General features: G+C 45.9%; 2 long non-coding RNA genes across 2 annotated transcripts; one reads left to right on the top strand and one right to left on the bottom strand.

The window, feature by feature from the left end:
* The first annotated feature begins 16,189 nt into the window (after nucleotides 1-16,189).
* Nucleotides 16,190-19,767, top strand: LOC109248648 (uncharacterized). The gene is made up of 2 exons (XR_008422079.1): nucleotides 16,190-19,200; nucleotides 19,542-19,767. It is a non-coding gene; the product is annotated as an uncharacterized LOC109248648 (long non-coding RNA).
* An 18,273-nt stretch (nucleotides 19,768-38,040) lies between these two features.
* On the bottom strand, nucleotides 38,041-45,985 carry LOC109248649 (uncharacterized). Its single transcript, XR_002072185.2, has 3 exons — nucleotides 45,796-45,985; nucleotides 43,453-43,607; nucleotides 38,041-40,093 (listed from the first exon to the last, which is right to left on the bottom strand). It is a non-coding gene; the product is annotated as an uncharacterized LOC109248649 (long non-coding RNA).
* Between the last annotated feature and the right edge of the window lie 25,905 nt (nucleotides 45,986-71,890).

Genomic DNA, 71,890 nt, shown 5'->3' with positions numbered 1-71,890 from the left:
TCCAAGGACCCATGGCTTCTTTGGAACTCACAACAAAACAGGTTCTGTAAGGATTAGTGAGGCACCAGCTTTTATGCAATAACAGCTAATCCCTTGTTTTCATAACAAGGTTGGGAGAATCTGTTTCTTGTTTCTCCAGCTTGTTTGTTGATTCTAAATAGCTGCAGTGCCCGTGGCAGGGATGGTTAAACTCCATCCATGACTCATTGGTACCCCTGTCTCTGCCTCACAGGTGTCACTGCTGTCCTTGGAGCGGGCCGTCCTCTGATCACTCAGCTGTCCTCGGTCCTGGATGCATGTGGAAATCACCAGGAGCTTAAAAAATTACTGATGTCTAGTCCTGCCCCGAGGCTTCTGATTTAAGTGGTTTGGATGGTGGCCTGGGCATTGAGATTTTTTAAATATCTCCTGGTACTTCTCATATGCAACCATGAAGAAAACCATTGCTTTCTGTGAATTCAGGAAAGACTGAAGGTTGGTCAGGGGCCTGGGACAGGGTGGGGGAACAGACCCTTTGCAGTGTTCTCAAATGGTTTCACAAGGGTCCTGTCTCTCTAGGAGACCAACATCTTGCACTTCTCCTTGTTTATTCACTCAACAAACATGAGTTGAGACCTTAATAAGTGTTAGACTTTAGGGAGACCCATGGAGAGGACACGAGGTGGCTGTCACAGAGTTTACCAGCTCTGGGGAAAACGGAGTTGAAAAGAGATAATTGGGACACTCTGCCATAACTATTTTAAAAGAGATTGTGTATGAGCTCAGTGGAAGGAGGGTTGGGTTGGGGGTAGGTTTATAGCATGCTTTTTAGAAGTTATAATCCTTATTTGGCAGAGAGAGAGAGAGAGAGAGAGAGAGAGACTGAGCAGTTTAGCACAAGTTGTGTGCTCTCAGTTACTCAAGGTCAAGGGAGAGACAAGGTGTTGATTCCTGCAAGGTCTGTCTTCAGATGTGTCTGATAGGCTTCTCCCTCCACAGCTAAGGAGATGACCTACCATTGCACTATGGGATATTAGATATTATCTGGAGAATTAAAATATTTTTACCTACTGTCCCATGGATCTGATACTCAGTTCTTAGGAATGCACTATGGGTCATTGCTATTGGACATGTGGCCTGTAGACCAGCAGTGGCAGGGTCACCTGGGAGCTTGTTAGAAATGTAAATTTTCAGGCTCCCTCTCAGACCTACTTAATCTGGATCTCTGGTAGTGGGGCCAGGAATTTGTATTTGATGAGTGCTGGAGGCAATTCTTATGAGGGCCAGTGTCTGAGAAACTCTACCAGAGGTCATTGACTCGGTTCCCAATGGGGTGATGTGATAGGTTGCATTGTTATTCCCGATCTTTCACCCTCTTGGGATCCACACCTTTTCCATGCGACTCTGCATTCTTCCCACTGGAGTAGAAGTATATTCCCTTGCTCTGACGGTTGACAATCTTTGGCAATAGAAGGCATTACATGTTTTTGCTTGCCCCTCTGGGAGCTTCCAGCTTTCACGTGGAAAAAATGCCATCAAGAAGCTGCTGCCTCTTCAGCCTAAGGCGGCATGACTGCATGGAGCAGAGCTTCCCCAGCTGGCCTGTAGACTGTAGCCCAAAGCAGAATTTCCCTAGCTGAACTGTAGATCTCTGACCCTGATAATAAATGCATAGTATTGCTTGCCCCTGAGTTCTGGGATGGTTTGTTATGCAGCAATAGCTGACTGATACAGCTGATTGACATGGGTTTTATATATCCACGCAGACAAGATTCAGCACCCCAGAGGTGAAGCTATTGGTATCAGGAAGTGAGGCCAGCGTCTGGGGTTGGGGGTCAGGGGAGGCTGTTTGTGCCCAGGGGCCCCGAGCTCTTTGCCTCATGCATTCTCAGTGGCTGTCCCTGAAGTTCCCTGCTTCATTCTCCTGGTATTATCCGTTCAGATCCCTAAGAGAATTTGATGAACTATGCCATAGGCCACAGGAACCATCATTTATCACTCACCTGAATTATGTAATGACTTCCCAATGGATCTCCTTGCTTCTACGTATTGCCCTAGTGTCTCCTCTCAATGGAGCAACCAGACCTACCCTTTTAAAGTCTAAGTCAGATAGTGCCCCTCTTTGGCTCCACACCTTTAAATGACTTCCCATTCTACTCAAAGCCAGAGCCCTTGCCGTGCCCACATGAGCCTGTGCTTTATGGCTCCCTGTTCCCCATGGATCTTCATTCCTATTATTCCTTTGTTCATCCTCTGGGCCCCTCTGGCTTCCTGCGGTTTCTTGACCAAACAAGCTTGCTCCACCTAAAGATTTTTGCAACCGTTGTTCCTCTCACAACCACACTTTCCCCTGGATCTGGGAAAAGCCCACACGGCCGTCTCCCTGATTTCTTCACTGTCTTGCTCAAATGTCACCTCACCAGAGAAACCTTTCCTTTGAGACATAGAAATGGCAGTCCCTCCTTTGCCCCATATCACACTCTTTATCCTCCTTACCCTACTTTCATTTTCTGCTCTTTATATCCATCTGACGTGTTATCTATTTATCTATTTTCATACTTAGCGGCCGCCTTCCAGCCTCCAGAATACAATATTCATGACAGCAGGGAGTTTGTTCACTGCCCTTTCCCCAGTGCCCATAACAGGCACATAGTAGGTGCTTAATAAATACTTGTAGAGCGGATGAATGAAAAAAATGAATGAGTCATAAGCTAGACTGTGGTTTGGGAACCCCGTGGTCAGAACATGGCTGCCTAAATTGGCCCATCAGCCGGGCCTAGGGGCAGGGACATTTCCCCTACAAGGGGCTAGAAGTATGCCAGAAGCCAGAACTGATTATGTCTAATTATTAGACTCTGTCACAGGAATGTTTTTTTTTCCCTTTTTAAAAAAATGTTTATTTATTTATTTTGAGAGATTGAGAGAGAACGAGGTGGGGCGGGGGGAGAGGGGAAGAGGGAGAGAAAGAATCCCAAGTAGGCTCCACATGGTCAGCACAGAGCCCTACGTGGAGCTCCATCCCACAGACTGTGAGATCACAACCTAAAGCTGAAACCAAGAGCGGGATGCTTAACTGACTGAGCCACTCAGGCGCTCCTTTCACAGATGTGTTTTAACTCAAAATTCATCTCATGTGATATCCTCTCCCTGTCAATAAAACTGTATCAGATACCGAATCAGAATTAGATTTTCGGTGAGCTGTGAATATGAACGAGGGACCCGGGTTGAACTGGTAACTTAATAGTTTCAGGTAACTAGACAAGTTGACTGAATAACCGTATCAGTTTCTACCTCCTGGGAGACTTTCCAGTGGGAGCCAGAAAAAGCTCCCAGGACGAAGCTCCCCCACCTTCCAGGACAGTGCTGGGTAGGGGCAGTGGCTGACAGTCTTGGGAACACTTATTCTCTGCTTTTGGGACGGGCCTGTTGAAGTCTCGGGATAGGGTAGGCTTTGCTGGAGTTATAGACCCCGACGTGTCAGTGGCTTAACACAAACAAGTCGATTCCTTGCCCGCACCGCATCTGAGGTGATCCGACGTCTCTCTCAGAGGCCCTTCTCCAACTGGGACTCAGGGACCCACAGAGATTCTCACTGCGGCTCTGCCCCCTGGGAGTTCTCTGCTTCCAACCGTGCAGATGTCAGTGGTCGTGGAGAAGGTACACCTGTTCCCCACTGCCCTGGTCCGGCTGGGGCATTACTGCTGCTCACAGGCTCGTGAGGAAGGCTCAGGCATGCGGGTCAAACCCAACTTTCAGGGAGGCTGAGAAAGGTGTCTTCCAGCATTCCTGGACAACGGAGCTGGTGTGGGGAGCACGCAGCGGTGTTTCTGTTATTCTTCTACGTAAGTTAACATGTCTCTGCTGTAGGTCCATTGAATTATGTCATACTTTAGTTTTTACATGGCAGTCTTATTTCTAACAAGGCAAGTAGCAACCAGGAACTTACTCCCGAAATAAATCAATAAAAGCTGAGCCACGTCGAGGAGTAAGGCGTGAGCGCTGGACAGTTGCTTGCAATGGCAAGTAAGCCCCTGGGAGGTGGGCATTGAGTGAAATATTCACGGATAGGTACAAACTTCCTGTTTGTGCAAATCTTTTAGATGTGTATGCAAGTCACTGAGACCTTTTTTTTTTTTTTAATGAAATATGTGTTACCAATTCAGTTAAATGACTAGAACGGAGGTGACGTATTGCCAATGTTTGTTAGCAGTTTGCATTGCCTTAGCATTTCAGATCACTGGATCTTGAAGGATATGAGAGGTCACTAAATTGAATTCCTTGACTGTTAAATATGGGGTAACTGAGGCATGGGGATGGGAACGACATCCTCAAAATACAGCAGAGCTGGCCGGTTGACCGGATCACCTGAATCTTCCCGCCCCCACTCTGGGCTTCCTCTGGGACTTGGGTTCTTCTTCAGGTGCAAGGAGGGTTCCTGCCGAGGATGTCAAAGATGCCCCAGGGTATCGGTGAGCCCGAGGGGTTGTGCTTTCTTCTGATTGTTTAGCCATTGCCCCAAGGCAAACCTAGAAGGAGCGAGTGGCATTTGCACACACAATTTCCATGAGAGGGCAGAGACCTGTCTCCTCATCCTGTTGGGGCTCCCTTCCAGGTGGAACCGCAGGAAGCAGCAGGACCGCGTTCAATAGCCTTGGGGAAAAACACTGGGGCAAGATTTCTTTGTGTCCTTTTTGTGGCACCTGATTCACTTCCTTTGCTTTATATATAGTTTTCCAGGAATAGGAAGAGGTGCTTCTCACCACAAAGATATTAATACCCCGAGCAGAGAATTTGAAAGAAAACAACCAGGGATGGAAACATCAAGTTGGATGGGAGCAGGGTGGAGAAGGAGAGAGAGAGATTGAGAGAGAGAGAGTGTTTCACTATTGTGGAGGAAAGTTCAAAGAGATAAGCCAAGGCCACTTTCCTGTGTAATCAAATGATCTGTTTTATTAGCATGGTATCCTCACAAGAATTTTCTATAGCCTACTAGGTGATACAAAACATAGCTTATTATTATTATATTATATACAGTATATAACATTATGATTATATATTTTATTATCTGCTATTAAACATGTCAGAATTAGCTGACTTTGGAAGAGCATTGGGAATAATTAGCAGTCATCTGCCATTCACCAGGCAAGTTGGCCATACCTCCCTGCCGCTAAGTCACGGTAGTGGCATCGAGAGAAGACACGATAATGAGCCCCAATAATAAGGCAGCCCAGAATCAGAGCCGTCCTCCGGAGCCCAAGGCACCGTTTTAGGAGGACAATTTTGGGGCAACTCTATAATGGAAAATCCCCAGTTCTGTGAGCATTCAGGGTTGAAATAAATGCAGATTTATTTCATCTAGGAAGTTTAATTACTAAGTGAAAAACGAAGCCTTTCTTCTGCAATTGGAAAATTTAACTAACATGGAACAAAGGAGAATTTCTTTTTTTGAAGCTAGCGAGGAAAACTACCAGTGTTTTGGTTTAGAGAAACCAGTCTTTTTTTTGGTTTGTTTTTACTCTATTTCTGACAGAGAGAGAGAGAGAGAGAAACAGAGAGAGAGATACAGAGTGTGAGTGGGGGAGGGGCAGACAGAGAGGGAGACACAGAATCCGAGGCAGGCTCCAGGCTCTGAGCTGTCAGCACAGAGCCCAAATTGGGGCTCGAGCCCACAAACTGAACCGTGAGATCATGACCTGAGCCGAAGTCGGACGCTTAACCGACTGAGCCACCCAGGCGCCCCGGGGAGATAGTCTTTGACTTCATCCTAAAATGAAACCTGTCAGACCATAGCCGAAGACACGCAAACACATTTTTGTGCATCTTCATGTAAGTCCATAGAGGTGGGCTAAGGGGATATGTATGTAAACGCTGGGGAAGGCAGGAATGTGGGGTTGCCGCATAGGGCTTTGCCAAAGGGAACGTAGGTACATGTGTGCATATCGGAAGAGAGGAAGATGGGCATCTGGGCTGGGCACCAGGATAGGAAAGAATACAGAGGGGGTCCGTCCCACCTCCAGGGACATCCTAACCTACAAGAGATGCTCTGTTGGGGGAGCATCAAGAGTAAGAGGGCCCGTGTTTTTTTCTGAGGGTTTTGTGCACCTTGGAGGCATGGCATGACGAGATGTCATCTAACTGAGAAGTGTTGTCACCTCCGGGAAACCTACCGCCTGGGGTGTTTTAGGGGACAGTGTAGATGCCCAAAGTAAAAATGGTGCAGTAGATCTGAGTGAGCAGTACTCACTGTGTGTAGGACCTAACTCTGGCCATGTGGATGCAATGTCCTGTGCTTTTTTTTTTTTTAAGTAAAAGTTTGGATGGTGGTTGTAGATCTTGCAGAATCCCTGTGGGCTGGACAGTTGGTTGTCAGCAGTGATTGGGAGCCGGACTTGAGGAGGGCGTAGACCTTTGTTCTCTTTGGATCTAGGATGGCTGGGAAGTCACACGCCATGCGGACCTCTGAGATACAGTCAGTAAAACCCACCTGGGGAGCTTTCAAAAGTGCATACGCCTGGATTCCATTCTAGCAAGACTAACGCTGAATCTCAGGAGGTAGAATGGGAATCTGGGCAACATGAGTCTGAAAGGAGCCTTCAAGGGCTTGCAAGGCCATTAAGGCTGAGAAATACTGTCAGAGAGCTTGGGGGATTGAAGCCTGTCCCCCCAGAATTCATGTTTACCCTGAACCAGAGGACGTGACCTTGTTTGGAATCAGGGTCCTTGCAGACGTAATTAGTTGAGTTCATGCTGGGGTAGGGAAGGCCCTGAGTCCAATGACTGGGGTCCTTATAGGAAGAGGTGAGCACAGAGGTGCACATAGAAGAAAAGGTCAGGTGAAGGTGGAGAGGACATTGGCATGACACCATGAGCAGAGAATGCCTGAGGTCACCATAGGCTGGAGAGGCAAGGAAGGATCCTTACCCTAGAGCTTTCAGAGGGAGAACGGCCTGGCTGACATTTTGATTTCTAGCTTCTAGCCTCTAGGATTGTGAGAAAATACATTTCTGTCATTTTAAGCCACCTAGGTTGCTGGTAATTCCAGCAGCCCTAGGAAATGAAGGAAATGAATACAGAGGGGATTTGTAATACCTGACTTTAGGGCCTTTCTTTTTCTTTCTTCTTCTTCTTTTTTTTAACCAAGGTGCTAACGGATTTATATGCAAAGAATCTCATTAGGGGCTCATGTTCCCCCAAGAGGGGAGCAGAGGCTAGGCAGCCTTTTTCTTTCTGGGTAGCTGCAGAGCCTTAGTCTCCCCAATAAGCGACACTGTAGGGGTGTAAGACTGTCCAGACACATAGTGGAAGATGCCCTTGGTGGATAAGAAGGCATGTTTGGAGAAGAGTCCATCACTCTGAGGAGCGTGCCCACCATTTGGCTTCTCAGAGCAAATGGAGGTGTGGCTGTGACTGCTCATCGGCAGTGAGGTTGACCCTAAAGCACAGCCACAGGTGCATACTGTAGATGTCCTTGGCCTTCTCCAGAGGGATGTGCAGCCATTTTGCAGGTGACTGCATGTTGAGGAAGGGGAACGAGTGAGACTTTGAGAGAATTGTTAGATGCTGGCTGTGAAATGACACTACCTCTTAGGGACTCAACCTCTTAGGGACTCAACCCCCATCAGCCAGAGCAGGGGATTGTTACGGTCAAGCGATTAATAGGATTTTGACTCAGGTCCATTTCACAGTGGGCCAAGTGTATCTCTGAACCCATTTTATGCTTATATCTCCAGTTCTGGGCTACATAATTGGAAAAGACACACTCAGTAACTGGCAGAATCCCCACATTGGTTTCCTGACCCATGGGATGACCTAAGGGCTATTATGGTGGGAAAGGCCAAGTGGAAGATTCTAGAACTGCCACAGAAGCATTACGGCATTCCTGGAGGGACTGCAGGGGTTAGTGCTACTATTAAGGACTTGAAAGTCAAAGTTAGCAAATTCGACAGTGTTTTCATTTAACTTTCCTGTTTGGCTTACGCAGATGACAGATGGATTTTAGGAGCCAACTGTGGGTCATTGTGCATTCAGTCACGTGGCGACTCCAATGGCAATTGTTATTCCACATGTGTACATTTTTCACATCTTCTAGCATCTGACATGCAGCTACCAGGATTTTGCAGATGCCTCTTCCCCTCTATACATGTTAGTGAAGGTTACCAGAAGCAGCGTGCGCTTAGCTGGCAGGGCTAACAATGTGCCTTCACTGAAACAAACTCGTCTCTAGTCCTCTGTCATAATCTAATCCACAGGGCTCTTGCTTGTCCCTCTATCCCACGGGACATCATACTGATCTATTATACTGATGGCCATTGATGATATGCTGATTGGACCTAGTGAGCGAGAAGTAAGCTGGGGGACACTGACCTAGACACTTCGGTGAGACATATGTGTAACCGAGGGTGGAAATGGATCCCATAAAAATTTAGGAGCTTTAGCTCAGTGAGACTTTCTAGGCGCCAAAACACGCTGAAAGAGAATTCTCCATATCTTGCACTTCCTCCACTAAGGAGAAGACACAAGTCTAGTGGGTCTTTTTGGATGTTGAAGGCAGCAGGCACTTCATTTGGTCATGTCATCTGCATCATTCATTGAAAGACTCCACAAGGTACCAGTTCTGAGTGGGTCCCCCAACAAAAGAAGGCTCTGTGGTAGATGGCTTGGCAAGCTGTGTTGCCAGGTTGACCTTGCGATGAAGGATGTTTTATGACGCGTCATGTCTCTGACACATGGATGCTATCCTGAAACTTTGGCAGCTCCTTGTGAATGAATCAGAGAGAAGATCTTTAGGATTTTGGAGCATAGCCATGCCGTTCTGCAGATGGCTCTTCATTTGAAAAATAGAGTTTGCCTCATTACAAGACTCAGTCTCTATGTCTTTATAGAGCAGAGACTGAACACTTAACCACGGAATCCGTACCGTCCATCATGAACTGAATGTTTTCTGACAGACCAAGTCATAAAGTTGGGCAGGCACAGCTTTCTGTCATCGGTTGGATGTAACATGTACAATATCAGTCTTGTGATAAGCCACATGTAAATTATACAAACAAATGGCTCAGATACTCATGGCTCCCAGTCCCGCTTTATTGCCTCCTCTTTCTCAGCATCCACATATGGCATCACTGGGGATTCGTTATGACCAGGTTAATGAGAGGAAAAAACTTCAGTCTTACCTTATAAAAGATTGCATGACATGGTCCTCCAAAGATGGATGAAGTAACAAGTAGGATTTTGTATGCTGCTTTAGGGAGAGACTTAGTCTGTCTTTGGTCATGTGATGGTAGTTGCATCATTTTGGGTGAAAACGTAGTTTTGTTATCATCCTTACTTGGGAAATAAACATGATCTAAGGGGTGCCTGGTGGCTCAGTCTGTTAAGTGGCCAATTCTTGATTTTGGCTCAGGTCAGGATCTCACGGTTTGTGAGATTGAGCCTCGTGTTGGGCTCTGCACTGACAGCATGGAGCCTGCTTGACATTCTCTCTCTCCCCCTCTCTGTCCCTCCCCTTCTTGTGCACTCTCTCTCTCTGTCAAAATAAATAAGCTTAGAAAATGCTTTCAAAAGGTATATACGGATGTCTCATTGAAAAAGGGTGGCCTGTGGTGGTTTTGTGCAGTGTTAACTTGGCTACACTGGAAATATGTTCCCAAGGGTCATTGTGTGGATGTGAGTTAGACACACTCAAAGAGAAATCATGTGATGCTTGAAAGGTGGAAAGAAAGCAGCAGCCATTACTTTCTGAAGATAGTTGTGGTTAGATGTGTCGAGAGACAAATGTAGAGACACGAGTGGATTCCGGGCTGTTCTTTCTGCTCCTCAGTGAGAGTCCGTCAGACAGTTGCTGGTGGGGCCCACACTATCCTTGCTGTGCCCCACTCCACCTCCAACTCACCTTCCTGACAGCTGGCCCTGCTGGCCACCAGTGAGCGAGACCTGCCTTCCACAGCCTTCTCCACGGGCTCGTCTCTTGGGAGATGGGCGTGCCTGGTCCCAGCAACTCTGGCAAGTACTGACTTGTCCATTGGTGCCATCCCTCTCCAGTTCCAGTTAAAGAATCCCTCTTTTGGAGCCTTATTTCCCTAGTTTTCCCATAATTGCATGAGGTGTTGTTTCTCTAATAAATAAGAATTGTTGGTACCTCGAGCTTGGAAGAGAAGGAGAAAGTCCCCAAATCCTTGAAGAAATGAGAACAAATCTGGCCATTGTCAGGGAAGCACAGCAGGAACCAGGTCATTGACCCGTCTGCCTTCGCCACCTTTGCTGCCCTGCAGGCACACACCGAAACACATCTCAGTAGAAGTCTTCAGCGTGAAGTTTCCACCTCAGTGACCTGAACCTTCAATGCACACGTTGAGGCTGAGAGGCAATTGTGAATCCAGACATATTCACGGCTACACTTCAGAAGACAGTAGGAGCCCCATGCACCCGTCTTGGCAATCTGAGTTTGAGGTAAGTTATGTGATAGTGTCAACAGTCAAATCTTGGGTGTGGGATGGAGAGAGGAAGCTTCCAGAGTATGTCAGTGGGCGGGTTGTTGAGGTCTAAATCTCAAGCAGTCATATTAACTCACAGTTTAGCAGTAAGCAACATGTGAGTTGGGAGCCTCAGGGAAAACTGTCGAAACATGTGTCTGGAGTCTCCAAGTGCCACGAGGTAATCATTTGAAAACTTTTCACCCCCTAAAGAAACGCTCACAGAGCTGGGATCACAAAAGCAGACTTCTGAGATAAATTTGGAAATATTTCTTATCTAGACCGGCAAACAAACAAACAACCAAACAAACACAAAGCCCAGGTGCACTATGGGATTCTAGAAGGACTTAGTTGCAGAGATCCTTAAACCTGGAACTTTTAGGAAATTAATTGAGCACCATTAAATGTGGCTATCTTTCCAGGGGGACTTTTTAATGTTTAAGTCATGGGGAGAGCTAGTTACTAAACCAGAAAGGTGGTGCTTTTTTAAGAACTCTGACAAAATCAGGAAATTTAAGTTCTCATCTGGGTGTTCCCAGAAGAGTCACTTATTCTCTTTAGGTCAAAGTTTATTCATCTGTAAAACAAACAGGTTGGGCTAGATCAGAGGATAGATTAATCTCCCGATTCAGCTCTAATCAACGAGACTTCAGGGCTGAGGGGAAGTGTTCTGGGAATGACGTCTGCCTTGGCCAGGCAGGAGCCTGTAATTGAACGAGAACCAAGCCTTTAGCCTGGGATCTTGGATGTTCAGCCTCACCACTTACCCAGCTTTGTGACTGAGCTTCAATTTCCCCACTTTCTGGTTCCCAAATGCCACTCTGCTCTGATGCCACAACCAACTGGGTGCATTTAAAAAATACTGATTTCTGAATTCCAAAATTGGAATTTCAACAGATACAGTTCTTTAGTTCAACAGATCCAGTTTGGAACAGGGATCTGTGTTTCTAGAAACCTTTTCAGGTAACAGTGACTGGTAGCTTTATTTCAAAATCCCTGCTCTAACCAACACACACACACACACGCACACTCAGGTTATTACTCTTACACACTCCATGTATGTAAGGAAGTCCATTTAAACACAGAATTCTAATTTGAAAAAGAGAGAATTCCTTAGTCTCATAATAAAATGAGTTTATTCACTTATGCCCCTATCTCTGCTAAAGGGTTTGAAGTGCAGGAAGTCTCAGTTAGAAGTTCTTCATCTAGGGACACCTGGGTGGCTCAGTCGGTTGAGCCTCCGACTTTGGCTCGGGTCATGATCTCGTGGCCCATGGGTTCGAGCCCCGCGTTGGGCTCTGTGCTGACAGCTCAGAGCCTAGAGCCTGCTTCTGATCCTGTGTCTCCCCTTCTCTCTGCTCCTCCCCCACTCACTGTCTGTCTCTCTTTCTCAAAAATAAATAAACGTTAAAAAAAAAAAAAAAAGAAGTTCTTCATCTGACTTTCCAAAAGACTACAGGAAAGCCTCGCTTGGAGGAATACAGTGGAGACGTCCGGCATCTGGACATTCCTTCTGCGTGATGGCACACATCTGGCTCTTTGGAATGAGCAGGACATTTCCTTTCCAGTTTCCCTCCAGATGTCTGAGGATGTGAAGATACAGCCCAAGAGGTGAGCAATTTATCAAGCGTCACTGACTAATTAAAAGCCAGGGCTCGGCAGAAACCTTGCCGGCTTCATTATCCTCATCGTGTAAAAATGCCCAGGCTTTCTCATGCAGACACACGCTTCGGTCAATCAGACAGTGGACTTGTTTGCTCCCTTCGCTTTATCCATCCAGGCCTAAGAGGCCCACAACTAAGCGAGAGATTGGTGTGTACGTGCAAACGGATGTCCTGGAACAGAGGGGTGAAGAGGGGCTCGACAGAGGGGCTTCTATAGAATCCAAATTAAGCTAATGCCATTCAAACTCCTGCCCAGCTTATGTTGGGCCTTCTCAAGGTTGCCGAAATTGAATTCAAAAGCCAAAAACGTATTGCTAGCCCGGCTCACAGAACAACTGCCGATTGCGAACACATGGTTTAGCAATGCGTAAGATGCTCTGGGGTGACAATTGGGGTTGTTGATTAAGTGGGATAATCAAAGAAACATCATTCCATACCCTTGCCCTTGCACACCCGCTCACATCCAAAATAATTTTTTTTTTTAGAAAAAGCACTAAGAAAAAAAAAATCACTAAGTGAAATAAAAATCCCTGATGAAAATACTTACTGGTCCCAAAGATGGAAATTAAACTTTGAATTTGATTTTTATAGATGTCCGCAGAAATGCCACATAAAGCAAGATGCTGTGCACTTAGGGATTCTTGCAGTTTTGGGTGCAATGTCTGAAATGAAGGAGGTTAAGATCCTAGGCCATGAAGAATCCAGTACGTATATCTTTAGGGGACAGCAAAACAAACAAACAAACAAACAAACAAACAAATCACGCCGGAGACATGTCTGTTTCATCAGTCAAGGACGCCTGTGGACGCTAGGCGAGGGCCAAACCAAATGCCTGCGCTCGGAAAATACCCAATGGGCTGAGGAGGGGCAAGGGAGGAGGTGGTCAAGGATAGCCTGGCGGCCCCCCTCCAAAACCAGCTTGGAAATGCTTTGTTACAGGCAAGTGTCGGTGGCTTAGGTTCGAGTGGGTGAAACCTGGACCAAGAAGGTGGTCCTGCCGAGTGGAGGAGATGAAAAGGTGCTGGTGCTCAGGCAATTTCAGCGTTCTGGAGTATTTTCTTTTAGTGCGTGCTATTAGAAGAACTCCTGGCTGTAAGAGGCTGTGCAGATAGGCAGTGAGCACCCTGGCTCGGCTCTCCGGGTTTTGTGCTCAGCCTTGCTGTTAACTCCCTGCAACTTGGGGGACTCACTCCACCTTCCGAGTCTGAGTCTCCGTTTCTCCTTATCTTCTTCGGCAGATTCCCTTTGCAAGAGGAATTCCTGGCAGAGTTCTGCTTCTTTCCCCTCCTCCTTCTCCTTTGTCTGTAACCACGTTCCTGCTGAATAAATCCGTCCCCATATCCTCATGGACACAGGCCTGAAACCCTTTGAGATGTACTAACGGCAGGCAGAGTGTGTGTTTGGGGAGGGGGTGGCTGGGTAACGCTGCTGCGTGTAGATTGCAAGGGGGACAAAAAACCGTGCAGACAGATGCTTTTCTCTTTCTGTTCTTCTCTGGTGGAGGTTTCCCCCAGGCTTGGCCTGGTTGGAGCAGAGCTGAGCATCAGGACATTCTGAGTTCAGAAGGCAAGAAAGAAAATGCAATCGGCAAGGATTTTCTCTTGCTCACGCCCCATCCTGAGTGCAGCCTGGTGGCGGGGACTGTGGTCTGAAGCAGTGCTTCCCAAAGTGTGCCCCATCCCCTCCACCTGGTTAGCAGCCAACATTGCCCAGATTCAGATTCAGGGAAGGAGTGTGGGTACAGCCGGGGTGGGGGGCATTCTCAGTCTTGGTTCACTTCCCAGTGGATTCTTGCTGTGTTTCTCAATCACTTTTTTCATTATCACCTCCCTTAGGAGAAAAATTAGCTTCGATTAAAGTTCTGCCTGTTGAAGGAAATGAAATACTGAGAAGTAAGCTTTTGATGGGTAGCATTCACCTTTGGAAAGCCACAAACCATGATAATATCTGTGGTTTTTGGCCCCAGAGAATTAATTTGTGCCCCATTAGGGGTGATGTCTCCCACCTCGAGAGGGCATGCTTTGGAGGTCCAAGCAGGTGTTTCAACAACATTGCCTGGTTTCCAGAGGCCATACCTGGCGTCTCCTTCTTCTTTTCCTGGGACAGATGGGAAACTGTCCCAGGAAAAGAAACTCATTCCTAATTTGCTTGGAACCCGATCAGGTTTGTGATAGAGATAACAGATAGAAGAGTTATTAATGTATGGAGGGGATTTGGAATAGGTTTTAAGAGGAAGGGTTCACATTTTAGTTCTGCCTGTCGTTGGCTAGTTAACCTTAGGCAAGTTATGTAACCTCCCTGGGCTTCACTTTCTCAATCTGTAAATTGGAAATAGTATGACCTCACCGGGTTTTTGTGACCATTTAATGATAAAGTACATGACATGTGCTTAAGAGAGTGCCTGGCACCTATTTAGCTTTTATTGGAGTCCCCATTTGTTCATTTTCATGATTAATTTTTAATCCGATTACCTAATTTCAGGCATGTGAAGTGATAATAAGTAAGTGTTCCCAAATAACACTTTTATGTTTTTGGTTATTGGAGGGTGGAGTGGGTGGGGTGGTGCTGATTTCTCCTTTAAGGAATGATTAATGGCAAGAATTCTTGGCTCTTGACTTTGGTAAACAGGAGAGTAGCACTTTTCTACAGCCTCCCAGTTAGGTCATTTTGCAAGCCATGAAGTTATTAGGAACCCACGTTTTAAATCTTGCCTCTCTTGCTTGAAACCTGCATGAGCAGAACATGTTCCGAGACGTTGCTGTGTCTCAGTTTCCTCTTCAGTGAAATGGGAGCAATCGTGCCTGCCTCACACGTGGTGATTCGATGAGGTCATCCATGCCAGATGGCGCAACTTGTTAGCAAGGGTGTCTGTCTAGTCTCGTCAGAAAACCGTCCAGGGAAGTCTACTTGTCTTAAGTGGTCTGACTTCACCCCTAATTGCAGTCCAAGCTGCTGTCGTCCGCAGGGCACTTCCCTGGGATGCGTGTAGGGAAGTGTGCTATCTCCCACCAGTTTCGAACGAAAACACCCATGACCCCCGTCGCGGCTGGCAGCCGCTCTCACAGCCGTGGGGCCACCCGCTTAGGATGAAGCCAGCCGGGTGGGTGTGGGACAGGGAGAATAGGAAAGGCTTGCATTGCTGGTGGCTGTGCTGGGTCACTTATCAACCGGCCCTAATACTCTCCCTCCCGCTGCACTTCCGGTTATGTGTCATAATAAGAAATAGCCTATTTCTTTATTGCGTGAGGAAGTCTGAGTGCAGGTTAAAAACCCCCCAGTGAATACATCTAGTTTCCAAAAATCATTACAACTTTGGATTTTATTTAGCTCCTCTTTTATTTATCCACTCTTCTTTTAAAAAAAATTTTTTTTAATTTCTATTTGAGAGAGAGAGAGAGAGAGAGAGGAGAGAACATGAGCGGAGGGGGCAGAGACAGAGACAGAATCTGAAGCAAACTCCAGGCTTGGAGCTGCGGGCTGTCAGCACACAGAGCCCAATGCAGGGCTTAGACTCACGAGTGGTGACATCATGACCTGAGCTGAATGGAGTTGGACGCTTAACCGACCGAGCCACCCAGGTTCCCCTATTCATATTCACTTTTCTATTCATGCATTCAATTATTTTTCCTGAGCCTTTGTGTGAATAGCACCATGCCACGCAGTGGGAAACACAAGAACTTAATGCTCTGCCTACCTCCCCAAGAAGCTTAGATTAGATACGTATCTTCCTGTGAGGAGGAAGGTCACGGATGGAGCCACTGGTTGAGAAGACCCTTCGGGGAGGGGCTCCCATGAGACACGGCATCGAGGCAGGACCGCCTGGTTGAGTTTCTGGAGGACAAATGGCCGGTCAGTTTGGTTGGAGAATTCATAGAAGACCGTTAAGACAAGAATCTAGGGAATCGAGAATTAGCATGGCATTAGCCTAAAGAGTTTGCGTTGTTTTTTTAAATACAAATAAGAACTCACTGAAGACTTGAGGTCTAGAGCCATAGGATGCAAAAAGCATTTTCGGGGAGTAAGTTGACAGACTTGTGGAACCGAGATAAGGAGGTTGGAGGGAGGAGGGCCAGTTCGGAAGGTCTATTACCTAGGCCTCCCGCACCCCCGCCCCGCCACTCCTTTCAAAGTGACAGAGGTGTGCGGGACCCCCCAGGGGAACACTGGTTCTGTGTGTCTTGACTCCAGTCTTTCTGGAGATAGTCCCAGGTTATCAGTAAGACCCACTCTGGAGCCAAAGCAGGATACAAGGATGTGAGGTATTTTGTTTTGTAATGTGGGAGATTAGTGTTCATTTTATTTCATTTCTCCTTATGTCCAGTGCACGGAGTTGGGTTCATCACACTCCTCAGCTCATGGCCCCTGAGAGGATTGAAGGAAGGTTCTCAGTTTAATATTCTGAGGTAAACCAGCCCATAATTCAGATGGTTGGCCTCTCGATGGTCCTCATCTTTTCTGTTTTCGTCCGTATTCTTAAACATGTGAGATAACCCAAAAGTATTTAGACTATTGGCTCTGCCTTTAGTGAGGCGGGCCCGAGTCAGAACAAGGTCTGCTCTTCCAGATCATCAGATCTTCAAAGCCCCGAGTATCTAATAATCACCTTCTAGTGTACTTCGTGGTCTGATTCGCTGCATTCATTATAAGTATGGGCGACTTTACTGTCCTATCACTAAATAGTGTTCATCTGGCTTGAAAAAAAAACTCGAGGCTTTTCTGTAACTAATTAGCGATTGTAAATATGCCCATCTCCCACTCTTTTAAAAAAAATTTTTAATGTTTATTTTTTTTTTCTGAGAGAGAGAGAAAAACAGAGCATGGAGCAGGGGAGGGGCAGAGAGAGAGAGGGGGAGACACAGAATCTGAAGCAGGCTCCAGGCTCTGAGCTGTCAGCACGGAGCCGGATGTGGGGCTTGAACTCGTGAATCGAGAGATCATGCCCTGAGCCGAAGTTGAACGCTTAACAGACTGAGCCACCCAGGCGCCCCTCCCACTCTTAATATAGACGGTCATATATTCAGCAGTGACAATAGTTCTACTTACTTCTTTCCAAATGTGTATTTATTCCCTCATTTACAGATGCAACAGACATTTGAGCACCTACCATGCATCGCATCGTTTACCAAATGTGGCGGCCATTTGGAATCCACTGCATCCCTTCCCTTCCCTATTCAACATGTCTATAGTGCCTCCTGCTCTCCTGGGACTGCTCCCAGCTCTCAGACCCCATGGCATCCTTACCTTGCACCGTGCCTCAGTGCTGCTGGGTTCTGTCGATCACCCCTCCCTGAACGGCTTCCCTTGACCGCTAATTTTTGCTATCCTTCCCTCCGATGACTTATCTCTTAGATGGAATTCTTCAGACTTCTGGCCTTGGTACTCTTTCTTTCTGAAGCTATATCCCTAGCTGGTTTGTCTCATCCTGTGTGTCCATGACTCTCACATCTGTCTCTCCAGGCTGACCTTTCCCTGGAGATCTGTCCTCTGCCTCCACTCTACCCCTGGGGGCCACTTCTCAGTCTTTATCTGGAAAATGAAAACGTCATCCTCCCCCAGCCCCCTCTTTTCCCATATTTTTGCCCTGGCTAATGGAGCTCATCACTAAAGTCAGCTGATCCACGTGGGGTGCATCCACAAGACAGAGGCTGCAGAAGATTCTTGCACCTCTGGTAACTTGCTTCTATTGACTGAGGTGTGGGCCACAGAGTTGTTCAGAGTAAAATGCTGAACGTTGGTCTCTCCTTATACATAAGAATGATTGTTCCCAAAGAACATGTCTCCTTAGCTTGAGATCTTTCTGGATGGACAGAAAAAGGGGTGGGGCTAAGGCCGCTTTGTCAACGGTCCATGGGTGGTTTGCTTCTTTGGGTGACCTCTGTCCTGGATGTCAAGGAAGAGGAATATTTGGGAACCAGTCCCGTTGTGGCTGTTCCTGGGAGTTTAGTCAGATTAAGCACACTCAGAAGATGAAAGCGGTGGGTTTTCAGGAGAGCTCTTGCCCCTGTGGCCTCATCTGCGGGTCCCCTGGAAGAGCCATTCCGAACAGCTTCTGGCAGCACAGTTATGCGGGCTGTGCTGTGCTTTAGTGCCTTTGCACAAATTGGAGTCTGTGCTGACAAAGGTCGTTCATTCGTTGGTCCCTCAAATATAAATGGAGAGATGACTCAGCAGCCCCACTCCTAGGTATATACCTGAAATAATTGAAAGCAGGGACTCAAGACGATACTTCTACACCCATGTTCATAGGCGCCCTTTTCACAGCAGCCAAAAGATGGAAGCAGGCCAAGTGTCCACCGACAGACGAACGGACACACAAAATGGGGGCGGGGGGGACGTACACACAAGGGGGAATTATTCAGTCTTAAAAAAGAATGAAAATCTGATACATACACAACATGGATGAACCTCGAAAGCCTTATGCTAAGTGAAATAAGCCAGACAAGAAAGGAAAAGTATTGTGCAATTCCAACTTACATGGGATATGTAGAATAGGCAGATTCAGAGAGACAGAGGGACAGAAAGTGTGTAGAGGTTACCAGAGGCTGGGGGAGGGGAGGGGGGGAGCTATTGCGCAATGGGTACAGAGTTTCTGTGCAGGATGACGAAAAGTTCTGGACACAGTGGTGATGATTGCACAACACTGTGGATATAATTAATGCCCCTGAATAGAACACTTAAAAATGCTTAAAATGGCAAATTTTGTTATATATATTTTGCCACAATAAGAAAATATATAAACGGAGAGAGAGCGTGCGCCAGGGTGCGTTCACCAATGTGAATTTCTAGGGCAGGAACCTTGCCTGATCTGACTGTGTATCCTCTGAGCCCAGCACACAGGAAGCGCAACTAACAAGGACCTTGAGGTTGGGTCTTGAAAAACTGAGAGATGAGAGGCAGTGGCACGTAAGTACATCTAATCTTTCTATTTTGTTATCCTGGAACTTAGGTACTGTGCTGATTAGGTCCCTTTTTGCTCTAGCAATTGTCCCCTTCTGGGTGGTAAGGCGGAGAGAAGGATTGGCCACGGCTCCGTGAAGTGTCGTCTGGTGACAAGCTTTGGACAAACCTGCAGGATACAGGGCATGGTTTGTTGAGGGCACATGCGGGGACTGGATTTGGAAAGTCAAGTGAAGAGGGGCTGGGGATGTCTCGATTCTCAGCTCAGAGCTTTGAGGTAGAGAGGCCGAGGGCTCCTGGGCAGGGGAGTGCTATAGGAGAGTGTGGGTTGAGAGAGGTGACCTCTGGGGACCAGATGCACTCTTCCTGTGCAGGCTGGGCTCTTCCAGGCAGCCTCCAGCAGCCACATGTAGCCTTGTGGCTTCAGCACACAGCTAGGCACGGCCCGTGCAAAGGTTGTGATTATGTGGATCAGAACTGGCTTTTCCCCGGGAGGAGGGGAAAGATGTCTCCTCTTTTTCTTCTTCAGTATTTCCTGAAAAAAAGAAAACAACAACAACAACAACAACAACAACAACAACAACAAAACCAGCCAAACCCAAAAAACAAGGAAGTACTCCTCCCTGTGTCCTTCAAAGCTCTGTGGCATCTTCAGATCTGGGTACTTGAAAGCTAAAGCTGGTCATAATTTCCGATGGACATAATGTGCATTTGAAATTCTTTTCCACATCAAATTAAATCTGTCTTGGACTGATTTCCTGGAAGTGTTTTTCATTAGAATAATAGTCCTCAGCTGAGAGATCAGATACCGCAGAAGGGGAAACAGGAACAGGGGACCATCAAGTACATCCTTCGGGGAGATACCCAGTGGTTGCCTCTGGGGGACTATTCGGGAGAGACCATCCCTTCTCTAGGCCTGTGCCAGGGAAGATGTGCTGGTCTGGTGGCCCACCAGTTACTTCAGTGATACAATCTTTCTTTCTTTCTCTTTCTCTTTCTTTTCTTTTCTTTACTTTTCTTTTCTTTTCTTTTCTTTCCTTTTCTTTCTTTCTTTCTTTCTTTCTTTCTTTCTTTCTTTTCCTTTCTTCTTTCTTTCTTTCTTTCTTTCTTTCTTTCTTTCTTTCTTTCTTTCTTCTTTTTCTTTCTTTCTTCTTTCGAGACATAACCAGCAGGGGAGAGGGGCAGAAGGAGAGAGAGGGAGAATCCTAAACAGGCTCCACACTCAGCACAGACCCCAATGTAGGGCTCGATCCCACGACACTGGAATCATGACCTAAGCTGAAATCCAGAGTTGGACACTCACCCAACTGAGCCCCCTAGGCACCCCATTTTTAACTTAAAGTGTAAACAGAAAAGGAATTGGGTTCAACTAGGAAACCACCCACTAACCCCCGCCCCCACGCCCCCCACCCCCCACCCCCAGCCAACTAAAATCCATTGCGTCCCTACTGGCTGCGCATCCTTCTGTGGTGCCAGGAATATAATGGTTAGTAAGACAAAGTCCTTGAAAGAGAATAAAGCTCACAGGAGGAAACCCCAGGGACCAAGACAAAGCTCCGGGAGTATCTGATGACTCTTTTTTCTGGTCTGAAATGTATCCTTCTGTGGAAGGCAGATATGCATCCTCTGCCTTACCTACAGAGGGTTCCAGACTGATGGAGGAAATCGTTCTGAAATTCTTTCCTCCTCCTCCTCTCTGAAACATGACTTGTTTACTGCAGGCTGTTAACGGCCTTGAGAGTGTCTTTAATCCTCAGCCAGGGTCTTTAAATATAATACATCAATAACAGGTAATTATTCTCTTTGAACTTTTTGCTCCTTTCCCCTATACCCTGCGGGGTGAGCTTGGAACTTTTAAGCACTGTAACAGATTCTTCCTATCAAAGTGTCAAAACTCATAAGGCATATGTCAAAGAATTCGTTTGCTTACTTTAATCTGCCTCCCCTCCTCCCTCCTTGTACTTCTAAGTCTCACCACAAGCTTTGTGGATTACTGTGCTGAGGGCCAGTCTTCAGCCTTGAAGCTTTTCTTTAAACCAGGACCACCTCGGACCCTGAAGAATTTGCCCCCACGCACCCAACCTCGTCGCCCTTAAGAACCTCGGGAGTGCCTGGGTGGCTCAGTCGGTTAAGCGGCCGACTTCAGCTCAGGTCACGATCTCGCGGTCCGTGAGTTCGAGCCCCGCATCGGGCTCTGGGCTGATGGCTCAGAGCCTGGAGCCTGCTTCCGATTCTGTGTCTCCCTCTCTCTCTGCCCCTCCCCCGTTCATGCTCTGTCTCTCTCTGTCTCAAAATAAATAAAACGTTAAAAAAAATTAAAAAAAAAAAAAAAAGAACCTCATGCGGTTGAGTTTGTTGCTCCTGGCCTGTCACGTTATTCCTGTTTCGAACGTGTCCAGGAAAATCCTGTCAAATTCAAAACTTCCTTTTGCCCCAAACCCATCTTTGATCTGAGAGGCCTGGACACAACTGGCTCTGAGCAGCTCGCTCTGTGCACGCTGGGGCCCAGGAGCTCTTTTTGCAAGCATCTCAAGGAAACAAGAAATGGTTTATTTGTTCCGTTGGCCAGGGTGAGTGATGGATGGCCTGCTCCTTAGCTCTTGTGAATTCCTGGACCAGCCCTGTCCTGACGACAGCTTTGTCACCAGGGAGCTCTTGTCATCTCCCTGAGTACTCTCTATGGGCTGTGGATTGGTCTGCTCCATGGAAGCCACTGGCACAGTTTTCCACTTTTTTTTTTTTTTTCTAACAGGTTGGAGTAGCCAAGTGACTGCTCTAACCTTATTGCTACATCATTGTGTTAAGGGTGTCAGTTTGGTTCTCTGTTCAAATAAACTCTTTATTGCCCACCCAAGGCTCTCGTGTGTGTGTGAAGGGGATTTCCAGACATCAGCTAAAGTGGTACACAAATGAATACACATGCTGTTCACTCAGAAATTGAATGCTTAGGTGTGCAGAGCAGATGGTCAAGGGGTTCTGTCAGAATTTCCTGTCTCCGGCTCGCCCGAGGGAATGAAATCAATAGCGAACTAGGAACTCATTTTAGGTGTAAGGAATTAGCCAGATTTAACTAAAGAGAAACATCGAGGCTGTTACTTGACATGGAGAAAGTTATCCACATTTCTATACCCCAAATAATCAAATTGGATAATTGAATTCTGCGATGTTGCTCAGATGGTTTCCTTGCTTGCTAAGGATAGAAATTCGCTTTGAACGTAGACATAACAAGATCTAACAGGATGTTCTGGAGTCTCGCTGGGGAATAATGACTAACAAAGTGGAAACTTTCACTCTTAAATCTGATTTCATCCCTGACCTTGCTAATGACCTTTGGCCTATGGCCTCCTCTTTCAATATCTGTTTCCCCATGATTATGATGGTTATACAGTATCAAAGGGGCCTTTACATGTCATGAAGAACTCATACGATAAGCAATATGTTTATAGTGAAGAACATCGAAGAATTTAGATTCTGTCTCTCCAGGATGTCAAAATGTCCTTCCTTATTTAAATCAATGTGGTTAAAAAAAGAAATCAGTGTCTGGATATCATGAAGATCAATGAACTAGCGAGCTGACCATAGTTTTCCTTTATCCAACAGTTATTTTGGCAAAATGTGATAGAGCTTGAGTGCGCCATGTGCATAATTAACAATGGCTGAAAAACAAGGATAACGTTGTGCTAGTAACCTTCAGGGAGGGGCCCGGGTGTTTGCCCTCGAATGAGCTCAGCAGGGAGGGTGGGCTGGGAGCTCTGTAAGGAAAGAAGTCAGATTTAAAGCTCCCGTGTTTTTGAAACTTCAGTGAGCAGAGGGACATCTGGTAGAGAAGATATCAACAGTTTCCTGTTCTCGGCTTTGTTATTTTTTCCCCCATTCTGATTACAGGTTAGGCTTTCACGGGCTGGCCTGGCCAGGGGCTGGGAGACGGAGAGTTACGGGAGTGGGTAGTTGATCACTTTAATTACAGGCCCAAGGGTCTTTGAGGGTATTTCTTTCCTTGGGATAATCTTCACAGCTTTGTTAGCATCTCAGACCCATGGATTCTTGTCATCACCACACTGGATTCCCACAACTGGCTAGCTTTCTAGGGAAAGAACTGTCAAAAAAATGTGTAATTCATCAGCATGAATTCCTAAACAAGTATGAAGAGTAGCCATAAATATTGATTGATTTGTAGTTTAGTGTCAAAATGAATTCCTTATCGCATTGGAATAATCAGACTATAGGGTATTAAATCAAATAGAGAGTTTGATAAATTTTAATCATTAGAGTTAATTTGTGAATAAAAAGACAATTCAACATAAACAGAAGGTAGCAGCATCTTTTTTTGTTCGGTAAAAATTGAACGAAGAGGTTACTAATTCCTTCAGGATGAATGCTTTTGATGAATCTAACTAGAAATAAGTAAGTATACATATTAAAAAAAATCTTCGGCTCTACATAGTGAGTACGTATGAAAGGCAAGAAGAACTGGGGCCAGCTTCATTGACATGAAGGAATTTTAGCAAATCATAGGCACCCTTCATGTTGTAGACCCGGGGCTCCTTAGCGTCCCACACATTTGTAGGACTCAGATCACAGGAACGATGTTCTGGGTGGGTCAGACTATTGTTTCCAACTCTAGGTGCCACGTTTCTAGATGGATATTATGAGCCAGAGCGCCACAAGAAGGCGCAAGATAGTGAGGAGGTCTTGAAATCATCTCAAATAAGGAAGAGGTTGATGTATTCTGTGCTGGAGAAAACTGTGGGCATATCACGTGTTTGCCTTCAAACAGTTAAAAGACTCTTGTAGAGAAAGGAGGAGGCCTTCTTCATAGGAGGTTGACTAACATTTCAGAAAGCGACAATTCCTTTCAACATAGGAAATATCTGCCGAAGCACGTAGTTTCCCAACTTTGGAGTGGGCTGTCTTCTAACTAAGTTCCTGTTCACTCATTACTTCTATAGGTGGGGGTGCTGGAGAAGAAGTATCATGTATTATGAGGGAGTGTGTATAAAGTGATTGAATCTGTGTATGGGTTGGTGGTTCACTGTGTCTCCTTCTCCACTTGCTGGAAGGCCCCCATAAACCCTGCTCCCATCATTAATAGTACTATTCCAAAGATGAGATGAGTGTTAAAGGTTAAGTTTTGAAAGACAATCAAACCATGACTCTCATATAATTTCAAAATGAACATGTCTCAAATATTGTACTTAGCTCATAGACACATGTGAGATTCACTGGATGTTAGGACCGGTTCAAGGGGCACACATCTAGAATCAGATAAGGAGTGAAGAAGTGAATTTAGAAATGGATGCAAAGCTGGCAAAACTGGTCAATATCCACGGGGCTGTAATCAACGGCATTCCATTGGATACAATCTACATTTCTGTGGATAGGAGTAAGTCGCATTACTCTCAGTTAATCTTCATCTCTACTGAGTTGTGAAACAGTCTAGTCAAAGTCAAACATCCTCAGAGGAGTGTCTGTTAGTCTAATGAAAAGGTGTTCAGCAATCTCTTCTGGCTTCTTCAGTAATCTCAAAATCTTCCACAATGTTTTCCTACGTGAGTTAACATAGAAAAAGTTCTCCCTAGAGTGCCTGGAAAATGGTAAGTGTTCAATCAACAGTATGTATTATTATCATTGCTGTTATTTTTACCCAAGTCCTGGGTAGATGAATCAACCAAGTGGTTGATGTGAAAAACTCTTTGACCCAGGTCTTGACCACCATTTTTTTTCCCCTTCCCTTTGGAGGTGACACACATCAGCTGCCATCTTTCATCTCTCACGAATCCATGCCTTTTGTGTTAGGAAATCTTTTTTCCAATGTGCATACCAAAAGCATCCTTATCCTTGGTTCCTTCCAATTCCTAGTTACCTTTTGTAGGAAAATTTCTCTCTGACTCAAATGTGTAGTGAGGTGTAAGAAAAATTCTAATGACGTTCCTAAGTGAGGGAAAGGACAGACAGTAGGGTTTTACTAAAGTTATAAATGATAAATTTTAGATTCAGTTGTCTCAGCAAACAGAAGCCAAATATCCCTTGCTTAGAGTTGTTGAGTATTCAAACATAGACACAGGAATAATATAATTTAGACAATTTACACATAGAGTTGGCCCTTGAACTATGTGGGGGTTAGGAGTGCTATGCACCTACTCAGTCAGAAATCTTCGTATTACTTTTGTCTCCCCCAAAACTTAACTACTAAAAGCCCACTGTTGACCAGAGAAGCCTCACTGATAACATAAAGTTGATTAACACATATTTTGTATGTGATATGTATTATATTGTTACAATATAATAAAGTATTCTTACAACAAAGTAAGCTAGAGAAAAGAAAATGTTAGGAAAATCAAAGGAAGAGAAAATACATTTACAGGACTGTAGTATATTTATTGAAAATAAAATCTGTGTTAAGTTGACCTGTGTAGTTCAAACCCATGTTGTTTAAGGGTCAACTACATATACGTATTATTTAACTTGCCTTTGTATGTATGCATGTATGTATGTATGTATGTATATGTGTCTCTATCTCTCTCTATCATCTATCATCTATATCTATCTACCTATCTCTATTAGCTATCTATCTATCTATCTATCTATCTATCCTATTTCCTAAGGAGATCTATCTATCTATCTATCTATCTAGTCTATCTATTTCCTAAGGAGATCTGTCTATCTATCTATCTATCTATCTATCTATCTATCTATCTATCCTATCTATTTCCTAAGGAGATCTGTCTATCTATCTATCTATCTATCTATCTATCTATCATCTATCTATCTAATCTATCTGTCATCTATTTCCTAAGGATACCTGTCTATCTATCTATCTATCTATCTATCTATCTATCTATCATCTATCTATATAATCGATTTACTAAGGAGATCTATCTATCCATCTATCATCTATATCTATCTACCTATCTATCTCTATTATCTATCTATCTATCTATCTATCTTTCTATCTATCTGTCTATCTATCTGTCATCGCATGTACCCACACGAGTATTTAACTCATCTACAGGCAAGTACGTGTATATGACTTGCCACCTCCACCTGAGTCCTGTCATCCATGGTTATGAACCATGTTTTGTGATTGGAGGCACTGCTGTTGCTCGTAACCATGGCTCACAGGTGATATGTGTCCAGTCTTTCTCAAAAATCCAGACCCAGGTCAGGGGAGGCAACAATGGGGTGGGGACAGAGGGAGCTGGAGCCCAAGGAGAGTGATAGCATGAGAGAATGGATGCCACACAGAAACCATTGCTCTGGAAAGATCGCTACCAAGGAATTTGGGCAATGTTTCCCATTATGTCAATTTATCCAGAAAGAAACTCCTGCTGACCCCCATGAAGATATCCCATTACTAGGAGAGGTAAAATGTCTGTGGAGCAAAACAAAGTTGTGCGAGAGTTGATGTGTGTGTGTGTGTGTGTGTGTCCACGTGGCAGGCAGACCAGCCAGGTGGCCTGAGGCAGTATTGACTGTTGTCTTGCCCCAGAGAGCTTGTAGCTTCTGTTGGTCATCCTGATGAAAGTTGCAGCTTTTCATTGTTGCAAAACAATAGAATGGAAAAGTACATTCTATGATTTTTGTAACTTATATGCCTTTGATAATTCTATCCCATTCCTGACAATTATGCATGCTTTCCTTATTGGACAGCTTGGAGGAAAGTACATCCCTGCTCCCCTGAAGCCCCATCTGTCACAGGTTTGTGTCCGATCTCATTGGTAGAGGCAGAGACCCTCCCTTGGGAACCTCAGGGATACATTGGAAAGATCCTAAAAATATCTGTAGGACTATGTAAGAACAGTATATAATTATGTGTTTTAGTGTTTAAAATGGAAGATGATTAAACTCTTAATCACCAACTTTTGGTTTAGGACTTATCTCTCACTTGAAAATATTTTAGGGGCGCCCGGGTGGCTCAGTCCGTTAAAGTGTCTGACTTCGGCTCAGGTCATGATCTCACGGTTCATGAGTCTGAGCCCTGCGTCAGGCTCTGTGCTGACAGCTTGGATCCTGGAGGCTGCTTCAGATTCTGTGTTTCCCCCCCACCTCCGTCCCACCCCTGCTTGTGCTCTGTCTCTCTCTTTGAAAAATGAATAAACATTAAAAAAATTTTTTTAAATAAAATATTTTAACAATGCTTTGTCTGTTGAAAATTTTCACAAAACATTTTCATTTGAAAACTTGCACATAAAATTTCCTGGGTCCAAGTCTAAATAGAAGCACTATGGCTACTCGTGTGTCAAATAAAGATCTGTTTATGTTCTTGTACTTTTCAGTGAGGACGTGTGTGTTTGGCTTGGGGGTTATTTTATATCACCCCCCACTCCACTCAATTGCATATGAAAAATCACAGGATTAACCTCTGGGTGTGGATAAGGGCCAACTCAAAGGCCACTCCACCTATAAATCAGGGAACTGGAGGGCTTTATTTGATGTGCCCAAACCTCTCCCAGAGAGATGATGTGTGCATGCACACAGAGCAGACACTGAATGCCAAAAATGCTTCCCAGAGTGCTTTGGGACTTGGCCATCTCCTGAAGAATTCTAGACATCTATGTATTCTTTATTGAGCTGTGTTTATTTACTTTTCCATGGCAGTGAAATCTCTTTCAAGACCTTTAATGGCCTCAGCACCCTCTGTCCGGTGAGCTTTACGTGTGATCCCGGCTGGGATCTGCTGAGCCCATAGCACCTGGGTCACATAACTGTTCCTGGTGCCAACACACGTTTTCTTTCACATCGCCATTAACTCAGCAGTAAAGAAGGGAGATTGGCTGGTGAAAGTGTCCTGGGTCCTTCAAGTTTTACTCAGGTTTCACAGTCCCTGTAATCTGAGCTCCCTGTACTGAGTGGTTTCGTGGTTATGGTAAGATGACTGCTTTATTCTGACCTGTCCACTAGACAGTCGTGTGTGTGTGTGTGTGTGTGTGTTTGCACAGCCTTATAATTGTTCTGACGGAGCTCAGAAAGGTCCCGTGAAGGATGCCTCTACGTGGATAGGCACACACAGCCAGAATCTCCACCTGACACATAGCCAGCTTGCCTGATGCCCAGGCCTCCTGGTCACCCCGACCCCCGGCAAGAGGCCGACGGTTCAGTGCATCCACAGCAGAAGCAACGCGTAGGTGGGCCACTGCCTCTACCTGGTCTGAAAGCACCATAGCTATCTTAGGGACATTGCAAGAAGGGTGTCCGTGACAAATAGGGGAGTTAGAGACCTCCCCTCTCAAGGCCCGGTGGCTGTGGAAGACACAGAGTTGTTCTGAAGTTTATGGAGGCAGCTATCTTGCACCCTACGGGCCATGGGCTGGGGAGGAATCAGAATACATGGAGGGTTTCATGCTCCTTTTAAGTAGTACGTATATGCACATTTTTGGTGTAGCTATTTATAAGTACATTTATGTCTCAGTCGCTGTGCTTATTAAAGACATAAATATTTTACCTCTTAGCAAAGAAGAAAATAGTTTTCACAGATTTCCTGGCAGGCAACACCACCACCTCGCCAGCCCTTTTCATCTGCAGATTTCAACCTAATAAAGTATTGATCTAGGGAACAGAGCTTGTCTCAGTGTCACCCTCTCGAAAAGTGCAAAACCAGGTTGATCAGGGCGCAGGGGGGCTTGCCTCCAGCTGATGATGTTTTAAAATGTTACTGGGGAGATGTCAAAATAGAAAGCAGAAGTCGAGTAACAAAGCTTAAATTCTCCAAGGTGTGAGAGTGCTTGACTGACGGGAAAACATCTTTCTTGCAGGTCGTCCGGTTACTCGTGTTAATTAGGTATTAGCCGTGTGGCAAAATTCTTCTTCTGGCTCCAAGACCTCATAATGAGTAAGTTCTACACCCAAGCCTCAGAGTGAAAACCCTTCGGGTATTGTAGACACCTATGGGCAACTGTGGGAAGTGGCTGGGTCTGAAGGCAGAATACTATCTTTAGGGGCACCTGGGTGGCTCAGTCAGTTAAGCGTCTGACTGTTGATTTTTGGCTCAGGCTATGATCTCATGGTTCGTGAGTTCAAGACCTGTGTTGGGCTCTGTGCCGACGTGTGGAACCTGCTTGGGATTCTCTCTTTCCTGCTGTCTCTGCGCCTCCCCTGATCACATGATCTCTCTCTCTCCCAAAATAAATACATTATATATATATAAAAAATATTGTGTTTAAAGAAGGATTCTCCTGGGGGAGCTAGGGAAGGGGCAGGGATGAGAGGAAGAAAGCCTGGGGGTGGATGTGTTGAAGAAAATGGTTGCTTAGCCAGCTGGGACTTACGAAGAAGGCAGACTAAGGAGGGTACTTCAAGGAGCAAGAAAGATAATCATCACTCCCTTTTCTTGACTGGGTCCCAGCCACTATGCTGGTACGTTTTTGGTGTCTTCTCACCAAATCCTCTCCACGACCCATGAGTGCGGCCTGGCAGGTGCACGGCTGTCCTCCTGGCCCACCCTTGCTCCACCGTCCTGCGGTGACACGGTTCTCTTTCTCTCCCCTCCGAGGTGAGGCTGCTTCTTTTTCTCCTCTGGCTCCTCCCACACGGGAACTGGAACTCCCTCTTCCCAGGCACTGCTGACACAGGGCATTGTGTGTAATAGGCTTTTATCACCGATTTGCCGAGAGCAGCGGACAGAGATGCCGCACCTTTGCACAGCACCCAGCCTCGGGTCGCCGACCGATGCTCCAGCTCTTAAAGCCTCCTGCCGCTTCTGCTTTTGCAGACTGGGCTCGGCTCCCTCTCATCTTATCCTTTGCTGTCTCCTTGTCAACTCTCTCACCGCAGCTTCCCTCCCTGAGTTAGAGAGAGAGAGTCCTCCAGCTACACCAGCCCTTATCCCTAAAACCAGGGCCTGGGGCTTCACATAACCGAAAGCCCCCAATTCCCTCTACTCCTCCATGGGGTCGGGGGCCTCCGCTTCCCCACCAGGTTGTCTTTCTGGAAGCGACACTTTTCAGTGTGTCAGTGACAGCTTCCACACCAAGTCCGGGGCGGGGGGGGGGGGGGGCAGGGCCCAGCAGGCTGCTGAAGAGGGACGTAGGACACATATGGCCCTGGACCCTAAGTCTCTAACTTGGATAATAGCCAATTTGGTTTCAGGGAACCGGGGTCGCCTCCCATTGTCTGTTGCTCACCAGGTCTCACCAGCTGAAGACCCAAACAAATTCACAGTGAAGTTCCCACCGCAGTAATTTGAGGTCATTAACCCGGGCATTCAGCTGTTCACTTAAGAAACAAATAACGGAAAGTGGTGTGAGGGGGCCAATGCCATCTTTCTGCCATGCCAGCAGATACAATTATTATTGTTTTGTCTTGTTTTGTTTTCTTGACCCATGCCTGTTGCGATTCAATCCAATTAGCGCTTCAATTACTAGAGAATGTAATTTTGCAACACACGCAGGGTAGGTCTACCCTCAAAAATCAAGGGCTTTTTGCCACCCCACCCCCCCACCCCCCACTGGTTACCCTACTTTCCTCAGCCTGAGTCTGTTTGCTGCCCCAGGACCTTATGTTGGTCTGCGTGTTAGTGACAGAGAAACTGGCTCATCATAAACCCAAACCCAAAAGCCGGGTCTGGGAAGAACCTGAGAGTGAGGGGTTGCCGAACGTCCATTGCCCTGGGATAAGGGCCCAGCCCAGCTACGCGGTTGATCACGGATTCTGAGAAAGATGCAAACTTCCAGAGAGTCTTCCTCTTGCGAGATAGCTTAGACTCACTGAAAACAAACTTCTTGTTTAAATTGAAGAACGACACCCCCACGGAAAAGTGCATGTCTGTTAGGCGTACAACACAAGAACTTGTTACAACTGAACTTACCTGTGTAACCAGCTCCAGGATCAAGGAACAGAACATTCCAGAAACTCCTAGAGTCTCCTTTCAGTCATTACTGCCTCCCCTCCACGTGACCACTGTCTTCCTTCTCTCACGTCATGCTTTTGTGATTCACCTGCACTGCTGAGGTACATCAAGGTTGCTGTATGGTGTACAAGTTCACCCTTTTTCATTCATTTATAGGCAGAATTTCATTGTATAGATATACTATAGACACCCTATTAATTCATTCTCTAGTTGCCAGGTGTTTTGGTCGCTTCCTTTTCTGGAATGTTATGAATAAAGTTGCCTTGAACATGTCTGCGGTGGTCATGTACACGTATTTCTGTTGCTTATGAATCTGAGTGCAATTGCTTGGTCATAGGGGATGTGCATGTTGAACTTCGGTGTGTATATCATCACACAGCTTTCAAAGGTCAGTTCCAACATATACACTCACTCCGCAGGGTATGAGAGTTTCGTATGCTCCATACTCTTGCCAACCATTTGGCACTTGGCATGTCTGTCTTTAATTTTAGCCATTAAGTGGGGGTATGCCCTTAGCACCTCCCTGATTACTACTAAAATTCAGTATCGTTTTACAGGTCTAGTGACCATTTGGATATATTTTTTTCTGGTAGAGCGCCTGTTTAAGATTTTTGCCTATTGGGGCGCCTGGGTGGCTCAGTCGGTTAAGCGGCCGACTTCGGCTCAGGTCACGATCTCGCGGTCCGTGAGTTCGAGCCCCGCGTCGGGCTCTGTGCTGACAGCTCAGAGCCTGGAGCCTGTTTCAGATTCTGTGTCTCCCTCTCTCTGACCCTCCCCCGTTCATGCTCTGTCTCTCTCTGTCTCAAAAATAAATAAACGTTAAAAAAAAATTAAAAAAAAGATTTTTGCCTATTTAAAAAATAATTGTACTATCTTCTTTTTTTTTTTATTTCCTTGTAGAAGTTCTTCCTGTATCCCAAATTTAAGAGTCCTTTGTCATATAGATGCATGAAAAATAGCTTCTCCCACTCGATGGCTTGACTCCTTCCTTATCGAAACATTGGTAAAATGATTATTTTCTATTAGGCAAACTATTATGAAATTCTTCTTTATCTCTGGGAATGTTTCTTGCCTTAAAGTCTGTAATATTAGGACAGATATGCCAGCTTTCCTTTAGTTATTGTTTGCATGCTTAATCCTTCCCCTCCTTTCAATCTTTCTATACTCTTATATTTAAGGCATGGCTCTTGTAAGCATTAGTATTTTTTTTTTCCCATTTCAGCTGATAATCTTTGTTTTTGAATTGAAATGTACATTTACATTTAGTGTAATTACTGATATAATTGGTTAAAATCTACCCTTTTTCCTATTTGTTTTCCGTTTGCCTTCCTGTTTATGTTCCTTCTTTCTTGTATTGCTTTTCTTTAGGTTAATATGTTTAAAAATTCAGCCCTCTCTTCTGTTAGTTTGTTAGTTACATGTTGCTTTAGTGTTCTTTTAGTGGTTATTATAGAAATGATAATCCCCTTCCCTGACTCACTAAAGTCTAATATAAATGAATTCTTTACCCCTTTCTGAATGGAGTGCAGTTAGGATACTTTAACTCCATTGTTGTGTGGATCTTAGTCTATTAATAGTGGCACTCTTGGTTATGGATGCCTGAGGGCCTCATCTGGGCCAGTACGTCTGGTGGTGAGCTCTCACAGACATTTCCCCAGCTGCAACCAACGTTGTGGCTGGGCTGGCCCTTGTGGTCCTTTTTAGGATTGCAAGATGCACCTCAGCAGCAACCACCAGAAAACTTCGAAACATCAAGGTTTATTACTCACAAGTCCTGAAGGATGCACAACACGCCTAGGGCCGCACAGTGAGGTCACTGGTGGGGAGGAAGAGGGAGAGAGGAGGGGAGTGAGAAATATAGAGCAGAACCGGGGCTCTGCCTTTATTGGGGTCCAGGGTAGGGTGCTTAGGGTTTTTCTTTTTTTCCATGTTATTTATTTTAGAGAGGGAGCACACGCACAAGTGAGGGAGAGGGGTGGAGGGGGAGAGAGAATCTTAAGCAGACCCCATGCTCAGCATGGAGCCTGATATGAGGCTTGATCCTATGACTCTGGATCATGACCTGAGCTGAAATTAAGAGTCAGATGCTCAACTGGGCTCAACCCAGGTGCCCCAGGGTGCCTAGGGTTTTGCAGGCTCACTGCATCTAGAAATTAGGCTAGGAGAATGGAAAAGCAGGGTCACTCAAATGGTTGGTTATCTGGGTTTACCCAGGGCTTGTAAAAAGGACTTCCTTTTAAAGTTCTGGGTGCATCCTGATTTCATACCTAGTTGATTTGCTAGTAGCTGTGTTATATGGCTCGCAGTATGTTTACTCCAGATAGATGTTTTTGAAATGGATGCCCAGGCAATCAAAAGCCTAATGTCAGGGACTTATATCACAATTAAAAAGCTTAATATCAGAAACTTACACTGCATATATATATATATATATATATATATATATATATACACACACACCCATCTCTGTCCTCTTATGTTGTTGACGTGTGCTTTAATTTTACATGTTTAACCTCTTCAGGGCAAGATTATTGTATTATATAGTCAGTATTCATTTCTTCTGACCCCTACCCTACACTCATTCCTCTTTGTGTCCTCCTGCATTTTCGTGTTCCTACCTGGAACCATTTCTTTCTGCCTGAAGGATTTACTTTACTTCTGAGAGGCTGCTGAGCGTCTTGATCCAGTTGAGAAAAGAGGTGATTCAGGGGCCAAGCTAGGTGGCAGTCCTTGTGAGGCTGGTCCATTCCTGGTTCCCTCTTGCTCCTCAAGTGTAGCCTGTGGCTTTCAAATGGACAACCTGAGTTGCTTCCCAGGGCCTGTTCTTTTTGCTGAGTGCAGGTTCTCTTTGCACCGTGAGTTTGCAAAAACCTCTGCTCAACTTCTGAGCCACTGCCTTTGCTTATCTTATCATATAAGATCACGTTGCTGATCTGGGACCCCTGACTCTCAGTCGCTAACTCTTCCCCAAGGCCATGCCTTTTGCAATGTTTCTGATGCTGTGTGTGTAGGGGTGGAGAGAGGAAGGGCAGACTCTCAAGGAGGGGAGGAAGCAGGAGAAAGAACTGGAGGGGAGGAGGCCTTTGGGTAGCTCTGTGCCCAGGGGCCTGACCCCATGCCGAAGTCACAGCCCAGGATGAGACACCCTGCTTTGCGGCGTGGCGGTCTGCCCAGCAGGCGCCGGGAGCCTCCGCAGCTGGCACCGCCTTTCGGCGTCGATCAAACTGAAAGCCAGTTGCAGATGGACGTGACATTCTCCCATCAGCTTTCTACTACTGAGTGTATCGACCAGAGGAATACTAACTATGGGACAGACCCTCATACTAGGTATATACGCCTCTCAGAGGGAAAATGACAGGTAACAAACATCAAGTCAGTATTTTCACTTGGAATCGCAAATTCCCCAGGCCATCGGATTTTATTCCATGGATGCTCATGTTTCTCAGGTTGAGGGTCTGGGCCTCGTTGGGGGGGGGCAGCTATTCAGATTCCTGTTGTGTGCATCACCTGTGGTCGTCCGGGGCCACATGCAGGTGCTGTTAGCCACGCCCTCCGCGTTGGATTATTTGCCACGTGGACTTCTCTTGGAGGAGAAAAAGGGAAATGATGACTCTTGGTCTCTGAGAGACACCACGTTTCATGTCACTTTCTCTCCAACCGTGAGAGTCACCTCTGATCCCCAGTGCAAGCTACTCTGCTTCCACAGTGCATCTCCCAAGAATCTCCTTCCGGAGTCAATTTGAATCCTTACCTGTGCCCTCCGTACGTTACCGCACTAGGGAGGCAGGATGGCCAGGTGCCAAAGTGCACATTCTGGCGTCAGAGAGACCCAGCTCTACTCCAGCTCTGCCAGTTAATGGCTGTGTGAGCATGAGAAACATACCTATCTCCGTTGGCCTCAGTTTCCTCGTCTGTTAAATGGGACAGGAATTTAGCATTACTGGAAAGTCTGATGAGGTAACAGTTGCAAAAGACCGACTACAGTGTCCCGCACAGAGTCAATGCTCAGTAAATGGTGGCTGCCGCTGTTGGCGTGCTGTTGTGAACCTCATTATCGACCTAAACTCAGATACTATTGCAGCCAAGCAAACGACTCTTTCCCCTTAAGTTTTGCACGAACACGTAAAAGCGTCTCAAGGCTGGCTCCTCTCATCTTATAACCTGCTCAGAACTTGTGAAAACAGGAGCCTGGGCTGCCTTCAAGTCTCCTCTCCTGATATCATCACTGGACGGCCAGTTCACATGCTCTCTCTTTGGAAACTTTCTTGGTAATTCGAGCAGACAGGCTCGTCCTCCCTCTTGAGTGCTACCGCGCGCATTTTCCACCCCATCACAGGGAGCTGACAGTTTATGGGTAGAGCTCTTTGCACAAGCAGACTATAGACTCCTCTCGAGCAATGGATTTCTCTGTAGGATGGTAGGGGGGTTGGATTCCTTCAGAACAGGCATTTTCTTTTGTCTTTCCAACAAGATGCTCATTTAAAAGAGAGATCATGGTGGTTACAAATAGCCTTGATTGTTAAACGCATCTTAGATCATATTTATGTTCAGAAACAGACCATTCTAGTGGTTGGGGTGGAAACTTCCCAGGGGGATGATGGTGGGCAAAGGGTTGGGGTTGAAGCATGGAGTTGGGAAGGGGGGAGTCCTTAGGTCACCTGCTTCCTTTTGTAGGCCCGGAGTCAAATCCTATCGTGTCAATTATTATGTCTTTAAAAAGTGAGCTTAGGGTGACTCACTTTAGTCAGTCTTTGAGTGTCTGACTTGGGCTCAGGTTGTGATCTCCCAGTTTGTGAGTTCGAACCCCACGTCAGGCTTGCTGCTGTCAGCACAGAGCCCACTTCCGATTCCTCTGTCCTCCTCTCTCTCTGTCCTTCCTCTGCTCATGCCCTCTCTCTCCCCAAAAATAAATAAACATTTAAAAAAAAAAAGGTGAGCATAATGGTTCCTACTTCTCAGTGGGATGCTGTGGGGATTGAACAATAACCTGCAGGGCTGGCCACAAAATAAGTGCTCAGTAAATAGTAACTAAAGTTAATAAGCATTGATTAATTAATTGCGTTAACAAATTAATAGGGACACCTAACCTTTTGGACATTTCCTTTCAGGGTTTGTAGCCGAAATGGCAGCTTCCCTTTGACCAGATCCTATTCATCAAATGCCTAAGTGAGCACGTGTTTAGCTGAGTGTCATCCAAGAAGAACTCTGTAGACCGGGCCTTTCTCTGCAGCCCTCACAGTCATTAAGCAAGTGCAAATGAATTAGCAAGGCACCCTTATGAAAAACAGACCGGCCAAGAGGGGCCTCTCATGTTTAATGCATTGCAGACCCAGTGAACTGTAAAAATAAATTAAGACCCACAATGCTATTGTTTTCTGAAGCCCTTAATAAAATTCCTTCTCTTTTTACTAAGGGGTGAGGACGTATGTTTTAAAACTACGTGATGCTTTAAACATCACGGCACCTTCTTACAGTTTTTCTGATCACTTGCACCCATCTTGAGAGCATCACAGGCATTTTCTTTTGTCTTCCCAACAAGACGGTTGTTTAAAAGGGAGATCATGATGGTTATAAACAGCTTTAATTGTTAAATGCATCTTAGATCATATTTATGTTCAGAAATGGAACATTCTAGTGGTCAGGGTGGAAACTTCCTTGGGGGGAGGATGATGGTGGGCAAAGAGTTGGGGTTGCAGCATAGAGTTGGAAGGGGATTCCTTTGGTCAACTGCTTCCAGACTTTTCCTTTGGTGGCCTTGAACGTGGTGGTCTCAGTCTAGTCTGGCAATTCCCTTCAAGAGACAAGCTGCCCAAGATGGCTTGGCAATGCCAACAGGTTCCCAGACTTGGGACACAGTGATGAGGAGCTCTGTCTGCTTCCATGCAATAATAAAGGTTCCTAAGTTACGCTGCTTCTGAATTGGCCGTCTTAAGTTTGTCTCATCCCACCTCCTTTCCTGCACAACCTGCCTATGTATCCTCACTGCTCACCTCCAAATATATTGGTGCCATATAATGACTAAACGAATCCTGGTTTTAGCCTCATTTAGACGTAGCCTGTGAGATGCACTTGCTTTCAAATCACATGGGGAGATTTGCTCTGCTCCTGTGCTTCAGGTCCCAGGGGCTGCCTCCTCTTTCCCTCTTCATGCTTCCTTATCACTTCCGCTCTTCTCCATATCACTGGGCCAACATGAGCAGCATAAAGGATGATGGATTAGAGAACTGACCTTGAACAACAGGAGCGTGGACTGCACGGGTCCACTTATACATGGATTTTTTCCATAAATATAGTACAGTGTTGTAAATGTATTTCTTCTTTATGATTTCCTTAATGACATTTTTTTCCCTCTACCTTACTTACTGTAAGAATACAGTATAGAATACACATAACACACAAAATACCTGAGTCGACTGTTTCTGGTGTTAAGTAAGGCTTCCGATCAAGAGTAGGCTATTAAGGGGCGCCTGGGGGGGCTCAGTCAATTAAGCGTTTGACTTCGGCTCAGGTCATGATCTCGCGGTCCGTGAGTTCGAGCCCCGCGTCGGGCTCTGTTCTGACAGCTCGGAGCCTGGAGCCTGCTTCGGATTGTCTCCCTCTCTCTGCCCCTCCCCTGCTCACACTCTGTCCGTCTCTCTCTCAAAAACAAACATTAAACCAAATTGAGTAAGCTATTAGTAGTTAAGTTTTGGGGAGAGCCCAAAGTTAGATGCAGATTTTTGAGTGGGAGGGGGTCTGTGCCCCTAACCCCTGCGTGGTTCAAGGGTTAAGGTAGTTAGAATTCTCCAGGTCATGTTCATTCCCTGGACACTGGGAAAAGTGAGTGATATGAGGGGGGGACTTCTTAAATTTCCTCTAGCCAAGTCTGGTCTCACTTTTGTGTCTTTATAGCTGTTTTCTAGAGATAGCTCTCTGCTTCTCCCTGTATTACTCTTTCAGACCCACTTCATATCCTGTGTGTGCAATCTTGAGTGAACGCTATTCCTTCTCCATTCCATCCAGCTCAACCCTGTCTAGTTCAATTAATCCCAAACCAAGTGCTGTCAGCGTTGGGAGCCAGCCACTGGGGCTATTTGGTCTCTGCCTTTGGGAGCTCAATTAACCATTGTAGCAATTTGTTAGTATGAATTTAACCCATGTTAATTTAGAAAACCTGAAAGCTAGAGCAAAGCACACCAAAAAATGGAAATAAAAATCACTTTTAATCACATTCAGAGATGACACCATGATAATTTTACTTTATACAGATGGGCATGTATATAGTACATACATGCAAATTTGGATTCTGATGTTCTAATTACATGTTCATTACACACGGCCTCGCATCATTTCCTCTTGCTTTATTCATAAGAGTTCTGTCGGGACAAGGAGGCAGAACACATTCTTCGCTTTTTGGAGTCTCAGTTTCTCCCAGGTCCAGGGCGTGTTGTCGGTCCACACAACCACGCAAGGGAGACTAATCATCTCCTACAGCCTGGCTTGCTGGGAGAACCATCCTGTTAACCAGATAAAGGGTTAACCAGAGCAGAGTGTCAAAGGGCTCTCAAAAATGCAGCCCCTTTGCAGAGGGGCCTCAAAGCCTCTTCCCGAAGGAGGGAAGGAGCGGGCAGTTAAGAGGAGCCTTATCTGTGAGAGCGATCATCAGGAAAAGTTGTACGTTTTCTGCACTACAAAGGCGCTGCTTTCTTCTCTTCGGCTGTGACTGGAGCTCTTGAGATTGAAGAAAACTGTTGGCCACAGTTCTAAAAACTCCAGATAAAGGCTTTGATTTGTTAATTAAATTTTTACTATCTGCATTTGATATCTCAGCCAAATTGTATCCGCCGCAGGAACAACAAGAAAGTCCCTCACTTCAAAGGGGCGCCCACTCGGTGACCTGTAATTATGGAATTTACTGCGGGGTGAAGCGTTGTCTGGGGTGCACCTGCCTTCCTAGAGCCCTCCACGCGGCCCCCCAGGGACAGCCGCTCTTTCTGGCCCTGGCTCCTAGCAAAGGCACAGGGGCGGAGCCAGCACACCTGCCCGCGCTGGGCGGGCGCGGGACCCTGGTGAGGAGCAGGTGTCAGCCGGGGGGCCCCACCCCGCCCAAACCCGTCTCGGCCCCGCCCACAGACAGCCCCCGCCCACCCCGAAAGCCTCCTGGACGCCTTGGTGAAACATGGCTTGTTTAATGAAAAAATTGAAAGGCCGGAGCCACTCTGGCTGCTGGTCCCAGGCAGAGTCTTTTCCTTTCCTGTGAGCCTGTACAGAATCTCCCTCTGCTTGGCAGGGGCCACACCACCATCAGGCCCTTTCATTCCCTCTGTGGCGTGGATATTATTGAAGGAAATTTAGAGGTCCCTATACAGGGTTGCTTCCGCAGAACTTTCCCCATTCAGCACTGGTCATTTCTTACACGCATATAATCGAAACCTGCAGATTTCCTTTATAGACGTCCCTCTCCGGTGCTTGGCATAAGCTTTGCCTTGGCCATAAGCAGAGTAGAGCCAAGTTTTGAGATACCTTAAGCAATCCTGTAGGACTTTCTAGCGGACCACTTCCAATGCAAGCTTTGGTTTTACTAGTTTTTCCTATTTTCCTTCATTTTTGTTTTTAAAATTCAACGTTGGTACCATTGTGTTAGATACAAAGTGGCCTCCAACCCATTTACAAAAGATGCAGAAGTATATGGTAAAAAGTACAACATTCAATTAAAACTACTTGGGGTCCATACAATTTTCACACAGTGGGTTCGGATAGATTTTTTTTTCCCCTCTCTCAGATGAAAGTCCTGGTTGTTTTTACTCAGGGTGGACCCAATCATGACTGCAGACTGATCTGTATAAGGGGGAATTTATGCCTACAGGAGGAAGGAAGGGGGAGAAAAGGACACTTTCTAGTGACCGTATGCTTTATCAAAGGGTGCGATCTAACCTGACATAAATAGACGTTGAGCTGTTGGCCTGAGTTTGAAAGTGCAGACTTGCTGATACTCAGACTCGTTCCACGTCATCTTATCTCTCTTACCAACGGGTGCTACTTACCAGCCTCCATTTGTTGCCCGGGCTCTCTTCGGAGGAGGAATCTACTTTCGTTCGCTCCTGCCGGGCTCTTTCTGAACAGTGGCATCTGAGTATCACTGGAAACGTTTCACCAAAAAAGGATCTTAATGGTGTCGGCATATTCTAAGGTAGACCTTGCCACTCTGAGAACCTTCTAGAAACCACGAACTCTTTGTTATATCCTTGTCTGGAAGCCTAACAGAGAACACACAGCACCACGTCAGGGAACCACAGAATTTAAGAATTTATCACGAAGAAGAGAAACCAATGGCAAGATGGCAGCAGTAGTACTGGGAAAGGGTGTGTATGACATCATGACATTCAATGTCTTATAGACCAAAGCCAATAATAATCTTTTTCGGATCATTAAAATGGTGCTTTCACTTCTGATGTTTATTAACACTTATACACTGCAGGCTCCGTACTGAGTAAACTCCTCCTGTATATTACTCCATTTAATCCTGACAACAACTTTGTGAGCCAGGTGATATTATAGCCAACGAACAAACAAAGGCTTGGAAAGGGCGACTTCTGACAAGGTCGCATGATGCCAAGATTTGATCCCACGTATAGTCGGTACCTTTCTCTTCCATATTACACTATTCCCTAAAATGGACAGAATAGCCTTCATGGGAAATAAAGGTGTCTTTTGGACGCAATAAAATGTCAGAAGGTTGAGTTCCTCTTTGCTGAATGCTTTCTGAAGTGATACAGAGTGTAGGAGTAGCCAAGGTCACATTTGACCCAATATTGGAGGACACGTACTATTATTTTCTAACGAATTAACTTCACAAGCCCAGGAATTTCTGCTCCTCTCCCCCAGATAATAATGTTTATAATTTGTCTGTAACCTACGAGAGATTTCTTTTTGCCAAGGTCAAGAAATAATAGATAACTTCGGATCTACAACAACAAAAATCAGAGAAGGACTACTTACAGGAATGAAGAGAGGAGAATACAACAGCCCCACATTCAAAAGCTCAAGAGAAAAATAAACATGTCTTTTTAAAAATGTGCATAGAGTTGAGAGGCCATAAGCTAGAGAAATGAAGATTATGCTATAACATTTAGTCTATTGGTGGCCCCCAAACATCTTCCTGTAATTATTGGAATGAAATGAAGAGTGCCTTCAAAACCACATATGGAAACAGATGTATCTGGTGTGCTTTGCATCATGAACGTTTCTTGTGGCTCTGAGTCCAGAGGTGGGTTAACTAATTATGCCTGTTGTGAGCTAAATGTAAATATTAGAATTGTGTTCATCCAAAGCCTGCCCATACGCTCTTACACACCACCCTGCATGATTCAACAAGGATACATGGCACGCAGGCAAGGTCAAGGACGCAGGGTCTCCTGAGATGAGGCTCTGTCTCCAAACCCCTGAGAAGAGACACTTTCTCTAGAGGATTTTTACCATATGACACCACCCAGTGAAGGGGACAGCTGGATTTTCCTGGGTCCCTTTCCCTTCCATTTGTCCCTAAGACAAATATGGACAGAACAACTCATAACTGAAAACTGTCACGTCTTTGGGCAGGGGAGGTGCTTTATGGAAACTGACCCGGTCTCCTGTATTCTTTTGTGACCACCACGAGGGGAATTGGTCACATATTCATATTATTTCTAATTTATGATCTTATGTGACACTGTGGCTTAAGAGGAATAAGAGATCAGAGCTGCTGCAGAGTTAAAGTATAATCGTAACGATTATTCCCATTATCTATTTGTGATCCCCATATTCTACTTCTCACTCAACCCTGGGGGATTGAGGAGGTCTAAGAATCATGTGATTATCTCCTGCCTCAGCAGAGAAAAATCTGCTTTAACTGCTGTCATTCATGCTTCACAAAACGTCACGAAAACTTTGGGGTTATTTGACATGAGTTCTGGTTTCTTACCGGTCTGGGGGCTCGGAGATAACAACAGACCACTCGATTAAGATTTGTATCCTCCATAAGTGCTAGAAAACAAAGTTAAAAGTCATTTGAAGTCTGTCTAGTCATCAGCTCTTGAATGGCCAGGATGACAAATTAAGATGGATACAGATGGTCCAGGATCAATGTCAACAGGGCTGATAACCTTCATTCGCTCTCTGTGTCTCCAGGGTCTTTCATGAGGTGATCTGAATGTTCCAGTAAAACGTGGCAGTGGACTGCTTCCAGATGCTGTTCTTCCCAGTTAAAGGCAAGCTGGAGGCTCTATCCTGCAGAGGATGTACCTAGCACAGGACTTCTGGACTCTCTTTTTCATTCTAGGGAACAAGTTAATGAAAACCGCATATGTGTGTTTTGACAGATCCTTGCAATTCACATCAGTTTGGCATATGCGGACTAGAGGTGACTCAAATCTCCTTTAACACGAGGCTTGGGAAACTCCCCATCTTCAGCCTTCGTTCCTGATGACTGTAGAAAACAATTAGCCAATTGGACAGGAAATTCCTGGACAGACCATCTGAATGGGTCAGCGCAAATGGGAGGAACTTGCAAACTTGGTTTGCTCATAAAAAAGAAAACAGATCACAGTGGAGGCATACGTGTGGAGAAGCCAGGGCAGTGCTGATGGGAGAAGGCATGAGGTAGCACAGCTCTGAGCTTTCAAGGGAAGGAGGATGAGAGCATTAAGGCATAGAAGGTGAGCTAAGCAAGTTGTGCCTCCCTAGATCAGCAATGATGCAGCCCAGTGTCCTGGAGAAGCCAGGTACCCCCGGCACCCTCTGCCACACGTTTCTGGGTGGGAATCCCTACCCTGCCACTTAGGTGTCATACAACCTTGGGCAAGGTCATCAATGGTCAGATTGAGTTATTTCCCTATCTGATAAACAGGGGCTGGTGGCAATGTCCACTGCATAGTGGTTATTAAGAGGATTAAATGAATTAGTATGTATATGTCCTGAGAAGACTTTCTGCTGTGTGCTTGTCGCTTTTATGCTCATTATTATTACCAGATAAGAGACTGAATCTGTTTCTCGTGAACTTTTAATATCTCCTTAGCATGCCCTTCTGTTGATCGGAGAATCGATAGGGTAAAAGCAGACCTCTATGGCAATCTGCCAAACGCACCACCATTGTCCCATCTAGATTTGGAGGGAACGACACGAGACAGGTGCACTGCATGTTGAGCAAATACGGGGTATGGAGTGTCTCCACCAGAGGGTCTGTGTGTGGACCCTGAGAGGCCATCAGGACACAGCCTTTGGCTCTCCCTGGAGCCAGTGAGGTGAAGAGCAGGAGTTCACATCTCAACTCTAGCTGTGTAACCTGGCACTTTACCAGCCAGTGCTCTAGGTTCCTCACCAGGAAAATAAGAAGTAATAAATAGCGTTTCCCTCCGGGGGCACTTAGGGGGATTATGGGAGTTCATACACGTAAAACACCTAGAATAGTACTTGACATACTGTAAGCACCATATGAATGTTAAGTATCCCTATTATTATTTTTATTAACGGCAAACAGGGACCCAGGTTCTTGGGGACATAGCCTCTGAATGCCAAGTGGGAGAGCTAGTATTCACTTATTGATCAGCCATTTAAAAATCTAACATTTAAAAGTACTTACTCCACCAGACACTCTGCTGGGCTGTGCGTGCAGAAGTTAATGGGACTCGGGCCTTTGAGTAGCACCGGAGATGCGGGGAGAGGGTAGAGCTGGCTTCACCGAGGGGAAGATGAGATGGTTCTTACACAATGGCAGGTGTGCACCAGGCAGGGAGGCTGAGAGAAAAGAGGTGAAAACGATAGGGCGCATTAGGGTTTGAGGAAAAACAATTGTTTGTTAGGGCCAAAACATGGAGTGGACGATAAAAGGTGATGAGGATGGGGAAAGAGAAGAGCCCGCTCAGTGGAGCATCTTTATGCCACGTAGAGGTTGACCTTGTCCTGAGGCAATGGAAAGTCATCAAGGGCATTTAGAGGAGAGACAACACATGCTCAAGGTTCTGATTTGGAGTTGGTGCCGAAAGTGAGGCTGGAAGCAGGGAGAAGCAATGAGTCTAGGACAGAAGGCAGCTTGACTGGACCAAGGCAGTTGCATCAGGGGAAGGGGGCAAATTCAAGAGATATTTACGAGAAAAGGGAGATGTGGTTTCATGAGTAAGACGAATGAGAGAGAGACAGACAGAGACAGAGAGGGAGGGAGAAATCAAAAGTAAATTTCAGGTTTATAAAGAGGGATTAGTGAGTTTGTTTATTTATTTATTTATTTATTTATTTATTTATTTATGTTTTTATGTTTTTACTGCGTGATGGCATTGGGAATAATTCAGAGGCAGTGAACTTTCAGAATGCCGAGTCTGATTAAAGTAGGCATTAACATTGGATCATCCTAGACTGGAGAACTACTTTTCAGTTCTTGAGTCTCCAGTTCTTAGGGGAGCCATTCTCCTGCCCCCATGAAGTATGCATGGCCACATGACTTCTTCAGGTTAACAAAAGAACATTTTACTGCTGGTGCTCTTGTGTGTTCCTTTCCCTCCCCCTGCCATGGGAATGATGAGAGCCAAGAAGATATGGAATGTCCTAAGATTGGGCAAAACACGGGGGGCAGCTGCCGTGGACAGTCACCTAGACCTGCAGAGGACTTTGCAACTCTTCTTTTGTTGAGCCATTGAATGGGAAGGAGGGAGAAGATTTTACTGCGGACTTAGAGCTGGCCCGGAGTCACGGGGTTCTTTTTCTCTCTGTGTGGAATCAGTGGGATTTCATAAGTTTGCTGATAAAGTTATAGTATTTTAAAAATCCTCAGAGACTGAAGTTTTTACCCCTAGTAATAGTAGCCAGGTGGTAGAAAAATCTGGAACGCAGCAGATTCTCAACAAACGTTCCCCCCCTCCCTTTTTTTCCCAAGTTCCAACTAATACTTATCTGTTCTGACCAGAGAGAAGTACCTTTCCTCCCTTTGCCCAGACGTAACAAGTGCTGGTTATATAGTCTTTATTTGTATGTTTCCATATATTTACTGTTTACTATCTCTGGCCTTCCGTCTGGGAATATTTCCTTCTGCCGGAAGAGAGCCTCTCAGTATTTCATTTAGTGTGGATCTACTTGCCACTTGCATACTTTGGCATTTGTGGGCATAAAAGTGTCTTTATTTAACTTTTACTCTTAAGGAACATTTTCCCCAGGTGCAGTGTGCTACTTCCTCTCGCTTTTTGTATATATCACTCTGCCTTCCATTGTTTTTGTCAAAAATCAGACGTGAGTCTAGTTACTGCTTGTCAAAAATTATTTCGCCTTTTTTCCCCTGGCCGTTGGTAAGATTTCCTTTTTGTCTTTCTGGTGTTCTGTAGTTTTAGGGTTCATAAATAATCACTAATTAAGCAATTCATCATTCTCTTACTTAAAAAATATTTACCGAGCACATCCCCCATAGCTTGGAATCTAGCAGGGAGAAAAGACCAGACAGTTGGCAAGCTTAGTGTGGAGGATCACCGCTGGGGGCAAGCCCGGGTGCTTTGGGAAGATATGCTTCCGGGGTTGTGTTTTCGCCAAGCTCTGAAGGATCCAGTAGGGGATCAGCAGGTAATAATCAGTAAGGGATGAGCAGAAGCTAGAGAGAGAGAGAGAGAGAGACAGAGAGACAGAGAGACAGAGATAGAGAGAGAGAGAGACAGTGGTTCTGAATGTAGGGTCTGGATGCAAGGTTCCAAAAGAGGAGGGCCCAAGGGGCTTCGTGAAATTACAAGTAGGTCGGAGTGCCGCACAGCAAGAGGGTGTGGGCCATGAAGAAGGGTGGCCAGGCACAAGGTTTGTTTATCAAATGCCCCCCTCTGGCTGCAGTGTCTGTTTTTAGCTTTAGACAGATATTTACTTTCTACATGACATCTCTCCTAGGATGATTCAAACCCTCTCGAACTCAGCTTGTCCAAGGATCTGGCTGGTATTTCCCCAACCTTAACCTCACCTGGAATGCCAGCCACGTTGGTTCAGTTGCGTGCAATGGAGAAGAGGGCATCGTTCTCCGTGTGGCCCGGTGGCCCGGTGTGATTTTGGCCCTCCTCATCGCTGTGGTCTTAGCTCACACCGAACATCGTCTTGTCCTCTCCACTCCAGCTGTGGGGGCCTTGTTTTCAGTTTCTCAAGCACATGCTCCCTCCTAACCAGATAGATCTTATAATTGGTGTTCCCGCTTTCTGGAAAGCTCCTCCCTCCACCTCATCACTTCCTTGGGGAAGCCATGCAGCCTTCCCCCCACCCCCATTACTCATTCTCATTCTGTATCACATTTCCTGTCACGGTGCACGCACAGCTTGGGATTGGGTGTTGACGGGTGTGGCTCTGTGTGTGGTGCTGAATCCCCCGCTAGCCGAGTTTCAGGAGGGCCACATGTGCCCTGTTTATTCTCGGGACCTGGCACGGAGAACCTACTCGATAAATCCTTGTTGAATGAGTGCCCCGTAGCTCTATTAAGGAGTCTGTGTGTTATCTGTAGGGCATGGAGGAACCACCAGTGTTGCAAAAGGGAGGATGATTTCGTAAGAGGTTTTGCACTGGGAAACCCACTTTTAACTACCCAGTGGACCAAGCATTGGATTGGGCCAAACCGAAAGGGAAAGAGCCTTAAGGGTTGTGATACGGGTACCTGTCTGAGAGACAGTAGCAGTGGCTGTAGAGAGGAGGCTGGCAGGTGTGAGAAGTCCTAGCAAGCCCCACGTGATGAGATCTGGGGACTGAATGGAGGGGACAGGATGATAGCTGGATCTCTGGCTTGAATCCATGGGCCAATGGCGGTTCCATTTATAAAACAGAGAGCAAAGGGCAGAAGGAAGAGGAGTAGGAAAGGAATGGCTTATTGGCTTGTTGAATCAGAATGTAGGTGCTTAGGAGGCCGCTGATCTTAGTCTCAGGTGAGAAACTGGCCTTGAAGGTATGGGGTTGGGATTTGTTATAAAATCCATCATAGAATGCTTCATTTACAGTCTGCCTTAGCTCTGAATAGCTGACTAACCCCAAGGACTTACTCAAGAGTCACTTTATAAATCCTGACAGTCAAAATATATTTCTTGGGGTGGTTTTTTTTTTTCATTTTTATAAGGAAATAACAGCTAAAATAAGTCAGAGGTCAGTCTTAATGTAAAACTTCCTGAAGTGATTTGAGCCTGGGAGCTCATTTGCCTTTGACTGATTCTGTCAGTTGAATATAGACTTTTCACCAAAGCTGGAGTGGGGCTGACAGTGGAGGTCAGAGAAAACTGGACTGGCCAAGTTGGCAAACACCATTCTCACCCAGTGGGACCCCAACCCCCTGCCGAGAACCGTCTACTTAGGCCACTCCGTTTTGCAAATAACTGCTGTTTGGTTTTCAGCTTTCGAGATGAAAGCACCTGAAAGATCAGTCATAGGGCAGATTCAACAAGGGAAACATTAACTAGATATCGACCTGGATCCCCTTCATGTTTGATGAGTAACGTATTGAATGGTCAAGCAGAGTTGTAACCAACACAGAAAGTCGATATTGACTTTTGGGGGCGCTAATCAATGAGAAACGGAGACGTCCTAAAGGGGAACTGTTTTCACGCAGGTGGGTGAGTCAACTGTTCTGAGTACCATAGCTCATACGGCCAATGGACATGGTGACACCCAGCCTGATTGGTTTGCATCAAGCAAGGTGAAGGGTACAGAGGCGTTCGTTTGGAAACAGCCAAATTCTCTTCCAGGTGCTGCTGCTGCTTAACATCCAGAGTTCTTGCTCTGTGAGAGCTCAGAGTATTCTGCTGGGGTTTGAGTTAAAGGGAGAGATTTCATATCTTGCAGGGCGGCGGACGCCCAGAAGGAATTCTCACTGAGGAGGCACAGCACCCGCACGGGCACCAGCCACTCTCCTGGGAAACCAGGAGGTCCCGTCGATTTCACAGAGTTGGATTTATCAGAGAAAAGTCATGCTAAGGAATCCTTTGCACATTCCTGGAGTCTCCCGAGACTTGGCTCTCCTCCTTGGGATGTTTTTTCTACTCAGTCCCTCAGGAGGCCACCAACATGCACCTACTCTGACTTTCCCACCTCGTGACATTGCAAGAGGTATCAGCATCTTGAGTCTGTGTATTGAGCACGTAAAAGGTTCCACTTTTTTTCTCATAAACCTTCCAAAAGTCACAAACTGATTTCATGACAAGATTCTCTTCTCTACTGTACTTTCTTTAGTTCCCAATTCTTCACTTTTATCACTAGGGTCCGATAAATAATTCAAATTAGCAGCCACCATCGTATTTGGGCAGCTCAGGGAATTCTCACTTTCAAACCGCTTACAAGCATTGCCTGCTTGTGGTGAAGGAAAACCCTCAGAGCCCAACGTGATCGACATGCTGGTATATTTCAGGTAGTGAAATGTATGCAAATAGCCAAGTCTTCCCATTGCTCTGAGCCTCTCCCTGACAGACAATGCAGTCATAAAGGCTATTATGGTTTCATTGCCCAATATTGGAACATTATTTACCATCGAACTCACTTGGCTCTTGATTGCGTTATTGAGAAATTTGAAAACAAGTTGCAGTTAAAATTTATCTATTGTCATCTATCTATTATCTATCTATCTATCATCTATCTATCTATCTATCTATCTATGAAAGAGCTCTGGGTCATTAGATTTAAAAAGAACAACTAATCTGAGTTCCGACTTTTCCTTGTTTCACGGGACTAGTCATGTAAGCACCTGGCTTCAGTTTCTATGAAATGTAAAACAAAAATTGAGCATGTGATTTTCAGGGTGATTTCCAGCTTATTCCGCCCCTCCCCAATTCTGCGATTCTCAAACATTCCTGCTGCCTAGTCCTTGCCTCACCCCGTTCTCAAGCCCTCATCCTGCATTGGCCCAGCCTTTAGGGTTGTGCTTTGCTTGGCTGCCCTTCCTTGGGGTCTGCCCATTCAGGCAGCCATGGGGCCCTTTCCCCTTTATAACATGGGCACTTTCTCCTGAGACCATGCTCCTGGCTGAGGCCCAGTCACAGTGTTCCCATCACCCCTACTTTTGCAATTGCTGTCTCCACTTCTCCACTCAGCCAGCATAAGAAAAACACTTCGAGTAAGCCAAGTTTGTGTTCCACACCCCTGCATCTCCCCTGGTATGTTCCTTTTCCCGCCACCTCCATCCTATCTTCCAAGCCCTGAGCTAGTGATCTTAATCTGCACAGACCCTCTTGTGAAAGAAGAAAGTCACGTGATGATCAAATTCACATGGAAATTCTAACAGCAGTGCTATTTCCTCCTTGGGAGGATCTCACATCTATTGTGCATTTAATGAGCACCAGGCTCGCCTAACCATGTGATGGAGTCAGTATTCTTGTCATAGCTCATATGATTGAAGCCCTGGGCAGCCCCCTCAGGACTGTTGTGGGACTCAACCAGCAGTGATTGGACAGTACTTTAAGATAAACCTTGGACTAATGTTTATGCAAGGTGTTCCTGGAGCCAGTGGTCCTTTGACACTTGGAGTCATTGTAGTCTTAATATTAACACGACACAGAGGTGGCTTTCCTAGTTCTCTTTCGGCCCCTACCATTTAGTTCAATCCTTGAGAGAGCAGGTTCCCTGCAGCGTCTTGGGGGCCAGCTGGCTTCGCAACTTCCTCCAAGATCCCTGGACGGGTCTCATGTAGCACAGGACCTGCACCCCACAGTCAATCAGTGTCTTTCTGGTATGGTGAGTCCCTCACATTATTTTTAGTGTCGTTAGCTTTGCTAAGGTTCATTATGTTAATATCATAACTCGCCTCTGTAAAGCGAAGAAGAAAAGCATTCAGGTGCCAAACAGTTATTAGGTTCCTACAATGACACCTAAATATTCACTGCAGAATCTAAAAGTGTGCAAATCCAAAATGGCAGCCTGCCAAACCAAGTGCATTTGTTGGACTGTTGCTTGTCAAGCCAAGAGTGGATTCTGAGGCATCAGTTTCAAGCCGTCTCTCTCCTTGTATTCGGATCTGGGCCGGGGCTGGTGCAAGGTTCCCTTTGGATAGCTACATTTTTGTGGGAAAGTGTCCTTAACTCAGAAGGGGGCACTGCTTTTCCAAGGGTGAGAGAGGTCTTCACCACTGCCATCCTTTGCCAGATGGGTTGGTTTTGCCTGGTTTTCGACAGAGAAGATGAAATTGTGTCTGGGCATCTTAAAATCTATCCGGCGTGAAAAACAATTATTTACTTTGTTTTATGCCAGTTTTTAGTGAGGAGTTGCTATTTGAATTAACAGCTCAGGCTTGAGCAATGTGTTTGAGGGAAGCAATAAGTAATTTGGGGAATGTGGGAAACTTAGAAATTTCCATGTTACAGGAGGACCACCTGTTTTACTGGTGAGGCACAGAGAGTTTCTCCTTTAACCCAGTGTTTGAAGTGAAAAATGAGATTAAATATGTCTGCTCGGGGCATTTTGAAATGAGTCTTATCAAAATAAGGGAGGTAACAGGAATGGAAGGGAGAGAGGAAAAAAATTTCTGGATTTTCTGTATCTCGGTAGGAACTGACATGCACTCAAATTAGTTGGGTCACAATGTTAGATGCCTTCGTGGTTGTTCACATCATAAGGAGACGCTGCCGTGTGTGACACTAACCACATGCAAGTAATGTGTGATCAGATATATCCCAGGCCACAGACCGTCTGAAAGCTTCTGACTCATTTTGTTACTTAACCTCTCGGAAGGCAATTTGGAAGCTACATTTGATTACAAAAAGCCCTTCTCTACTTAGGTACTTCAGTGGGGATTTGAAATTCTTTTGGTTTACTTCCATTTTCATGATAAACTCTTGATACTCGGGCGGTTGCCTTGTCCCAGCCACATGCACAGGTGCATTGAGCGCCAATTGGCGAGGCACCGCTTAGAAATTGGGCAAGGGACAGAGGTGAAATAGAGGGAGGCCAGTGGTCCCAGGAGATGTTAAGTCCTGAGCCCCAGCCTGTAGTGACGCTCAGAGGCAAGCATCTGGGCGCTTAGGACAATGTGCAGTAGCCAAATCTGGTGCAAGTATCTACCAGCCTTGAAAAGGAAAGGTGCCGTCCCAAGTGTGCACGGCGGTCGTGTAGATGTCCCTCCTGAGTCTGACTGTGATGGCCACTGTCCTAACTGTTGGTCATTTGCTCAGACACAGGCCTGGCCTCGTAAGGGCAGAGGTGGGGAGAGGACATTTCAGTAAGGAGGCTCTCAGGTCAAAGTGAGAATCTTTCATTTGGGGTATGATCCAAAGGGCTCTCCCAGTCCCCGAGGCTAAGCTCCAGGGACACACTGCCAGCACATGCTGACATTTAAAAGCAACAGACAGCTTGAATTAATTACACATGAATGAAATCACAGCAGGCCTCAGAGCTGATACCTGAGCTCTCCTTTGGCAACTGAAGTCATAAAAAGTACACTGAAGAGGGGCCAAAGAGAGTGTTAAAAAACCTAAAAGGAATAAGAAAATGTTTTGAAGAGGAGTTTTTTGAAAAGGTGCCTTGACAAGGATGGCTGGATAATGGATAATCCAGTTGGCCCCTTACGTATCGTTCAAATGCAGGTCGCGAGCAAATCTGCTTGTAGTTAGTGCTATCCCTGGGGAGAGCAAATTGGGAGTGATTGCGACAGGCTAGTGCTTCTCAACCTTTCTGACTATGACTTACTTTAAGAAATACTTTCGCATCTTATCCTGATACACACACACACACACACACACACACACACACACACACAGTCTCTGTGTTAAACACACGCCGCCTCAAAAAGAATTTCATGAAACAATACTTGCCCTTCCTATATACACTGTGACATTTTCTAGTCTAGTCTAGTCTTTTAGTCTTATCTCTTCGTGAAATCATTCAACAACTGCTGTGCAGCATTTTATCAAATTCATTTCCAGTGTATTTCACTGTCTGTTAATGTTTTGAAACCTTCCTTTGAAAATTAGAGTCTTGAGTGCTCAGACTCATGCAACCTGGGTTTACATCTTCTCCCACGGAAACGATCACTGGAAGAGATGGAGGGATCCGCAAACTAAGGTCCAGGGGGACAATCTGCCCTGTGGGCAGTGTGAGTTTCACGGTCACACAGCCACGCCGTGGCTTCACCTGTTGTCTGCGGCAGCTTTTTTGCTACAGCTATGGTTGAATAGTTACAACAGAGCCCGTGTGACCTGCAAAGCTGAAAATATTTACTGTCTGGTCCTTCACAGAAAAAATTTGCTCACCCCCATCAGTGCCTCAGAATGTCTGCCTTGAAACCACTCACTCAGCTTAGCCCTTCTACAAATGTATCTCAGGCTGCAGGCTGACCTTTTGTATTCTGTCTCCCTTTCCGGCCTTGAGGATAAGTTACCTTTTTTTTTTTTTTTTGATGTTTATTTTTGAGAGACAGAGACAGCGAGGGAGGGGCAGAGAGAGAGGGAGACAGAGGATCTGAAGCGGGCTCTGCGCTGATAGTAGAGAGCCCGATGTGGGGCTCAAACTCAGGAACTGTGAGAGCCTGACCTGAACCAAAGTCAGACGCTTAACCGACTGAGCCAGTAAGACGCGCCAGTCAAATTGAACAACAACTTTGGGGCCAGTGGGGGACACCGAAGACAGAATTCCCCTCCCTGCTTCCCATACTCCTGCTAGGTGGCTACTGGAGTAATAGTTGGCCATGGGAAATCCAGCGACTGTGCTGCTGTTGGGTGATCGGGAAGCCGATGCCGAGGAGGAGTCTGGGGTGCAGGAGTAACATCTGTGGAAAGAAAGGTAAAGAAACAGGCAGGCAGAAGGAGTTGTTGAACTGCAGGGGAGGCCTGATGAAGCCTCAGCCAACCTGCCAGGGAATGCAGGGGGCAGAGTTGTCCTCGGGGGGCGGGGTGCTCATTTCCATTCCTGCTTTGTCTGTTCCTTGACTGGTGACCTCCGAATGGGCATGACCTCAGGTGAGGCCTGCTGACCTTGTGGATGGGAGCCCTTCTGGAAGGGCGATCGGGGCTGTGCATCTGTTGTTTCTCTGTCTACCTCCGTGCCACTCGATGGGCCTGCCCACACTCTTGGGGGGGGCAACTCCTCCACAATCCGGGGCTCCTCTCTTTCTCAGGCGAAACAGAGCAAGGAGGCTCATGGGACATATTACAGCACCCACTGCCGCATTCCTTCATTTTCTGGAGTCTCAGCCACCACCTCTGTAGTCTTTGTGTCTCACCTGGGCGCTTGACTTAGAGACTCATTCCCGAGGTCCCGGTCACCACCTCTGTCTCCAGCCGGATTTGCTATCCTCGTCCACGTCCAGTCACACACTGAGGGGCCAGACTGCTCTTCTCGTCACCACTGTATACCAGCAACCTCACCTCTGCCTATGATCAGGCCCGGATGGTGACTTCTCTCCTTGACTGCGTAGGTGGCTGTTGAGATTACGATTCATGGAGACTCTTGCGACGGTGTCCAAGTAAAAGCGTGCTCCCTGGAAGACCAAGACCCGTTGCCATGCAGAGCCCAGTGTTTTGGGCATGGGAGACAAAACCTCCCCTCGTGGGTCATTGGGGGTGATGGCAGGTGGGGCCACTCTTGCTATTATCCCTTGATTCCTGGACCCATATATTCACCCTTTTAGGGGTGCAGTGCAATATCAAGGTCTTTGATTCTGTGTGTATCCTGTGTGCCTGGAGTATGGCATGAGCCTTCGTGAGTGTTGCTTCTGAGCTGGCCCTTCAGCTATGCCTTCAGCAGGCTGACCTCTGGGAGGGGAGATACGGGATGTGGACACGGATCTCACAGTCATGGGCCCAGTCCCACACCTTCTTTGCTGCAATGTGGGTCTCCTGGCCTGAAGCAATGGTGCATTAAATCTTGCATAAACTCTGGCACAGTGGTCTGGCTGAGGCTCTGAAGGGCAAAGCTAAACTCAGAATACTGGTTTATTCTTGTGAGAACGAGGTCGCTCAGCCCTGGAACTGTTCTATTGGCTTTTTTGGCTGGATCATTCCTTGCTGTGTGCTGTTATGGATTGAATGTTTTCATTGCCCCTAATTCATATGTAGAAGTCCTCACCCTTGATGTCATGTATTTGGATATGGGCATTTGGGGGGTGGCTAGGGCTGGATGAGTTCATGAGGATGGGGTTCTCATGATGGGATTAGCGGCCTCGCAAGAAGAGACATTAAAGAATTTGTTCTCAGGGTGCCTGGGTGGCTCAGCTGGTTGAGCTCCCAACTTCAGCTCAGGTCATGATCTTGCGGATCGTGGGTTTGGGCCCCGTATCAGGCTCTGTGCTGACAGCTCGGAGCCTGGAGCCTGCTTTAGATTCTGTCTCTGTCTCTCTTTGCTCCTCCCTTGCTCACGCTCTGTGTCTCTCTGTCTCTCAAAAATGAACCAAACCTTTAAAAATTTTTTTAAAAAAGGATTTTTAAAGAGGTTGTTCTCTCTCTCTGCCTACCCCCTGCCCTCTCTCTCTGAACCATGTGAGGACAAAGCGAGAAAGCAGCTGTCTGCAAGCCAGAAAGAGACCTCTCACTGCAAACCAAACCATGCGGTCCCTTGATCTTGGACTTTTCAGCCTCCAGAGCTCTGAGAAAATAAATTTCCGTTGTTGAAGCCCCACAGTCTGGGGATTTGTTATGGCAGCCTGGGCTAACACAATGTGCATTATAGGATGTTTGGCAACATCTTTGGTTTCTACCTACTGGATGCTGGTGGCACCCTCCAATGGTGACGATTAAAAATGTCTCTGGACACTGCCAAATATCTCTGGGGACAAAATTGCCTCCAGTTGAGAACTACTGGGGTGTGGCCCAGGACTGCGTCTCTCACTTGTGTTCTTTAGCCTCTATGAGTTTGGGATTGGCAGATTGGGGATGAGCAGAAGGGGGGATTCATTCTGGAAATTGGCTCTCACTTGGTCGCTGCTGGAGTCTCATTCTGTGACACTGTGATAGCCTGCAGGTAGCTGAAGAAGAAATGTCTGGGAGGAGAACAGGAACTACAGTGAAACTGGTCAGGCCGGCACTGGCCCTTGGAAGGCACCTTTGCAGCTCTATATCACTTTGGAGGGACAGAGCCCTATGGTCCACACTGGTCCTTTAACTCCTGCCTTCCTGAGTGTATTGCCACACTGGCTGGCAGAGAAACAAAGCCCAGTATCATTAATGACCTGATTTCTGCCCAAACTTTCATAAACGTTGTCTTGATTTGGCCATCGTTACCTGGAAACTTCTGACAAATGGATTTTGGAAAAGCTCTTTTTTTTTTTTCATTCTTTCTTTCTTTTTTTTTAGACAAGCTTGGATGAGACAAGCTTTCAAATCTGGACTAAAATCAGAGAGAAGACTCTGGTTAATTGCCCTTACCTTACCTGGGACTTTTGAGATGCTGAAGACAGAAAATATTCCATAGCCATATACTGAGAAATCATTTCCATCTGAGGTGGTTTGGATCAACTATCTTTCCAAGAAAGGGATGATGTGTCTATTTCCAATGGTGCTTTCCCCCCAAATGGGCACAGCAATTGCAATATTTCATAACTTCCCTCCAGATATTAGTTTTAAGCGTGCCCCTGCTCTTCTCCAGGCAGTTGTGGAACCATTAGAAACACAAAGTCACATTCAGAGTTTATGGATGGGAAGGCACCACACAACACGTGTGGATTGTTACATGGAGACCCCTACAAGGTGACAGGTACCTGAGTGCAGACCCCACCCCCTCAAAGCCACTGTGAATATACACGTGGGACCCAGGGCTGTGCGGATCTCCCTGTGCCAAGTTTCTTCACGGTCTTTATGGCAGATGTGATGGGTGGGAAGTGGACGGGAATCTTGTTCCACTGTCTTTCCTCTCCGCCTCCCTGGCTCTATGGAGCCATCAGCTCTTTACTTTTCTCAATAACTGTGTCTTGTCTGAGTTATTCTCGACCGCAGCCACACATACGGGGAGCTTGCATTGATGGGTTGCACCTTGTCTCTTGTGTTTGTCATTGTTGTTTGCTACTGATTTTTATTGCATCCTTCCTGGGTCCTCCAAAGACTGTCCCAGATTCCTCCAGCCCATCTACAGTGCTGTGTTGTCCAATCCCGATATACAGGCAGATGCTTTGGTGAGTGGCCCAACACGTCATGACCATCAGCCACCGTGCCACCAGTACCTTCCTGATTTCTATTCTTTGACCTTTTCCTGCTCCACGGCCTCAGATCTCATGTGTTCTGGGCATGTTTGCTCTCCAAGGGCTGCTGCTTTGACTTGCCCCACTTCCTTTTCCTCCAAGACTTTCTCCTCGGTCGTGTCACTGAGTCTGGCCAGCGTGGGCAAAAGTGAAGCCTTCCCAAATGTGATCCAAGCTCTCTCCTTCTGTCTTTTGCTGACCAGACGCAGAGAACCCTGGGGAAGACTCTAAGAGGTGAAGAGGGAGATGAAAGATGGAGGAAGGGAGGGACTCTGTGAGTCAAACGACTCAGATCATGCCTGCCTCCTCCACTGACCCAGAATATAAATGTCTGTTGGGCTGAGCCTCCAAGATCTGCTGGTTGTTTGTTACAATGACTAGTCTATCCTGTTTCATGCCCCTTCATTCCCAGTCACCTGAAGCCACTGGTTGCCTTTTCTTACCCGTGGGCCCTGGACTAGCTTCCTGGGGTTCCCGGACACTGAGGGAGTTCTGTCCTCTGTGAGTTCATAATCATGGCAGCTTGGGTTCTATATTGGTATTCGCCCATTTCATCAATGCCCAGAGACGAGATCTCTCCTTCCACCACTTTTCTTCTTCTTCTTCTTCTTCTTCTTCTTCTTCTTCTTCTTCTTCTTCCTCCTTTTCTTCTTCTTCTTCTTCTTCTTCTTCTTGTTCTTCTTCTTTTTTTGCTTTATACCATTTGCATTGGTAGCATGCACATAGATTCCAGTATTATCCCCCTAATCCAGAGCCTGCCTCCCTCATTCCAAATGTCTATTGTGGCTCCAGGCTGCCTGCGTGACTCTCCAGTCGTAGAATGTTGGAGGCTCCTGGACGCCCCGCCACCTGCTGGCCTCCTGGGAGCCTTGACATCAGCCTGCCGTTGCCATGAGCTGAACACCTCACAGTCCAGCGCTGTGCCCCAGTGCCCCAGCACTGTCACTGTCTGATCTACTTCCTGTAATACCTGGCTTTCATAATGGCATTCACTCTCCAAGATCAATCATTGCCCCTCACAGGGGGACATTTGAACCCTAAGAGGAAGGGAGGAGACTTCTCTGGAAGGGCTGAATCACTCTGCATGGAAGGTCTGGCATCTGTGTGGTGGTGTCTCCGGGTTTGTGGTTGTGGAGGTGTGCCCTTGGTGTGTTTGTGTCTGTGTGGAGGTACCTCTGTCCATGTGGAGGCATCTCTGAGCATGCGTACAGAGGGCTGCTGGGGGCCTTCACAGCCACTATCCCTCCTGGGCTCTCTCCTCCCCCATCAGCGATGAACTGCCAGTTTCATAATACCCCACATTCATTACAACTCTGAGTCTTTAAAGACGTTTCCTTTTGGCCCATAATCCGATGAAATCATTTTTTGTGTTAAATCTTGCTGTGTTGTAAGTGTTGTGACTGGTGTGGGAGAAACCAGATGAGGAAGCCCTAGGCCCTGTCTTTGAGGAGTTCACTACCTAGTGGAAGGGAAAGAGACACGCACACTAGCAACTTTTATGTAATGTGGCTTGCAGAAACGTCAGCACGAAAAACAGAAACCAAAATACCATAGGAAAAAGCACAGTCAGATAGGTAGGGTCTAGATGCACTTCTGGATTTTTGGCTGCATTCCTTTTGAGAACTATCTGACCGCTCTCTCCTGGATCATGGTGGATGGCATGGGTTTTTTGTCGTCCTTCACTGTGGTCTGGCCTTGCTCTTCAATGCACTCTTTGCGTTTCTCTCTACACCTAGGCTCTGCTTTCTTAGGCTTCGCTGGAGTAAATGTTTTGGTGAAACCATGCTTCGTCAGCAAGCAACTGGGCCTGTGCATTCCAGTCCTCCTGGGGATGTAAACTTGCTCACCTGCCTTTGATCCTGTCACCTGCTCTCCAACACACTCAGCTCGGCTGCCTTCAGTGTCTGTGCCTGCTCAGATCTGTGTGTGGACATCTGTTTCCCAGGCGAAACCCAACACTGGCTGCGGTGGTGAGATGTGGGATTGGACAGGCACCCAGAAAAGCGTAGAAATCATGTCAGTAGTAACCATAATAATAATTAATAGTCTGGATAATAATCATCTAGCTGCATGGGCAATGCACTTGAAAGAATATTCTTTGGGTGTTTTTTTTTTTTTAAATGTCCCAGATGGGACAGGAGAATTGGGCTTTTGAAGATACAAAAGAAACTCAAAAAGGACCAGTCTGGGATCTATGTTGATTTCACTCATGTTAATGACTATTTGGTTTCCAAACTTGGAGCCATTGAACTTTCTGGATTTTTTTTTTTTTCTGAGATGGTTGAAAAGTACAACTGTGGAAAATGGAGTGATGAGGACAGACTGTGGGGCCCAGCTTTACTCACAGACTCCACCATGTCTTTCCTTCGAGATGGGGGGCACATGGCCTCTGTTGGCTCTGCCCTCCTGAGTTTTCAGATCCACACAGAAGATTTTAAGAAAATGTCAGTTGTGGGGCACCTGGGTGTCTCAGTCGGTTAAGCGTCCAACTTTGGCTCAGGTCATGATCTCGCGGTCCGTGAGTTCGAGCCCCGCGTCGGGCTCTGGGCTGACAGCTCAGAGCCTGGAGCCTGTTTCAGATTCTGTGTCTCCCTCTCTCTCTGACCCTCCCCCGTTTATGCTCTGTCTCTCCCTGTCTCAAAAATAAATAAACATTAAAAAAAAATTAAAAAAAAAAAAAAGAAAATGTCAGTTGTGAACTTTGGGTATGTGCATGTCTGACTCCAGATTTGGGCTTCCCTCCTCATAACCCAGCTGTCTTCCTTGCTGCTGGAACCAGCTTCCACTTTTCAGGAGTATCGGATCAAATAGGTGTCTGTCTTTCCCTCTGCATTCCTCTATTCTCGAAACCCTAACATTTATTCCAGTCTCTCTAGCATGGAAAGCTTGTCCTTTTTACTGCAGTCATGAGTTTATCCAAGCCTCCAGCCCATGATTCCAGAGGGGCCCAGCCACCTGCGGACTGACTCCCAGGCTGATGGCGCTCCACCCCACCTGGCTTTGCACTTGCCCTGTTCCACCCATCTGATGGGACAAAGGCAAGACAAGAATGGATGCTTGGGTTAGCCCCTGTTCACTGTGACTTCATTCTCTAGGTGTTTGTCTGGTTTTTCAACTTCTCAGCTTCTGCAGTTAAGCCTAGGTGACGGTCTTTGGGTTGGCTCCAGACTTTATACATTCCCCACTTTCTATAGTGATAGAAAAGTCCCAGTTTCTGATGGAACATGGCCAGAATAAAGACATTTCCTAGCCTCCTTTGAAGCTGTCATATGTGCAGAAGTAATATGGGAGACCTTCAGATAGTGCTCTAGACCGGGAGACTCTCTCTCTTGGATCCCTGAGCTATCATGAAGGAAGTCTGACCACCCTGATACTGCCATGCTGGTGGGCTTTATGGGAGCTTAGGTGGGCCAGCTGAGCCAGACTTCCACTGACCCTGCCCAAAGCCAATTTGTTCCCTCCAGACCAGCCCATCCACCCCTGAACGACCTCTGTTGATGCCCCGTTGAAAGGAAAAGAACAGCCAAGCCCTGCTCGAATTCCTGACTCACAAAATCATGAGATATATAACAAAATGGTTTGTTTGAAGCTATTTGAAATTTTCCTCTAAGTTTTAGAGTAGTGACGTCAATGCTTCCCCTATCCTAGTTGGGCTGATCTTACCTTCTATTTCATCCTTTGTTTCTTTTGCCTCCTCTTCCTCTTCTGCCACACCTACATACTTAAGAATAGAGAAATGATTTGCTTTTCAAAATGCCGAGGGAAATGATGGTTCAATTGAGTCCTAATTATAGAGAAGATGAAATTAGACATCTTCTAGAGGAAGTAACAATAGAGCCATAAAGCACGATACCAGTGCTTACTAAATAGTGCTTCAATGTCTGGTTTGTTCTTTTGACTCTAAATTTCCATATGGGAAAAAGTAGAAAAGCATGGGCTTTGGAGTTAGACATAGTTTTGAATTCTGTCTAAATCACTCATGAACCACATAGTCCTGGGTCTCTTATTAGACTACTCCAGACCTTAGTGCCCTAGTTTTAAAAATGGGGATAACGTGGGGTGCCTGGGTGGCTTAGTCAGTGAAGCGTCCAAATTTGGCTCAGGTCACGATCTCACAGGTCGTGGGTTCGAGCTCCATGTCGGGTTCTGTGCTGACAGCTCGGAGCCTGGAGCCTGCTTCATATTCTGTCTCTCTCTCTCTCTCTCTGTCTCTTCCCTGCTCGTGCTCTGTCTCTCAAAAATGAATAAACATTAAAAAAAATTTAAAAAAATAAAATTAAATTAAAAAAATGGAGACAACGTTATTTATCTCATAGTAGTGTTATGAGAATTAAGTATGCCAATTTATGCAAATGTCTGGCAAGCCGGTGGTCAATGAACATAGTTTTCTCTACATTCCACTTCTGTGCTGTCCACTGAGCATTTGAAATGCAGCTAGTTGGAATTACAGTGTGCTAGCAAGGCAGAATGCATACTGGATTTTGAACGCTTTGTACAAAGAAAGGAAAATATTTAATTTTAAAATATATTGATTGCATAATAAAATAATATTTTGAGTATATTGGGGTAAGTACAATATATTCTTTTTAAAATTTATTTATTTATTTTGAGACAGAGAGAGAGAGAGAGAGAGAGAGCAGGGGAGGGGCAGAGAGAGAGAGAGGGAGAGAGAGAATCCCAACAGGCTCCACACCGCCAGCATGGAGCCCAATGCAGGGCTCGAACTCACAAACTGTGAGATCATGACCTGAGCTGAAATCAAGAGCTGGATGCTTAACCAACTGAGCCACCCATGTGACCCTTCAATATATTCTCAAAATTAATCTTATTTGTTCCTTTTTACATTTTTCATATGGCTATATAGAAAGTTTAAAAGTACATACATGACTCACATCGATAGCTTGCGTTATATTTGTATTGAACAGTGCTGTTCTCGATGACTGGAAATCTAAGCTAGTTTTAGACACTTTTTGAGTGAGGGTGTGATGATCTCATTTATACACAATTTTATTATTTATATGTGGCAGAGATTTCCGGGGACCTTACATATCTTTTTCTCCTCCTATTCCCAACACACAGGAAGACGACAATTCTATGCAGCGACATTCAATTGACTGTGAGACCTTCTACGACTTTTGTATCCCTTGCAGAGTTAGCGATAGAAGTGTCGTCTCTCAGCCTGGAGTATTGAGCCACTGCATGAAGGTAGATGCTCCGAAGAGTTGCCTGGATCTGGAGTGGAATTTGCATGAATGAAAAATAAACCATTGTCTTGTTAAGTCATTGAAGTTTGGGGGTTATTTGTAGCCATAGCATAACCCAACCTTTTCTAATACATGTGTTTTCTGATGAACAAATTCAAATGGTCAACTTGCTTTATTTCTAATTTACCTTGTGCGCAGAGATTCAAAGAGAATTTTGGAAAAGCAAAGAGAATTTTTTGAAAAAGTGGATTAAAATTATTTTGTAGTGTAGTTGACATCTGACATTATATTAGTTTCAGGTGTACAACATAGTGAAAGAATCGATTTTTGATGAGTAATATTTTATGGGGAAAAAGCTTGGCTGGGACTTAGAAATCTATGGAAAAAAAATAGAGCAAAGGGTGAGAAGCATTGATGTGTAACCAAAAGAAGAGTGTTTTTTGTCTCAAGTCCATCTTGTCTCATTTTTAGACATTAATAGGCTGATAGGAAAAATCACAGGACTGAGTGATGTATGTTCTAACATGTGACACCCAAGTAAGAAGTTTACAGGTAGTGTGAAAGGTAACACAAAAATCAGAATGTCTAGGCATGTGGCAGATTGTCTCTTTGGAAATAGTGTTGGCATCTCCACGGGGAGAACTGTAACTGGCTTTCTGTGCAGGAATCAGGTTCTGGAATCACAGGAGATCGATTTTGAAGTAGGCCGCATCTATTATAATCCTCCTTATGGATTTTACTTTGTCTTTTTCCTTCCATGTAGGAATTTCAGTTGGTCCTCAGAAGGTAAATACTGATTTTTTTCTTGCTTCTTTTTGTATCTGTATGAAACGAGAGGTGCTAACTAAACTTATTATGGCGGACACTTCATGATACATGTAGATCGTTACGCTGGACGCTTGAAACGTCTACAGTGCTATATGTAACCATATCTCAGTAAAACTGGAAAATAAAAAAATGCTGCTACTTGGAATTCCTTGTGTGGTTTGGAATTTGGAGCCAAGGATTAGGACTTGAGTTTTAACATGGAAACCTTCCCTACCGTATCTTACCGTATCTACGGTACCTAAGGTATCTAAGGTACTACGTACCTTACCGTATCTCCTTCCAAAGGAGAATGCAGTCCCTGGGAGCTCTTCAAAGAGTGGGGGCAGGGGTGAGGATGTTATTCCTGTTGCTTCGGGGTGGAGTCAAGAGGGCTGACCGTTCTGGATATAAAATGAATGCAGTTAAGTCTCCCTACTGATGACAATCGTGCAGAGCTTGGATAATATGTAAGCCAGAGTTCAATCATTTGTAAACACAAATCCATGAAAGCACAAGAATGATGTAATCAAGGCAGTTATCAAATGAAGTTATAAATACTCCTGTTATTTTTTAAGACGCAAAAGGTCGAGCAGGATGTTCCCAATGGAGAAATGTTAAAGACGCCATCGAGCAATCGCAGTTTGTTTACAGGGTCCTTTTTTGAGGGAAAGAAGTGCTGTCCTCCATCTGATGAATGTTCATTTCTGGTCTTGTGAGAAACATCGGCAGAGCCAGTCTATAGGAAGTCATGTGGCTTTAGGACCATTAACATGAGGGTAAATATTGCCTTTCTTTTTTTAAAAATTTTTTTTTTTAACGTTTATTTATTTTTGAGACAGAGAGAGACAGAGCATGAACGGGGGAGGAGCAGAGAGAGAGGGAGACACAGAATCGGAAGCAGGCTCCAGGCTCTGAGCCATCAGCCCAGAGCCCGAGGCGGGGCTCGAACTCACGGACCGTGAGATCGTGACCTGAGCTGAAGTCGGACGCTTAACCGACTGAGCCACCCAGGCGCCCCAATATTGCCTTTCTTAAAAAGGAACCACAAAAATGATGGAGTCCTTCCTAGTAATTCACATGGTAGCAGGGAAGTTAGAGTCTAAAAATGCAAATATTTTGTCAATAACTTTTTTATTTAAAGCAATTTTTTAATGTTTATTTATTTTGAGAGAGAGAGAGAGAGAGAGTGTGTGTGTGTGTGTGTGTGAATGCGTGAATGAGAGGGGAGGGGCAGAGAGAGAGGGAGAGAGAGAATCCCAAGCAGACTCCATGCTGCCAGGGCAGAACCCAATGTGGGCGTTAAACTCATGAAACCGTGAGCAAAATCAAGAATTGGATGCTTAACTGACTGAATCACCCAAGTGCCTCTTGTCGATAATTTTTAAAGTCCATACATTTCTTTTTGGTATTGGAACAGTTTGATTTAGTGAATTTGTTCTTGTGTATTTTTTTATTGTTGTAAAAGGAATATTTTAAATATTTAAAACAACAAAAAGTTAAGATTTTTAACATGTTTTTGTGTTCTGTTCTAGTATTTGTTCATAGGCATACTTATTTCTAGATGATTGTACAAAAACGTTTGTATTTTTTCTTCACGTTTATCATAAAGATTCTCCAGGGTTCCTTAATCTTTATAATTATAATTATAGTGTTCGATGGCTAGACAGCAATGGTAAAGTACATTTACCGCAATTTATGTAACTGTCGTAGACACTTAAATTGTTTCGAATGTTGGGCTGGATAGGAAACTTCAATAAACATCTCACAGATGACTAAAATTTGTTTCACATTCTCTAAGCTCAACTCCCCATGGGCCCCATATACTGACTTATCCACCATAAATTACTGTGGGAATAGGCCACATCTAACTACTGTCTCCCCATCAAAGTGGACTATTCCTATGCTCTTTTTCTTTGGTCCCATTTTTGACAAGAGCCTTAAGACGACGTGGACGGACCTAGAGGGTATTATGCTAAATGAAATAAACCAGACAGACAGAGAAATATTGCATGCTTTCACTTATACGTGGAATTAAAAACGAAGAAAGAAACGAAGAACAATGGAGAGAGAAACAGACTCAGAAACACGGAGAACAGACTGGTGGTGGCCAACGCGGTGGAGGGCGGGAGGATGGGTGAAGTGGGTGAAGGGGATTAAGAGGTACAGACTTCCAGTTATACAATAAATAAGTCACGGGAATGAAAAGTACAGCCTAGGAAATATATTCAATAATACCCTAATACACTTATCGTGGCGAGTGTTTCATAATGTATATAATTGTTCAATCACTATGTTATACACTTGAAACTACTGTAATATTATGTGTCAGCTATGCTTCAATTTTTAAAGCAGAGCCTTCCTATACTAGTTTGAGCTAAGATACCTATGTTAGTCAGCCTCTACTAGGCAAGCTGTTCTAACAAGTAAGCCCCAAACCTCAGGAGCCTTCAGCAACAAAAGTTCACTTTCGCTTATCTTACTTTTGATGAGGTAATAGATTTAGTCTCTTTTTTTTTTTTTTACAAAAAGACCAGAGAAGGAGTGTGCACTAAGAGAAAGAAGGTTGCTTATCTGCTCCTCAAAGAAACGATCTTACCTGGTTTGTGTCTCAGGACTGTGTACAAAAAGATGAAAAGTACTGTATTGTTAGGTGATTTGGACAAATGGGGTCGCCTGCACTTTGTGTTCTTTGAGGAGCAAGAAGAGTATGGCGAGCCCTTCTTTCCTCCTCTTGCCTCCATACCGAGGTGACCTCAGGGGTCCAACAGCCCTGGCCATGCTCCAGACCCACTGTGGAATCCTACCCCAGGGGAGGATACTGGTATGAATGAGCTCAACTTGTATCAGTGGAATAATATGAGCTATCTTGGAGCCCACTTACAGCGCTTAATATTTTTTTCCATTTTCCCGACTTAGAATATAAACAGGAATACGATATACAATAATGGGAAAACTTTGTCAAGAGTTGGATAAAGCTGGCATCACATACCACAATAACCAGGGGAATAGGAACTATTTTCATAGTTTACATGTTATGGCCACACAAAGGTATCGAGAGTATTATCAACAATTCGAGGGATTACTTAAAAGACAACCGACTATCCCCGTGTAGATTTCTTGTCTGTCTGTCTCTCTTTCCTCCATTTGGTTTGTGAGTGTCAGGGAAAAAAAAGAACAACAACAACAACAAAGGTGCCTTTTCTTCTCTGTTGCCCCAGGCCTCCTGGAAAAGCCTATCATTGACTCCCTGGGACAGAAGCACCATATCTAGAAGCCGCCTGCTCAATTGGAGGTGCTGATGAACAGCCGTGGACATGAGCAGCCCTGTCTGCTGGGCTTGGTCTGCATGGTGTGACTGTGAACCGGGGGGTTTGAGGCCCTAAGGGAGGGTGAGCACTTGGGGAAGTGAGCCGAAGCTTTCAGACCTTGGCCCGTGCACTGAAGGAGGCTGAATGTAGCAGTGATGCTGTTGGCTCCAACTGTTGGGGCTTTCCCGGGGAAAGACTGCACCTGACATCTCTTTTCTCCAGTTCGCAGGTCGTAGACTTGCGCGGCGTTTGCACGCCACGAATCGTTTAGGCAACTGAAAAGAAAAGATAGCCATCACAAACCACACACTTCAAAAACAAGGTCGGGGTGCCTGGGTGGCTCAGTCGGTTAAGGTCTGACTTCGGCTCAGGTCATGATCTCACGGTTCCTAAGTTCTAGCCCTGTGTTGGGCTCTGGGCTGACAGCTCAGAGCCTGGAGCCTGCTTCGGATTCTGTGTCTCCCTCTCTCTCTGCCCCTCCTCCACTCACACTCTGTCTCTCTCTCTCTCTCTCTCTCTCAAAAATAAATAAACATTTAAACAAATTAAACGAAAACAAAAACAACAACGTATTCTGATTACAAGATTTCCTTATCGTCCAACACATTTTAATGAATTAGAACATGTTCAACATAGATATCTTCTAGATCTGAAAACAGTGACTAAAAGGAAACTGGGTCTCCCACTGCCCTTGCTGGCCAGGGATATGTAGGCAACAGCTTCTACATTCTTTCGAGATGGATTTCAAGCCATCCTTGGATTCCTGCGTCAAGTGCAACATCTTTATGATTTCATCTGCTTCTTCATACTGTGAACTTAGTTTGCCAATGTTTTGAGCTCTGTGCTTTCATAAATGTGACTGGGCTGTAAATGTTTTGCACTGTACTCCCCTGGAAAGCCACTGGGGTCTGGTGTCTTTTGGGTGTGAGACTTTTGATTTCTAGATCAGTTTCTGAAATGGTTATGTGATCACTTGGGCTTTCTATTTCTTCTTGAATAAAATTTTCATTCATATTTACATTTGATTTAGATGTATGTGTAACTTTATATTTTTCTGGAAAGTTGGCCATTTCTTCCAAGTTTTTCAAGTTGGAAGTATGAAAGTATAAAAAGTATTCATTGTTTCTTACTGGAATCTTAAAAATCTTTATAGTATCCACTTTTGTATTACTAATCTTAGTAATTTTGGTTTTTTTCCTCTTTGTTTAGGTAAGTCTGGTTGGATGTTTGTCCTACTTAGTTTTTTAAAGGGTAGCTTTGGTTTTTGTTGATCTCTATTATATATTTGTTTCCTATTTCATCAATTCCTGCTCTTATCTTTTTATTTTATTTTATTAAAAGGTTTTTTTACTGTTTATTTATTTTTGAGAGAGAGAGAGAGAGCAGGGGAAGGGCAGAGAGGGAGACACAGAATCTGAAGCAGGCTCCAGGCTCTGAGCTGTCAGCACAGAGCCCAATGAGGGGCTTGAACCCATGAACTACGAGATCATGACCTGAGTCGAAGTCAGACACGTAACCAACTGAACCACCCAGGCTCCCCTCCTGCTCTTATCTTTATTGTTTACATCTCATGACTTCTTCAAGTTTTTGAATTGAACAATTAGTCCACTGACATGGATTTATTTTTTAAAAATTTTTAATATCTACTTCAAGGCAATAAATATTCCTTTATGTATCACTTTTAATACACACTGAAATACTTTCATTTCCATCCTAAATACGTTATAATTTCTATTAAGACTTCTCTTAACCTGGAGTTATATAAGAGTGCAATTTTAGTGTTTTCAAATATATCTATTTAAACGACCTTTCAATGTGGGTTTCTAAAATAATTGCCAATTTGTCAGAAAAAATTCTCTTCCATTTATTAACACTTCTTTTGAACTTGTGTGTGTGTGTGTGTGTGTGTGTGTGTGTGTGTATTTTCCAAATCTTTGATGTGTACTTGAAAAGAATTTATTCGTTGGGTAAACAATAATTATATTTATTTATCATATTCAACCAACCTCTTAGATTTTATTACTATATCATATGCAAATAGCCCACTTAACTTTTGTTGACTTATTTATTAATTTCTCAGACAGGCATGCCATGTATCCTGCTATAGTTACAAATTTGTCCATTTCTCTTAAAACTTCTGAACACTTTGCTTTTGAGGAGGGCGGCTATGTTGGCTCATGATTGCTGTATCTTTCTGACGGATCATACGTTATATTTTACAGATACGCGTGCTGTCATCGTCAGAAACGACTTATCTTTCAAACACTGCATTTCAATTTCAGTCTTGTCTCAGAGCCTGGATGAGAAGGTCAACCCCACCTATTCACGGTGCTCAGCAGACACATATGGTGGCGGATGCCAGCAGAACGGGGGGGGGGGGCGGCATTTCTTCAGGCCACGCTGGGCCCCGTAGACGTTTTCCCGGAGCGTCCCAGACAGCAGAGCTGGAGGCCGGTGCTGTCACTGAGCGACTTCCCTCTTGACGTGTGTGTGTCTCACTGTAAACGCAGAGGCTCCAATAGTTTCTGAAACAAATCAAACGTTGAGCAGCTGGCGACCCCAAGCCCTCCCGGGATCAGAGCAGCCACACCGTGAGGGCGGGCTCCTCGCAGGACCGCACCTTGGTTGATCCTCACAGGTACTGTCGGTGGAGCCAGAAAATAGCAGGTTTGGGTTTCCTTGCTAATCCCTCCAACCAGTGTTACTGTTATCATGCTTGGCCTGGTGACGCACGGATCACTTTCCCAGGAGCTGATGAGATTCGTTTTGTGAGCCCGTCCCCTTCACTCCGGGGAGAAAGGAAAGCAAGTCGGCTGGAGGCGGATTTGGCGCCAGCTGCTGTGTTTGCTAGAGCAGGGGCTGGGACAGAGGTCCCTTGGGAACTCGGTAACGGCCATCCGCAAGCCCAACGGGGAATGGTCCGGGATTTGTTGCTTCCAGTCCTTACCCGTGCAACATCTCTCAGCTGATCGGTGACCACTCAGCAAGCACCTGGAACATCTCTCAGCTGATCGGTGACCACTCAGCAAGCACCTTGGAGACTTGGTCCCAACAGGTGCCCTCCTCAATGCCCATCACCCACCCTTCTCTCCCTCCCACCCCCCATCAACCCTCAGTGTATTCTCAGTTTTTAAGAGTCTCTTATGGTTTGGCTCCCTCCTTCTCTAACTATTTTTTTTTCCTCCCCCTCCCCCATGGTCTTCTCTTAAGTTTCTCAGGATCCACATAAGACTGAAAACATATGGTAAAGTTTCTATGGGACCACGAAAGACCCCGAAGAGCCAAAGTCATGTTGAAGAAGAAGACCGAGGCGGGAGGCGTCACAATCCCAGACTTTAGCCTCTACTACAAAGCTGTAATAATCATCAAGACAGCACGGCATTGGCACAGAAACAGACACATAGACCAACGGGATAGAACAGAGACTCCAGAATTGGAAGTCAGCTGGACGTGTGCTGAGTGCAGCCAAAGGGCCCCGAGGGCTCTGTGCTTGTGGTGATCCGGGCCCGGGCTCAGGAGACCTGTGGAAACACCCCATGATGGACACAGCAGGCCCCCGAAGATTGCTTCCATATCTCTTTTCTTCTCTGAAGAAGTGTCTCTCTAAAGGCCGGGTTTTTGTACCCTGGTATAGGGCTATGTCTGTTAAATTCTGCCCAGTCCACGTTACCAAGGACCGGTCCACACACACTCTGGGCTTCCTGCGTAAGCCCCACAGATGAATGTGCTGCAGAGCCTGTGGCCAGAAGATGAGGGTCTAGGGCAGGGTCTGGCGGGGGGAACCAGGAGGCAGCTACGGTGCAGAGTTTCCATCGAGAATGCACAACACTGAGGGGACAGCCGAGCGGGGAAGCCATAAAGACGGAGGTGTTCTAGTGGCTGGAATGGCGTGAGCAAAAAAACAAAAACAAAAACAAAAACGGCAGAGGCAGGAGAGTGCCGAGCGTGCAGAGAGAACTATATGCCAGTTGTCCAGAACACACGGAGGGGCGTCAGGGGTGGTCTGCAGCAAGAGGGTAGATGGGTGGTCAGGAACCTGGCCTGGCCTCGTTGCTGAAGGGTCATGGGCAGACTTACATGTAAGAAAGATTATTCAGGGCTGCGGTGTGCAGATAGAGTGGAGGGCAAGGCAATCCTATCCAGTCAGGACGTCACTCCTGATGTGTGGGCGGGGGTGGGGGTGGCGGAGGGGTCTCACCGAACTCTCTAGTCCTGGCTGAAGTCTAAGCTTTGCAAATGTGCTCCTTGGAGCCTAGGTCCAACGGCCGGTGTTCCAGCCTGAGCCCCACAGCTTAGGGGCCCTCACTCTTGTTGTTCTCCTTGCTGGGCCCCTCTCACGGTGGGGAGGGGCTTCAAACGCCACGGAGACGTGCCCACCCAGAGCCTGTGCCCCGTCCTCTAGACCATGTTTCTGGTCCCCAGGGCTGCAAGCTGACCCCAAAGGCAGGGGCTGTTCACAGGCCAGTGTGCCCGCAGACATGTGTGCACTTCTCCGGGAGGGCCAGGATGGATGGAGGTGGGAAGAACAGGCCTCCATTGTACCCTTGCCCCAGCCTTGCCCACGGGGTGGGTGGGCCTGCCTCAGGCCTGGGGTAGGGGGGCAGGATCCTGTGAGCACCCAGGTTCCAGTCCCACTTGCCTGTTTCCAACCATGGCTGTACCACTTTGCACCTGTTCTATCCCCAGGCGTTGGGCTAAGACGTAGCCTGAATAACCACTCCGAGGCGGGGCAAAATGCATTTGCAAAACCACTGGCCGAAATAAACTTCCCTGGCTTGTCCAAGTAGAAAATCCAATTTGATAAGGTTTAGGCAAGAGCTGAATCGGAAATGTCATCAAAGCATCTGCCACCCCTGCATTTCTCCAGCCACGGCGGGATCTTTATCAACAAAGTGAGGCTTTGTCTCCTCCACATTTCTGCAAGATTCTGAGGAGCTTTTGATCTCGTGGTCGCCACGTCTCACTCCGATTTCTTGTCCCCTTGAATTCCCGATGGCTTTCAAGATTTGCCTTCTGTGGAGATTTTCTGGGTTTTGGGGTTTTTTTTTCCCTCAGTGTTGACTTCAAGTTGGGACAAAGCCCTTTTCCTTCTAGTCCCCAGGCAACTGCAACCCAGGCTGTTGTGTGGGTGAAGATCGGGGTGACGTGGGGGCACAGTGAGCCCATGGCAGGTGCAGGTGTTCTTTGGTCACTGGATCACCCCAGACAGGATTACGCGCTGGCTGACGTCCTCTTCAGGGTCCTGACTGCTGCTACGGTGCTCAGAACACCATCTGCCCCAAACCCCTCACATCTCCTGCCTTCTTCCTATTTGTTGGTTTCTTTCTTGTCCTTTTACAAATTTTCTTTAGCTTGAGAGGTAGGCTTCAAAGCCTGATAGGTGAATTTCAGCCCCTACCAGAATCTCTGCAGGAAAGTTACCTAGAAGGAATCACAAATCCGATGTACAAAACGCTAGGACAGCTACAATTCCTCTTTTGGCCTTTTCCAAAATCTCTTCTACCTATCATCTGTCCCTTAAAACCTCTCTGTTCCTTCTTCCTTCCAGGGAACGATGTCTCTGTACTCGTTCATGCTCATTCACACTGACACACGTTTGCTGTGTGTGCGTCCCAAGTGTCACCCGACAGCCATCCTGTGTGTGAGCACCAGCCCGTGGGTCCCCATTCTCTGAAGCTCACGCCTGAGACCCCTGGAGCCACCCTGCATGTCACCACAGTGCTGGCCCGAGGGACGGTCCTGTCCCCAGGGACCTCTGCCGCTGCATCTTGAGCCTGAGCACCAGGGCAGCCTCTGGGGGCTTAGCAAAATGCACTCCTCATAAAGCCCCTGACTTGTTGATTCTTCCTTGCCTCCTGGGAACGTGTTTGTTTCAATACAGCACAGGAAGCCACAAAAGCATGGAGCCTGGGGTAGAGAGAGAGAGAGGGGGCAGGGTACTCTCAGGGTCGCTGAGTGAACTCAAAGGCCACTCAACGGCGGGGGGGGGGGAGGGGGGGACTGGTGACACCCACATCACTCCCACGTTGAAGCCCTCCCTGCTTGGCTCTTATGCCCTGGCTCTAATGACTACAAGCCCGCTTTCTCCCCAGGCTCTGCTTCCCACACAGCTCCGGGAATTGGTAGCTGGAGCTCTCCTTTGCTTCCTGTGCCTAAGCATTGGCCCTGGGAACATGCCTGAGGCCATGTCCTTGGACTAACATTCCATTCCGTTCTCTCTTTGTTCCCTTTGACCCCTTTTCCAAGACAATTTTGATGCTACCCTAACTGATTATTCTGGCTCCAAGATTTCTCCTCCCCAGTCCCTCGATGGTAAGGCTCCCACTGACCAGAGACTCTTCCTAATACACACCTCAGATCACAGACTTGTATCAACAGGTGTTTCAAAACAGAATGAACCTAGACATTTTGAACCTACCTTTCTCTGGCTCAGAAATCTTCAGTGTTTTCCCCTAGTCAACTAACAAAGACCCTATAAATCAAACAAGCCTCCAGCAGTATGGTGTCAATGTAACTTTCCCTCTTTGTGAAGTTTCCTCGTAATTAACTTGGTGGTGGAACATTTTCTGCAGAAAACTGGATGTGGAAAGCATCCAGAACAGTGCCTGACCTGAGTAA

The sequence above is a fragment of the Panthera pardus genome, unplaced genomic scaffold (assembly GCF_024362965.1).
Source record: "Panthera pardus isolate Hobbes unplaced genomic scaffold, ASM2436296v1 HiC_scaffold_15, whole genome shotgun sequence".
Classification (NCBI taxonomy): Eukaryota; Metazoa; Chordata; class Mammalia; order Carnivora; family Felidae; genus Panthera; species Panthera pardus.
The sequence above is the reverse complement of the archived record's forward strand: the minus strand, read 5'-3'. Positions and strand labels throughout refer to the sequence as shown.